This window comes from Humulus lupulus, chromosome 4 (assembly GCF_963169125.1).
Source record: "Humulus lupulus chromosome 4, drHumLupu1.1, whole genome shotgun sequence".
In the NCBI taxonomy this organism is placed as follows: domain Eukaryota; kingdom Viridiplantae; phylum Streptophyta; class Magnoliopsida; order Rosales; family Cannabaceae; genus Humulus; species Humulus lupulus.
Window position 1 is genome coordinate 249,412,183 of NC_084796.1, and position 70,259 is coordinate 249,482,441.

At 37.6% G+C, this 70,259-nt stretch overlaps 6 protein-coding genes and 1 non-coding gene across 11 annotated transcripts; 6 read left to right on the forward strand and 1 right to left on the reverse strand.

The window, feature by feature from the left end:
- Positions 1-10,523: 10,523 nt before the first annotated feature.
- Positions 10,524-15,217, forward strand: LOC133831672 (zinc finger protein VAR3, chloroplastic). 2 transcript variants are annotated; one of them, XM_062262044.1, is made up of 7 exons: positions 10,525-10,960; positions 11,281-11,398; positions 11,630-11,976; positions 12,266-12,382; positions 13,652-13,768; positions 14,404-14,502; positions 14,590-15,217. In XM_062262044.1, the coding sequence occupies exons 1-7, from the start codon at positions 10,590-10,592 to the stop codon at positions 14,702-14,704; spliced, it is 1,284 nt and encodes a 427-aa protein (XP_062118028.1). In that variant the 5' UTR covers positions 10,525-10,589; the 3' UTR covers positions 14,705-15,217. The 2 variants fall into 2 exon arrangements, with proteins under 2 accessions (XP_062118029.1, XP_062118028.1); XM_062262045.1 differs by lacking the exon at positions 12,266-12,382 and having other exon boundaries at positions 10,524-10,960.
- A 951-nt stretch (positions 15,218-16,168) lies between these two features.
- LOC133831673 (phenylacetaldehyde reductase-like) lies at positions 16,169-19,027 on the forward strand. Its single transcript, XM_062262046.1, has 6 exons — positions 16,169-16,356; positions 16,564-16,733; positions 17,571-17,762; positions 17,926-18,088; positions 18,483-18,669; positions 18,759-19,027. The coding sequence occupies exons 1-6, from the start codon at positions 16,236-16,238 to the stop codon at positions 18,901-18,903; spliced, it is 978 nt and encodes a 325-aa protein (XP_062118030.1). The 5' UTR covers positions 16,169-16,235; the 3' UTR covers positions 18,904-19,027.
- Positions 19,028-20,734: 1,707 nt separating this feature from the next.
- LOC133831674 (protection of telomeres protein 1b-like) lies at positions 20,735-26,305 on the forward strand. 2 transcript variants are annotated; one of them, XM_062262047.1, is made up of 10 exons: positions 20,735-20,926; positions 21,506-21,642; positions 22,103-22,289; positions 22,938-23,002; positions 23,158-23,243; positions 23,567-23,848; positions 23,944-24,020; positions 24,136-24,194; positions 25,070-25,219; positions 25,891-26,305. In XM_062262047.1, exons 1-10 carry the CDS (start codon positions 20,803-20,805, stop codon positions 26,107-26,109), a joined length of 1,386 nt encoding a protein of 461 aa, XP_062118031.1. In that variant the 5' UTR covers positions 20,735-20,802; the 3' UTR covers positions 26,110-26,305. The 2 variants fall into 2 exon arrangements, with proteins under 2 accessions (XP_062118031.1, XP_062118032.1); XM_062262048.1 differs by lacking the exon at positions 21,506-21,642 and having other exon boundaries at positions 20,789-20,926.
- Positions 21,108-21,215, forward strand: LOC133833326 (small nucleolar RNA snoR113). Its single transcript, XR_009892714.1, has one exon. It is a non-coding gene; the product is annotated as a small nucleolar RNA snoR113 (small nucleolar RNA).
- Positions 26,306-32,124: 5,819 nt separating the features above from the next.
- Positions 32,125-35,675, forward strand: LOC133831675 (uncharacterized). The gene is made up of 5 exons (XM_062262050.1): positions 32,125-32,341; positions 32,454-32,503; positions 32,834-32,960; positions 34,621-34,725; positions 34,817-35,675. The coding sequence occupies exons 1-5, from the start codon at positions 32,227-32,229 to the stop codon at positions 35,437-35,439; spliced, it is 1,020 nt and encodes a 339-aa protein (XP_062118034.1). The 5' UTR covers positions 32,125-32,226; the 3' UTR covers positions 35,440-35,675.
- A 4,963-nt stretch (positions 35,676-40,638) lies between these two features.
- Positions 40,639-44,808, reverse strand: LOC133831676 (uncharacterized). Of its 3 annotated transcripts, XM_062262052.1 has the most exons (12): positions 44,656-44,808; positions 44,468-44,560; positions 44,187-44,251; positions 43,577-43,634; positions 42,646-42,735; positions 42,480-42,564; positions 42,264-42,359; positions 41,889-42,073; positions 41,716-41,804; positions 40,969-41,068; positions 40,811-40,893; positions 40,639-40,715 (listed from the first exon to the last, which is right to left on the reverse strand). In XM_062262052.1, exons 1-11 carry the CDS (start codon positions 44,704-44,706, stop codon positions 40,849-40,851), a joined length of 957 nt encoding a protein of 318 aa, XP_062118036.1. In that variant the 5' UTR covers positions 44,707-44,808; the 3' UTR covers positions 40,639-40,715; positions 40,811-40,848. The 3 variants fall into 3 exon arrangements, with proteins under 3 accessions (XP_062118036.1, XP_062118037.1, XP_062118035.1); XM_062262053.1 differs by having other exon boundaries at positions 40,639-40,893; positions 43,577-43,631; XM_062262051.1 differs by having other exon boundaries at positions 40,639-40,893.
- A 17,554-nt stretch (positions 44,809-62,362) lies between these two features.
- LOC133833170 (ERAD-associated E3 ubiquitin-protein ligase component HRD3A) lies at positions 62,363-68,478 on the forward strand (the record flags this gene model as incomplete). The annotated part of the gene is made up of 6 exons (XM_062263422.1): positions 62,363-62,977; positions 63,127-63,618; positions 64,715-64,930; positions 65,843-66,166; positions 66,292-66,534; positions 67,917-68,478. Coding segments are annotated over 6 exons (2,112 nt in total), but the record flags the coding sequence as incomplete, so codon positions are not given.
- Positions 68,479-70,259: the final 1,781 nt, after the last annotated feature.

The following is a 70,259-nucleotide window of genomic DNA, read 5'->3' on the forward strand; positions in this document are numbered from 1 at the left end:
AATATCAATTCACTCTTCCCTATTTTTCTTACCTAAATAAACATTCCTAATTCATTTTTTACCCTACCTTTTCACTAATCTTTTTACCCAACCAAACATTTCATCGTTCCAATACCCTTACACTTACTCTATTTATCCTACCACTTCCCAACACAATTAAATTAATCAATTTATTTATTTTAATTTGATTAATTTAACCTCCACATTTTGCCTATAAATAGAGTCTTGTAAGACCATTTGGGGGCTCTTCTTCTTCATCTTTTTTTCAATATCTTCTACACATTTTTCTCTCTTCTTTTCACTAGTTTCTCTCTACCATTTTCATCTTTTGAAGAGCATGTCAAGTATGTTATTTTGTAATTTTTATTTCAATCTAGTTATGAGCTTCTAATCTTTTTCAAAGGTTATTAAGATGATGATGAAGCAAAATGTAACTAGATAGTATTTTTTAGTGTATGTTGATTTCCCATTTGTGTAACATTGTTTATGGATTTTTCTATCAATGATATGCATTTTTCATCTACTATTGATTGTTAAAGCATATTACACTTAGTTCTTCATTATGCAAAAATATGATATTCTTTTATTAAATGTTTTTCATTAAATTGTTCACATCTAATTCTTAGAGCATAAGTATCATATTTTGCCTAAACATAATCTCTTTGATTTTTTGTAGTTTCATTAGGTTGTAACACAACTAATGCTTAGAAATTATATCTTATATAAGTGAAGAGAAATCCTACCTTTTTGAAAGAATAACTTGTGCTTGAATAAAAAATATATTTTGAAAAAAATATAGTGTGATTTATTTCAACTATATCTAAACTTGGGAATCAATATACTTATAAATACTATTGAACTTGCATTTTGTGGATTCTAACATCTTAATAATCTTATTTTACATATATCATTTGAAAACCATTTTTCTATTTAATCTTAAATCTTTTCATTACTTGTCTTTTATTTTTCTAAAACAAAATCTCATCAAATATTTGGAACTAGGTTAGAATATTATTGCTTTGTTTGAAATAGTTTCTTTTGATGTTAGTCAACTCCCATGGGTCCGACCTCGTACTCACATGAACATTATATTCCGAAACGATTCGTGCACTTGCGAGTTTAATTATTAAAACACCCTCTTTGGGATTCAACAAGTTTTTGGCGCCGTTGCCGGGGAGTTGCAAAGAAAGAAACAATCTTTCTACAAGGTAAGTAACATTCTTCTACTAGTTATTTTATTTTTATTTGCACTATTATCTTAAAAAAAAAAAGTAATATATATCTCTTGATGAACCCAAAACGGGTATGTTTAAATATTTATACTCGCAAGCGCACGAATCGTATTTATAGAATAGTGTTCGTGTAAGCACGAGGTCGAACCCAAAGGAGTTGACTTAAATCAAAAGAGAAAACTATTTTTATCAAAGTGAAATAAATTTCTAACCTAGTTCCAAAAATTGATGTGTTTTGTTTTAAAATAAAGAAAGAAAATACTAAAAAAATTAAAATAAATAAACTAAAAAGATTTGTTTTTAATAGTTATTTATAAAATTATTAAGATTTTAGAATCCACAAAATATAAATAATAATATTTATTAATATGTTGACTTCCCAATTTTTAGTGATAATTGAAATCAATCTAATTACCTTTTTTAAAACATTATACTTCCTTTAAGCTTTCTTTAATTCAAAAATATAGATTTTCCTTCACTTCAATAGTATAACTTCAAAGCATTAGTTGTGAATCAATTTAATGAAACTACAAAAAAAATCAAATAATGTTATTTGTAAAGCAAAATATAGTATTTTTGTTCTAAGCATTGGATGTGAACAATTTAATGACACATCTTAATCAAAGAATACTATGTTTTTGCACAATTAAGAACCAAGTAAAATATGTTCTAACAATCTAAAATACATGATATTATAGATGAAAGAAATATTTAGAAGAAGAAAAATCATAAACTTTATTGCTCATTTTGGGAGGTCAACATAAAATAAACACTATATAGTTATATCTTGGTTCATCCTCTACCTTAATAATTTTAAGCGGATTAGAAACCCATAACTATTAAAAACAAAATTAAAATTACAACATAAATAGGAAAATTTGGAGGAGGAACCTCCAAATTATTCCTCTAAAAATACATAAAAACTAATCTAAGAAAAGAGAAAGATGGAGAGAATAGAGAGATGGAAGAAGTGGTGTAAGAGAAGGTGTGCTTGAAATGGTGAAATGAGACTCCTATTTATAGATAAATTCTTTGGTAAAGGATAACACTCCTATTGGTCTAAAAAAAAAGCACATGGATTCATGCTCAAAATTGTCATCTTTTCCTATAGTTACAAATCCAATGGTGGAGAAAGAAGCACATGGATTGATGACATGGCATTGTCAAGAATTGGATTGGGCCTTTCATTTTGGGCTTGATTTCTTCATTTCTTTATACCAACATTTTATCAACATTTCATTTGCCCCAACAAATACACCTACATAAAGAAATTAAACACACATAAATTAGTAACAACATAATTAAACAAAATAAATACAAAAAATAAATAAAAATATGTTGACTGTGAATTTAGCCAACGACGTGAGAACGTCAACTACGACAACCTTCAAGAGAATTATAAACGACAACAGACAGTTTTTTATGAACGAAAGTAAATGACACGAGGTTTTTATAGTGGTTCAGCCCCGATGATCGGTAATAGCCTAATCCACTTAGAGATTTTATTACTGTATTCACACTCAAGATCAGATGAACCGTGTCAACTGAGTTTCTTCAGTGTGAGATATTCCAGAACACAAAAATGGGTTTTTCTCAAGAACAACACACTTTCTCTCTCTAGAATACAGATTCACTCTCGATTTTGCCAAAAGTCCTTTTACGATCCTCCCAAGTCCCTATTTATAGACCTGGGTTCTCAACTGATATCCCCTTTTGATAGGGATATTCTATTATTTACCTAATATTTATATTACAAAATAAACATTCAAAATATAACTGATCCCTAATTTCGAGTGAGGATTGAGTGATTCCCGGATGCTTGGACCAATTCTCACTAAAGTAGTTTCGGGCAGTTTGACGTAGCTTCTCATGCATGTTGACTATTCTTCAAGCTTTACGTAGGTCAAAGGTGGCATACGCATGGCTATCCTTGGACCAAAGGCCAACTACACTCAAGGTATACTCCTCCATTGTGTCCGATCGGACACAATGGTTGTCTTCTTTGGCTTAAGGTGGTTCAAACCATCTTATTTGACTCCTTCAATCAAGGTCCAATATGACCTTACACTTTGCTCCTCGGACCAAGATGGTCCGAGCCATTTTCTTCCTAGTATATCCTCGGACCAACATGGTCCAAGCGCTCCTGCAGGCGTCTTGCGCGATCGGGGGAGGTCTTGTGCGATCGGGCATAATGCCCCTTGGACCTAAACGGTCCAAGCTTCCTTTGCTTAACCAAGGTCCGATCGGACCTTGGTCCTCTCTCTTCGGACCTAGGTGGTCTGAGCCACCACCTCTCCTTGGATCAAAATGGTCCAAGGTACTCATAAGTACCACGTCCGATCGGGCACACATCCTTCTCCTTGGGCCAACAAGGTTCGAACCTCTTCGCTCAACCAAACGCTCGATCGGGCATTAGGCTTTTCTCCTCGGACCAAGGTGGTCCGAGCCACCATCTACTTCTCCTTGACCTGAATGGTCCAAGGTACCTCCTTTGTGTATGTTCGATCGGTCATAGTCATCCCTTTGGACCCAAAATGGTCCAAAGTATCCACACGCATCATGTCCGATCGGACACCACCATTTCTACTCACTTCATTCAAGCCCAAGTTCACTTCTTCCATGTCATACCCGATCGGCCACTATGTGGCTTTCCCCTTGAGTAAAACTTGAGCCTTATTCTTCTTGAACTTATTCGAACCAAGCTTAACAAGAGGTCTCCTAAGCTTAGGTCCGATCGGACTTACTGCTTTTATATCTTGAACCAAAATTCATACCTCCCCTTCACTTTCTTGGTCTTGGCACTAATTTAATTATATGGGTCTTTAAACTGAGGTCTGAGCCAAGCAACCCGCAGTCTAAATACTCTCTTCGATTGGGCGTATTTGGCTTGACCCTCTGTCTCATTCCTTAACTAAGGTATTAGGCCATTACTAAGCCAGATCACCCTACTAACTCATGCCACGTGTCCATTTCACCGCCACGTCATTCTTTTCAAAATTTTGGGATAACAAAATACATAAAATCAAAATAAAACTAATAAATTCAAAATTACTTAAAAAATTGATAAATTAATTTAAAACTCAAGAACTAAGCAACAATTGGCTTATAAAATGTGGTAAAATAACTCTATTTTGTAGAGTTATCACACCCCCAAACTTAATGTTTTGCTAGTCCTCAAGTAAAAGAAAAATTAAAAACACATTTTTTTTTTTTAATTGGAGATATCAAATGTTTTCCTCAAAAATTGCATAATGAAAGTAGCTCAAAGAAAATTATGAAGAGACATTAAGCTCATATAATTAATCCAATAGTCAATCTTGCTTTCAACAACTAATTTTCAATATGGAAACACAAAACTATTTCCCAAGTAATCATGTGGAATTTTGGAAAAATTTATGCAAAGTGATTTAAGAACATCATTTGATAAATTAGCAAGAAAAGTAGAAGCCTTAGTAATAAGTCAATCTATGAATTCTCATGTGCAACCTAAAAAAGATGTTTGTTCTTTATGTGCTAGTTCATGTCATAATGCTCAATCATGTCCTTCTTTTGTTGAAACATTTTCTGAAGAGGCTAATGCTTTACATTCATATGGAAAACCTTCTTCTGATAGCCCATTTTTCAACACATACAATCCAAATTGGAGAAACCATCATAATTTTTCATGGAGACAAAACCAACCACAAATGAATCAAGGAAACCAATTCCACATGCCAAATCCAAATCATGCCCAACCAAGTCAACCTTACCCTCCACAAAGAAAACCTTCCTTAGAAGACACCTTACAACAATTCATGCAATCCACCCAACAAATTTTACAAAATCAGTCTCAATCCATTGCCAAACTCGAGACACAATTGGGTCAACTTGCTAGTGCTGTAACCGAGAGAGAAAAAGGAAGATTTTCTAGCCAACCCATCCCAAATCCTAAAGGCCAATATGAAATAGGAACCCCTAGTCATAAAGAAGAAGCTAAGTCTATTTCAACTCTTAGGTCTGGAAAACAAATTGTCAAACCCGATTACATACCTCAAGTTGAAAAAGACCAAAGCCAACCTCAAAGTTCCAACACAAATGACATTTCAAAAGATGATGCTCAAATCCTTCCTTCCATCCCAAAAGCTCATTTTCCACAAAGATTAATTCCACTCAAGAAAGGCAACCAATATAGTGACATCTTAGAAGTTTTCAAACAAGTAAGCATCAACATTCCCTTCTTAGATGCCATTAAACAAATTCCTGCCTATTCTAAATTCTTAAAAGACCTTTGCACTGTTAAAAGAAACACAAATGTTCCAAAAAAGGCGTTTTTAACTGAACAAGTTAGCTCCATAATTCAATATAAACGCCTTGTGAAATATAAAGATCCCGGTTGTCCAACAATTTCATGCATCATTGGCGATCATTTTATTAACAAAGCTTTACTTGATTTAGGAGCTAGTGTGAATTTACTGCCTTATTCTGTGTATAAGCAACTTGGTCTAGGAGAATTAAAACCAACTTCTATAACACTTCAATTAGCCAATCGTTCAGTGAAAATCCCTAGAGGTATTATAGAAGATGTTTTAATCAAAGTGGATAAATTCTATTTCCCTGTGGACTTTATTGTTCTTGACACTCAACCTGTTGAAAATGCTCATGCTCAAATACCCATCATTCTAGGTAGACCATTTTTAGCTACATCTAATGCAATTATCAACTGTCGTAATGGTGTATTGAAATTATCTTTTGGAAACATGACTGTTGAATTAAATGTTTTTAATGTTGCTAAATCTGTTGAGTGTGAGGAAGTGCATGAAGTTAACATGATAGAGAATATGTGTGAAGATGATGGAAGTGACTTACTTGATTTTTGTGAAAAATACTTTGGTATGAACTTGCATATTGGTGATTTTAATGATGATGTCAATTCTTTGTTAAAGTCTCTGCCCTTGAATGAAACCAAAGTTGAACCCCTTTCACCCTTAGATCATGTTCAATCAATTTCCGAGTCTCCAAAGTTAGACCTTAAACCTTTGCCAGAAAATTTAAAATATGCTTTTCTAGGAGAGTCTGAAACCTTGCCTGTTATCGTAGCATCTGCTCTAGATAAAGAACAAGAAGATAAATTGTTAAATGTCCTTAGAAAACATAAGGAAGCCATAGGTTGGACCATTGGAGACATCAAGGGAATTAGCCCATCCATATGCATGCATAGAATCCATCTAGAAGAAAATGCTAAAACCTCTCGGGAATGTCAAAGAAGGTTAAATCCAAATATGAAAGAGGTCGTTAGGGAAGAAGTACTTAAATTGTTAGATGTAGGTATCATTTACCCTATTTCTGATAGTTAATGGGTTAGTCCAGTTCAAGTAGTGCCTAAAAAGTCTGGGATCACAGTTATTGAAAATGAGAAAAATGAATTAATCCCTACTCGAGTACAAACGGGGTGGAGAGTGTGTATAGACTATAGAAAGCTAAATAATGTTACTAGAAAAGACCACTTTCCTTTACCCTTTATTGATCAAATGCTTGAACGTTTAGCTGGCCATGCATATTATTGTTTTCTTGATGGCTATTCGGGATATAACCAAATCCCCATTGCCCCTGAAGATCAAGAAAAGACTACCTTCACTTGCCCTTTTGGAACCTTTGCATATCGTCGCATGCCTTTTGGTCTTTGTAATGCTCCTGCAACTTTTCAAAGATGTATGATTGCAATATTTTCTGATATGGTTGAAAGAAATCTTGAAGTGTTTATGGATGATTTTTCTGTGTTTGGAAATTCTTTTGATGACTGTTTGCACCATCTTTCTCTTGTTTTAATTCGTTGCAAAGAAAAGAATTTAGTTCTTAATTGGGAAAAATGTCATTTTATGGTTAAAAAATGAATTGTTTTAGGTCATGTAATTTCATCTGAGGGAATAGAAGTTGATAAAGCAAAAGTTGACCTTATTTCAAAACTTCCCCCACCTAAAACAATAAAAGAAATTAGATCATTCTTAGGCCATACCGGTTTTTATAGAAGATTCATAAAAGACTTTAGCAAAATTTCACGCCCATTATGTCATTTGCTCGGGAAAAAAAATGCTTTTGTCTTTGATAATGATTGCCATGTTGCCTTTGAAAGATTGAAATCTCTTTTGACTAGTGCACCCATTATTCGCCCTCCTGATTGGAATATTCATTTTGAAATAATGTGTGATGCTTCTGATTATGCTATTGGTGCTATTCTAGGACAAAGAATTAACAAATTACCTCATGTAATCTACTATGCTAGCAAAACTTTGAACGATGCTCAATTAAATTACTCTACAACTGAAAAAGAATTGCTTGCTGTTGTGTTTGCATTGGAGAAATTTAGGTCTTATTTGTTAGGATCTAAAATAATTGTCTATTCTGATCATGCTGCATTGAAATATCTCTTGTCGAAAAAAGATGCTAAATCTCGCTTAATTCGTTGGATATTGCTTTTACAAGAATTTGATTTAGAGATACGAGATAAAAAAGGTTCTGAAAATGTTGTTGCTGATCATTTGTCTAGAATTGTTGTTGAGACTAATAATGACTCCACCACTATAACTGAAACTTTTCCTGATGAACAACTCATGCATATACATTCTTTGCCTTGGTATGCTGACATTGTGAATTATTTGGTAACTGGTGAAATTCCTTCTCATTGGTCTAAGCATGACAAATCTAAATTTTATTCTGAAGTGAAAAATTTCATGTGGGATGATCCTTATTTGTTTAAATATTGCCTTGATCAAATAATAAGGAGATGCATTCCAAGTTGTGATCAAACTAAAATCATATCTTTTTGTCATGATCATGCATGTGGTGGACATTTTAGTGGTAAGAAAACTGCTTTGAAAATTTTACAATGTGGATTTTATTGGCCTACTATTTTTCATGACACTTATGTTTATTGCAAATCTTGCGAACGTTGTCAAATGTTAGGAAGTGTAACTAGAAGAAACATGATGCCTTTGAATCCTATCCTTATTGTTGAAATATTTGATGTTTGGGGCATTGATTTTATGGGTCCATTTCCTAACTCTTTTGGTAACTTGTACATTCTTGTTGGTATTGATTATGTGTCTAAATGGGTTGAAGCTGTTGCATGCCACACAAATGACCATAAAGTTGTGCTTAAGTTTTTGAAAGAAAATATTTTCTCCCGTTTTGGCTCACCACGTGCTATCATTAGTGATAACGGTACACACTTTTGTAATAGATCTTTTGAGCATTTAATAAAACAATATGGTATTACACATAAAGTCACTACACCTTATCACCCACAAACTAGTGGTCAAGTCGAAATATCAAATAGGGAAATCAAGCACATCTTAGAGAAAACTGTCAATCCAACTAGGAAAGATTAGTCCTTAAGACTCATTGATGCATTATGGGCATATAGGACTGCATACAAAACACCCATTGGAATGTCTCCCTATAGACTTGTGTATGGAAAGGCATGTCATTTACCCGCTGAGCTAGAACATAGAGCCTATTGGGCGATTAAGCAATTGAATTTTTCATTAGACAAAGCGGGTGAGAGAAGAAAGCTTCAATTAAATGAGTTAGAAGAGCTTAGGCATGATGCATATGACTATTCCAAAAAATATAAGGATCGAATGAAGATTTACCATGACAAAAACATTTTGCGAAAAGATTTCTCTCCCGGTCAAAAAGTTCTTTTATACAATTCTCGTTTGCATCTCTTCCCGGGGAAGTTACGCTCTAGGTGGGTAGGTCCATACATTGTTCGCACTGTTTTTTCACATGGAGCCATTGAAATTGAAAATCCTAATAATGGTAATGTATTCAAAGTGAATGGACAAAAATTGAAACCATTTTTAGAATTGAAAACTGCTAAAGTGGATGAAATCCTTCTTGAGGATCCTATTTACCATGGCCCTTGATCGCTCTCATCAATTATTGGTAAATGTGTGTTTTATTTATGTTTTTAGGTTAACTTCTTGTTTTGATTTTTGTTTCTTTTTTGTTGCACTCTTGACATGCTCCATGATGAGGCACGACCATTCTAAACTCTAAACTCTTTCACGCTTCAATTTATATTTGTATTTTGATACATTAAGAAATTTATTTATAGTATAGATTAATAGAAAATCAAATTAAGAATAAAATAGAAAATATACAAATTTATATAAACCGGATAAAAGTATTATTTGATAGATTTTAGTGAAGAACACATTTATATATATATATATATATTTTTAAGAAAACTTAAACACATCACAAGTCTTATTACAATCCAATAACCAAAATAAAAAAGTAAGATTTCTAAAAAATAAAAAATGAAAGAAACAAAATACATATCCACTACATTAAATATTAATTTAATTATTATATATATAATTATTCTTAACCCTCAAAACAAAAGCCACAATGCTACTTAGCTAAAATTTAAGCAGAATTATTCATATATATATATATATATACATATAAACAATTTGAAAAAAATTAGTAAGAAGTAAATTAATATTGAAAAGTATATTTACAAAGTAGAGATGAATCACATTACTAAGAAAAAAAATATGATATGTTTGAGCTTTGAGGGGTGAGTTAATTCATTGAAATATGAGTTTTTTTTTTAGATTATTTAAACTTTTTTTCTATTACTTTGTTTCTTGTTGAAAAAGAAAAAGAAAAAAAAAGGGAAATCACCCATTTTAGGATTTGTTTTTTCATTTATACAAAAATAAAACACTTTCCTCATTTTAAGATCCAAGTTAGTATTTTCTCTATCAAGAAAAAGAAAAGAAATAGTAGGACTAAATTGTAATAAGTTTGATAAACAAGGACCAACTAATAAATACGGTATTATTATTATTATTATTTTATGGGAAATTGGTGAAAATAGTCTATTTTTTTTAAGTGATTTTGCATTCTGGCCTACGTTTGATAATTGGTGAAAATAGCTTTTTTTTTTTTTTTTTTTTTTAGTGATTTTGCACTCTGGCCTACGTTTGATAATTTTTTGCAAAATGGTCTCTGGTCTTTGTCTAAAATTCGACCAGTTGTCAAAATTTTTCGACTAGTTGTCTAAATTTTTTGATCAGCTGTCAAAATTTTCGACCACCTGTCTAAATTTTTTGACTACCTCTCTAAATTTTTGATTACCTGTCTAAATTATGAAATATTATTTTGCAAAGAATTATTAAAACTAATCTAGAGTGCAAAATGATTTTGCCAAGAAGCCCTAATTTTATTTTTCTTTCTTTGTCGGAGCGCGTGTTCTTCACACTCCTCCATGATATTTTTCCTATTCCCTCTCAAAACCCTTGTCCATATCTCCTAAAACCCTCTCTCTCTCTCTAATCTTTTCTCATGTTCTCTCTCACCTAAGCAACAATGGCGTCTGCTTCGAAATTCTTACAGTTGGGTACTGCACTCTTCCGTGGCCACAAAGCTCCATCCCAACTACACCCTTCCATTATCTACTCGGCGAAACCTTTTATTCCTTCACAATCCCAATCCTTGCGCTTCCCCACCAGTAGTAGCTACTGTTCCTCCGCTGCCGTTGATACTGTCACCGCCTTAGACGGCGCCGAAGACTCTCGTCACCCCTGGCCCGAATGGACGGCCTTCGTCGACCGATTGACCACCAAGGGTTACTTCAGCGAAACCCTTGCTGAAGATGAGGCTGACAGTCTTTACAAGAATATGAACCTTTTGAAAGACCCATGTCTCAGCTTCGCTCGTGACCGTTACGATGTTCTCAAGTAAATTATCTCTTTCTTTCTTTGTTTGTTTGGTTGCCGAGAAAATACGAGACAAAAACTCAACTTTATTCATACTTTGTCTCAATTTTTCGTATATTTGGTCAATGTTTGTATATACATACAAGTGTGTGTGAAACTGAGTCAGCCAACTGTGAAATCTGTTTTCTTCATCTCGTGTGGTTGTTTGTTTGAGCTGAACACCAACACAAGCACACTTTCATGGGCTTTTACTAGTTATCTTGGGAGCATTTTCATGGTTTAACATTATAAATATACAAAGGATTAACTTTTTTTTTTGTGGGCTAATGTTACATATGTAGATCATTGTCGACGAAAGATATTGAGGTGATTGTTGGAAGTGGATGTCCTAATCTGCTAAGGAAAGCTGTTAATTCAGCTAAAAGATTGAGAGCCTATGTCAGACTCGATGAAGGGGATGTATGTGATTTTCCTCTTTGTAATCTTTTAGCATTTAAGTTTTGAGAAAAGAAGCCATGTGCTCAAGTTTATGTGATACAAAAACTTGTTGATACCCTAGTATTATGTATGGCCAGCCTTAATATACATTTAATTTTCGAGTGGAAGTTTCATGGTTTGGACTTGGAGAGGTAAAAGTCAGGAAAATTGTAACATCTCTTTCTGAATTATTTAGTATTTTCTTGGATTCAGGTTTGTAGTGCTTGCAATCTACGAGGTTCCTGTGATAGAGCTTATACAATATTGAAGGAATTTGAAGCAGATGCCCGGACAGTGGATATAGTGCGTGTATTGCTCTTTTATGCTCTAGATCCAATTGTTATCTCAGGGGGTGAAAAACCTGTAGGTAGAGAGCTTGTTGAATCATCCGCAAGAAAACTACTTTCGGAGTTGCTTGAGCTCAGTGAAACGTCGGTTGATCCGTCACTTCCAAAGCCTGCTGCCAAAGTTCCGAAGCAGAAAGAAAAATCGTTGAGTTTGACAGATGATGATATGTCCAATAACGTTGAAATGAAGAGAGGAGATTGGATATGTCCTAAGTAAGTTCATTAAGTGACATACTTTTAATTTTCTGTTTCTTTAATAATTTTTTCCTTACTCTAAATTAAAATATAAAGTATTGAATGATTTATTACTAAATTCCTAGGATGTTAACTTTTATCAGTATTATTATGGCAACGGGGTCAGGGATAAAGGGTACTCCTGTCAAATTGTTTTTGTTTGTTTTTTCCTTTTGCCTTTTACTCTTTGAGTCCACATACTTATTTATAGCAAGCAATTCCATCAAGTTTAAGTCCATTGGCTAATGCCTTCCTTTTTCTTTTTTAGTTGCAATTTTATGAACTTCTCCAAAAATTTACGTTGCCTAAAATGCAAGCATGATGGTCCTAAAAGTGCTGGCAAAAGCGAGTTTGAAATAAAGAAAGGAGATTGGAGCTGTCCCGAGTAAGTACCCGCTGCCCATAATGGTTCAGTGAAATTAGATACCCATGGATTATATTTCATAGGATTCATCCCAGAACTTTTTACATTGAGAATATTAGATTAAGTATAAATAAGTTGAAGGATATTACACTTTCATTCAAATTTTAAAGTAAGTTTTATTTTTATTACTGCAAATTTTCCCTAAAAATGCCCATTAGTATAGTTTTCTATCTACTCTTCTTACCACACCTATCTTTCTTTCTTGTTGCTTCTTTCCACGTGTCCTCTCCACTTTCTTCTTCTCACCACTTTCATAAAAAAAAATTAAATAATCTATTGATATCTATGAACTAACTCTTTTTTGTCTTCTATGCCCCATAGATCTCTTTCTTTTTGGCCATGTCTTTTCTTTCTTTTCTTAAGTTTTATTTCCAATTTTGATTTTTTGCCCCAAATTAGGGGTTAGGGCAGCATTGTCTTTAATGATTTATTGTTCATATATTATATGCATTTATAACTTGTTAAGAATCATATAGTAGCATACAGTAAAAAATAAATAAATACCATTCATTGACCATAATATTTTGAATCAATCATCTCACTTTGAATTTAGGGTTCAAGAGAAAATGTATTTATGAGAAGGGGTAAGAAGAGAGTTTTTTTTTTTTTTTTGCTTTACAAAAATGTCAATGAGTAACATTATATTTGAAATACTACTTCTTAATATCAATCAACCTAAGAGGGGTAGCTCAAATGGACCTAAGAAGGTAGCTCAAATGGTCGGGCATGTGGTTTGCTCCCACAAGATTTGAGATTTGAGTCTCTCCTAGGTACTTGCATATCAATCATGGGTTACTACAAAAAGGATTCCACAGTAGTCATGCTATTAATAGGTTTTAATCTATCTCAGAAGTCAACTAGGTATTGAAAGTTGAAATGTCCACTATACCAATATGATAAGGCTTGTCCTTATAATGGAAAATTATGCTGAACGCTGAAAGTTAAGTATAAGAAAGCGATTGTAGAAGTCTTTGCTGTTTATAGTTCGGATACTGCTGAGTTAAACTACCCCTATTATACATTCTTTCAACTTTTTTTTTCACCCCTGTTTTACAATTCACACAGTGTGATCCTATGTATAGTTTTTGTATATATTTAATTCAATCTTGGAATGGATGCCCTTTTGATGTGCCACAGTTACAGTTTCTTCAATTTTTCTATTTCTTAAGCTCCCTTTTTCACTTTTGTTTTTGCCTAAACTCATGGTTGATTCCCTTTGATGTGCTGCAGATGCAATTTCACCAATTTTGCTAGAAATATCCGCTGCCTGAAGTGCAAAGCTGAGGGACCAAAGAAGTCTGGAGGAAGTGATATTGAAATGAAGAAAGGTGATTGGAATTGTCCAAAGTGAGTTTCCTTTTTTTATTGTGTCCTTCTAATCTAAGGGGGAAAAAAAGCCTGATATTAATCATAAAAAAGTATGCAAGGAAAAGTACATTTGGCATGTGAAGTTTCAGCTAGCTTTCCATTCCATTGGAGTAATTGGTCATAAGGAAGACTGTTACTGAATAAGTTTTGCTTTTCATTTTTCCATTGCTTCATTCCCATAAATTCTATTTGCAAAAGCGCAAGTTTCAAGAGAGAGCTTGATATTAATCTTTGAAATTGTGAGAGAAAGTACACTTGGAGATGAAAAGTTCAAGTTGAATTTCTTTCCCCTAATTACATTCTTATCAGGGATTGTTTAACTCTTTTTATAAAAAATATGAGAATAGAAGTGTCCAGTGTTGCTACTTGTTTTCCCATTCTTCCTAAAGCAACTGAAAATTTGCTTCTGTAATTTAAGCATACTGAAGTTTTAACCATGGTCTTTCCACATAAGATCCCAGATTTGCCAATGGCAGAGTTTTTTATTTTTTATCACGGTAAAAGGGACAAAAGAGCACCGAACTTTAGCTCAAGGATTATCTGCTATTATGTCATTCTTACTTTACCTATGTTTGAAATATGATTTTTCCTTACAACTTGGATTTTGCCAACAGGTGTGAGTTCATGAATTTCGCAAGCAATGCAAAATGTCTACGTTGTCTTGAGTCACGGCCCAAGAGACTGTTAAATCCTGGGGAGTGGGAATGTCCCTCGTGAGTATCTCTCTTTCTCTTTTCTCTTTATGTTTGACATATAACTTTACTGAACTGATACAATGTATTCTTTATTTGGTATTGTAGATGTGATTTCTTGAATTATAGAAGAAACACAGCCTGCCTGAAGTGCAAGTGTGACCGCCCTAAAGAAGCCGCAAGTAGCGAGTACCAGGAGAATATTTGGAGGCGCCCTCGCTAGCTTTTGTGTACTTCTACTGATGCCCAAACACAGTTGGGTGACGTTAACGAGGCAGTGTTAAGCTATTGTTACTTACAATGATCATTAGGTTTTATTCACGACACATCAGGCTCGAGTCCCCCTCCACAAGAAACTGCTGGTTTAGCGTAGCTGTTGGTGCTTTTATTGCTTCTACAAGACTACAACTGAGAGAACTGCGACGGCACAAAATGTCTTCCATAAGAATTGACAAGGTGAATTTAGACTCAATATAGCATAAAAATTTCAGTAACTTTATGTTCATGTTCAGCGTGAGCACATTTTTGGGCTATTATAAATTGTAATTTCTTTCCAATTCAATTTTTGTACTTAAAACTGTTTGAAATTAGCTGGTAAAACCGGCACTTGAAACTTTTGTTTTAGATTCCAATTTTTGGGTTCCTACCTACAGCTCACAACTTTGTATAATGGAAAAACCAGATGAACTAGATGAACTATATTGTAATGGAAAAACTCCAAACTGTAAAGAACAAAGAGCCTGTGCTAAACCTGTTCAATAAGTCATCATCAGAGTTGGGCTCATATGATTTTTCACTGTCAAGAACGTTTTACCTAAATTTTCTATCAAGGGGCCAAGTCAAAAATGCAAGTTTTATTACAATCTCAATTTTTTCTTTTTCCACCCCCTTCTAAATAAAAATATTTATCACTTGTCACTTTAATTTAATAAGTTGAAATTTTTTCATCTGTCCTCGAAAGTGGTTGTTTTGGCACTTATCCTTGTTAGCATAGTTGACACAAGTAGAGCTTTGTACAATGATTGTTAAATCCAACGAAATATTTAATATTGGTCTTTTTTAAGAAAAAATTGGGCAGTTTTGTTGTGAAAATAATAAAATAAATGCAATCTAACTTCTTGTGATTCTCGTTTTTTTATTCTGTTCACATTATTATTGTTCGAGTAATGATACGTGCATTCAAACATTACACACAATTATGTGTGACTGATTTTTAAAACAGTATCATTTTTAATAAATATGACTGATTAGACTAAACTGTCAATGTAATGTTTGTATATATATTTTGAGTACATATATGATTACTCATTATTATCCTACTACATAGTGCCCAATAATTAATATTTTTTCTCAAAAAATGTTAGAGAAAAGATCACACCAGAAAGTGTGTATATTCAACAATTTATAAGAGTATAAGTTACACCACTCATCACCAATCAGTTTTGAGACGGAACCTCATATTTTTTATCATAAACCACATTCTACTTCTAAACCACTTTCTAATAACAGAAAACATTTTCTAATAACAGAAAACATATACCAAACCAAACATACAATCTGATTACTAATCATCATTCACATATTGTTTTTATCGTATTGGTATGATGCAGGCTCTCATATTTCAAGAAAAGAAAAAACAAACAAAACCCATCTTTTTAAATATACAAATATTCCTATATATAAGTCTAGTGGATATTTAAAACCTTACATAGTATAGTAATCACTACTTAACAAGGTCCTTCTCAAGCAAGAAGATGAGTGGAGCAAAGACTAAGGTGGTGTGTGTGACAGGAGCTTCTGGTTTCATAGCATCATATCTAATCAAGCTCTTGCTACAACGTGGTTACACTGTCAAAGCCTCTGTTCGTCACCCAAGTAAGTAACTATTCTTTTTCTCTCTTGGCTTTCAAATTATGAACCCATTTCAGCTGAAATTTGATAGAATCTCAAAAGGGTTTAAGTCGTAGATAGATAAGTCTTTTGTTTTGGTAAAGATAATCTTCAGTTCTATTCTTTTGATGGGTCGGTTGAATTTTCAAGTAATTGTTGAATTTTCCTGACTAGATTTGTGTATTTGTATAGATGATTTAAAGAAAACAGAACATTTGTTGTTGCTTGATGGAGCAAAGGAAAGGCTTCAGTTGTTTAAAGCTGATTTATTGGAAGAAGGGTCCTTTGATTCTGTGGTTGAGGGCTGCGAAGGTGTTTTTCATACAGCTTCACCTGCATTTCACACAACCACTGATCCTCAGGTTCGTTTCTATACTCCTAAAGTTTCTGTTAGGGAATTCACCTTCCTCACACCCAGCTTCGTCTACAAACACAAAAGCAACAAACCAATAGACACAATATACATAAATTTCAATAGAAAAATCAGCAAGAAAAACAATAAAATGAACAGGTTCAGCTCAAATAACTTGAGCCTACATCCTCTTTGAACTCCCCTTGGGATGTTCTTCTCTGCACTATGAAACAGCAATGAAGATTACAACTTGTCACCACTAGAGAACTTCTACACTTGATAGATTACAATGCCTTGAACCCAAACAAAACCCCAAGTACACTTGACCATATACAAAGAAATCTCTCACCCAAGACCCAAGTGTTTCTCTCTCAAGCTCTCTCTCTGAAAAAGCTCCTATTTTTACAAATGAAATCTGTTCCCGTATCACCCTTTAAACAACTGAGATAATAAGACTTATTTATAAGGGGTTTTACAACTGTCATCTAACTTAAAAAAATACCAGAAATAAACGCAGACTCATCTGGTGAAATGATAGACAAGACTGGAAGAAAAACGTAACTTTGCTGATGTGAATTGATGTTTAATGCAAACCAAAAATTCTAACAGTTTCTACTTTTCTTTCCTATTGCATTAGTTTTGAAATCTTCTTAAGATTCTCAATTCAATTCATTATGTTGTGGGTTCATGAGAAAACATATTGATCTTTAAAAAAAAGAGCATAATTGAACTTGACAGATTCTACTTTAGGTGATTGAGACTCCTTTTGTCACAAGAGTTTCAATGGCTTAATCATAAAACTTTCATTTTGGGTATTCTGAGATTCTTTAACCCCACATTTTTTCAGGCTGAACTAATTGATCCAGCATTGAAAGGAACACTGAATGTTCTAAGATCATGTGTAAAAGTCCCTTCTCTAAAGAGAGTGGTTTTCACATCTTCCATGTCCGCAGTTTCGTTCAATGGGAAACCTTTGACGCCAGATGTGGTAATCGACGAGACATGGTTTTCGGATCCTGCATTCTGTGAGAAATCAAAGGTCTGCAAACAATTTAAGATTACCATAAGTTAGTTTTGATGCGCTCGTTCGCATAAATACACTATTATATTCTGCCTTAGTCTAGGGTCGGCCCTGGTTGATCCCTTGTAATCTTGATCTTTGAACTGTTATAACAAACACTAATCTAATTTCATTGCCCCAGCTTTGGTATATGCTTTCAAAAACCTTAGCTGAAGAAGCTGCTTGGAAATTCGCAGAAGAAAATGGGATTGATCTGGTGTCCATCAATCCTGGGTTTGTGATGGGTCCCATGTTACCACCAACCCTTAATGTCACTATGGAGTTTGTTCACAATCTATTAAATGGTACATTTCAGCAACTGATTCTTTGTTGTGCATTATATATTAACTTTGATTCTTTGGAAATAGTCTGCATGACAATCTGTTTCTCATGTAGCTGCTTAATGATTAGTAAAATCTATTAGAAAACTATGAAGCCCTATAGAATGGTTTCATGTTATATTCTTGTTGTGTTTGTGACCCGAATTCTATTTGATCTCGTCCGAAATATCTGTGGTGCGACATTTTTTGGTGAATGGAATTCGTATTTTGTACTAATGATTTTGACATAGTGGATTTTTCTCTTTTCTGTTCATAATTTTTCCTCGAAAGGGTTTCTACGTAAAATCTATGTGTTCTTGTTTTTCTTTTTCATTGTCGAACAATTCTGATGACCATTTTATTTTACTTTCGAGTGTAGGTGCACAAACTTTCCCTAACGCGGTCCATAGATTTGTACATCTTAAAGATGTTGCATTGGCACATATTCAAGCATTTGAAGTTGCTAATGCTAGTGGGAGATATTGTGTAGTTGGACATGTTGTGCATGTTTATGAAGTTTTGAATATTTTGAAACAACTCTACCCAACTTTAAGCATTCCAAAAAGGTAAGTTATCTTAGATCTCAATTTTTCTTACCTTTTAAATTGATCCTCTTAAGCTATGAAGTTCATTAATCTTTGTTTATTATTTGAAGGTGTGAAGATGATAAACCTCTAGCTCCAACCTATCAAATATCAAATGAGAAAGTGAGAAAGTTGGGTATTGAGTTCACTTCATTGGAAGTAATCTTGAGGGACACCATTGAAACCCTAAAGGAGAAAGGTTTCCTTAATGTCTGAAGTCAAAGAAATTGACAAACAATCTTTGAAACCAATTAATTCTAGTAAAACTTTCTAAAGTCAAATTAATGTTGTATTGTTATAAAAAGTAGTGGATTGTGTTTATTTGTGGATGTAATAACAAAGTGAATTTAGTATTTTAAATAACACATTACTTTTTTTTAACACTAAAATAGTAAAGTTGTTTGATTTGTTTTAAAAGAAAAACAAGTTATTATAAAATAAATCATACCATTAGAATTTCATCAAATATTATTATATTTGGTTAAAATGGGTCTTTTGTGTGTTTGGGAAAGCCAATGAATGGTCAAAGAAGTAAACACAAGTTTTATTGTGGGTCCCCCAAAGGTATAACTTACATCCATTGAGATTTTTTTTATAACTACCCTCTAGTGTTACAAAGACTCTGGTTGGTTGGGCTTTTAAAAGCTACTTTTGGGTTTCTGAAGCTCCAAAAATACTTTTGTTGTTGGTTTGTTAACTAATGTGTTTCAGCTTTTACTTTTAAAAAACTATTTTAAAAGAAGCTAGCTTTAGTAACTTTCTGAGGAAGAGCTTCTTGAAAAGCTAAAAATAGAAGTAAAAATTCAGCCAAATAGGACCAAAAATAGCTTTCTTCTTTTAAAGTCAATTCAAAATTCTTATCCCAAACAATGGGAGAACCCTTCTATGAATTTGAAAATGTTCTTTCTAACTAACTAACTCACAAACATTAATTACCCTCTGTTTGATTATTTTATAATTATCTTCTATAGTCTATCAAGACTACCTTGGATAATAGGTGAATGAGTCACTGACTTAAGTGCCCTATACATCTTTGCATGGGTCTACAAACCACCTATGCATATTGCTTTGAGAATTGCTAAAGGGCATCATTAGTGCCCAACACCACAAACAGATGACATATCGCTATTGGTGTAATCTAATATCAGGTCTCACACATTTGAATTTAATAAATATTATCGAGTAACATTACCCAACCATAGGTGCCACCTCATGTGGTGTTGGATACCTTAAAATGTCAAATAGTAACACTCACGTTGCTTTGGATATGCACATTAACCATGATGACGTGGTTGATCACACTTCCGTTCATTTCTTTTATCATTTGGTTCCATCTTAATGTCCTATATCTTGCTAATCATCTTGAGTAAGACTTCTTTCCTTCTAAAGATCTTATCAACCCTAGTTGTCCTCATAATGGAAGCCATAACTAACTTCAATAAGCTATAAACTAAGGCAACATAACTAAAATAAACTAAATCAAAACAAACTTACATTATGATAACTCGACATTTTTCACTACCATCGTATGCATATCAAGACATTCTGCACGAATTTTAAACGCGCTGAACACATGCACTAAAAAACGGGCACGTGTGGAAAATTCGACTATTTAAATATTGTTTTCGACATTATAAATTATTCAGAATTTCTTGAAAATTTGTGTGATGTTTTAAATGATTACAATATACATTGTGATAATGAAAAATTATGATTTTTAACTATTCACATGCCGAAACTAACTTTTATCAGCACCAATGTCGACAAATCACTGTCATCACCGTAGTTTTTCCCTAAAATTACATACATAGCACTGGTGAGGCACCCAAAATACTAAATCAGTGTTCTATTAGCTACATAGTGCAAAAACTAACGGAAGTATCATATTTAAAAAACGTACTCGAGGAATTATAAAAATTTGGGCAAATTTTTTATTTATTCTAAAACTTAATAATAACATTATAATTACCAAGAAGTACAAGGATTAGTAAAATAAATACAAAAAGCTTTTATAAATACTCCCTCTATTTCCCTCCATGGAGTGAAAAAGACGTTTTACGTTTCTGCAAAACCCTAGAAGAAGAAATTAGGGTTTAGAGAGAGAGAGAGAGAGAAATGGGGGAGAGAGATGACTATAAGTTTCTTGAATTAAAGGACGCCATTGCTTCTATTAATCAAAAAGTTAACTTGATTGGCGTTATCATCGAGTGTGGTTTCCCTAAGGGAACTAGAGGAACTGGTACTCTCTATCTCTCTGTTTAGATAGCTTTTTCAAGGTTTGTTTTTCGTATGATTTCTTTAGATATTGTAATAGCGAAATGAGTTGTTTTAAGTTAGAACAGTTTCGATTTTTCATATGTTTTTTGTGAATGCAATCAAACGTATTTGGATTGAAAAATGGGATGGGATTTTCTGTTTTCTGGCAATGATGACAAAAAAAGGCCGGACTTACGGCTGCTGCCTCCGCCATAGTCGGTCGGTAGTAGAATGATGAATGTTTTTGCAGCAAAGGTTTTTATCTGAGCCACTCAATGTTTTGGACTTCTCTTTTTGTTTTTGTTTTGAATATTGCATTGTTGCCCAGCACTCAATGTTGGCGATACCGTCATTGGTGCAATTTAATATGCCACATATAGAATATGCGAGCCCGAAATCAAGCGTCGGGTTTGGTTACCATGTCCATATGGTGCCTCATAGCAATGCTCTTTTGTTTTGCTTTTGCTGGGTCTTACATTGTTTTATGTGTCATAATGATTTGTACCTTTCGTCTGTAATGTATGTATGTTTGTTCGATTTGTGTTGTGTGATGATTTTGCAGATTGTTTCTGCACAGTAAAGATTGTTGATGAATCGTATCAGAAACCTGGGCTTCCTGTTAATATGTTTGCTGAGCATTTTGGAATGCTTCCTCTTATAGCCTCATTTGGAGATATAATTCAGCTTTCCAATGTTATGGTATTAAATCGTAGTAATTCTGTCTTTCAGATTTGTTTTTTGCTTGTTATCACAAATGGTTGTAGCTTTTAACCACAATAGTGATCTGATTGCTAATAAAAAAGGAAACAAAGAAGAGGGAAGAGCATATTTTATATTTTAGAAGGTGTTTTTCAACAGACTGGTTCTAAATATGCATCTGCTATACAATGAAGATGCTGTTCATACAGGAATACAATAAAAGTAATCGTGAATGTGCAGATATTCTTACCATTTCAGAAGGATTCGTATGTTTTAAATCATCAAATTTCCGAAAAGGAAAATCTGGTGCACTTACCTACATTCCATTTGACTTAGTGGAATGAGCAAAAGAAATATAAGTTGAGGAAGACATTCTTCCGTAGAATAGAAATTTTACAGATTCGAATAGATGTTTTTGTTTAAAGTGTGGTGTATTTGAACATGAGTTCTGTTCTTACAGATGAAAACTCATGGTGGAGAAGTATATGCTGTTTTTAATAAGAAGTCCTCTACCTTTGCTGTATATGATGGAAAAGGTGGCGAATATGTTCCTTATCAAACTCATCTGAAATTTATCCAGAGAGACCTAGACAAGAAGTTCATAGCAGGCCTGAGAAATTGGTTTATTGATTTTCAGATTGATGAAGGTAGTCTCAATTATGTGGTACACAATCATAACATTAGCCATATTTTTAGTTTAATTTCTAAATTATGTAAGTTGCTAATGAAAAATTCATGATTGAGACACATTAATAGTTGAAATTGAACTCTAAACATTTAATATAGTTGAGTGAGTTGGCCTTTCTAGGAGCTTTCCCTTAAAATTTTCTTTAAAGGAAAATAATGGACTCTAAGGGACAAATATCTGGTTGAATCAGGTTCTCTTATACAAACCACACACATTCATACATAGGTCTACTAGAGCCCTAGGGGCTTGCAGGTCTCTAAATATTTGTACAGAAAAGTTATGCTGATATTGACAATTTTCCATATTAGCCGACCTTTATTTATTGGTAGATGTTTGTATCAGCTGAACACGCATGTTCAAGCTTAGTATTGCCAACAAAAGTATAAAAAAAATTCCTGGATGGGAACACATGAAAATAGATATTGACTTATTGTCATCAAAGAATTTGAAAACAAATGAAAACATAAATAAATAAAGTGTAGAAGTTTTGTTTCAATAAGACGGACAATTATGTATTTTAACTTTTTTTACCGGCCACGCCTTATCTGGTTTTACTAATTATATAATAGATATCTGAACCTGACATATTCTTACATGCATATAATAGATTCAAAAAACTTCTCATTGGTGAGAGAACTCAAGGAACGTAGATTTGTTGATTTGGCCTGCAAGGTAATTTGCTGATTTTTAGTATTATTAGTGTATATTATTGTACTCAGTTTGAACAATACTTTTATTGATATTTTTTGCTTTAACTTCTTATTTTCAAATTTGTATGTACTAACTCAGTTTCTGATCAACTTTCACCCTTCTTATGCTATCTCAAGGTAATTCATGTCCAAGAGTTTAAAGGTGAATGGATGACCTTCCTTTGGGATGGAACTGATACCCAACCAAGTAGTATTCCTACGAGGTTAGTGTTACTTAACATCTGTTCTTGCTCTTAAATTCCGGTGAGCTTGATAGTTGGCTGTATTAGTTCACAAGGTGAACTTATTGTGTGTTTGTGTTTTAAATTAAAAACAATGATCATGTCAATTATTGGAAACATGGAGATGTCACCACTTGAACTGTGATTATTTTTTGCCATTTGAAGCTAGCTTAAGTGGGTTTGGTGTGTATCCACCAAAAAATAAAACTTCAGCTATTTGTTCATCTTAGATTTAGATGAATTGCTGTATCTTATTGTTTCACTTATGTCATTAGTCATTAATGACGTAAATAGTAAAACCTCAGGCTAGAAGATGAAAGGAACAATCCTCTTCCCCTACAACCAGAACTATTGCATTTGTCAAGAGATATATTAGGTACTTTTCCTGCTCTCGGATCTGTCTTGAGGGTGGTGTTTGACCAAGGTACTAAGAAGCATGGCCTTCACTTGCTACATGTTGGGAAGTGGATGAAGTTTGTCAATGTATATTGTAAGGTAAATGGAGGATTATGGCATGGTTCATTTACACCTTCAACAAAGTTTAGATATACTCATGACAGGGACCGTCTTGTATTAGAGCGCCAAAGGTTACATGCTTTTACCAAGAAATTACCGATGACATGTTTTGTTTGATTGTTCCACACACTTCCATAAATAAAGTTTTGTGCAATAACTATTTCAGGTTATATAATGAGCGGTTAGGTATGAGATATGGGCGAAATCCATACTGGAGCTTTCCGTGGACTTCTCCTATAACGGGTTTTAATTTTCAGTTTGTTAATTATATATGTATATTTATTTATGCTTACCATTCATTATTTGAAAATTATTCTGAAGAGATGATGATGTGTTTACTTGTTCCGTCGTTGTGCAGAGGTTGACTACAAAGATGTACCATTTGTTACTTTAATGGATGTTCTTACCTATCCAGAGGTATCATATTTTATTATTTTATTTGGTAGCTCTCAAGTTTTCTTATCCCACTATCTGATTCTTTGAGCACATTCTAGAATTTCCTATATAAAATATCAAGTAATAAACCATAGATCAGTTTTTTTGAACATTTTAATTGAATGTGATATTGGAATTAAACCTCCTTACTGATGCAGAACCAAGAAAGAAAAAAGAATGAGCAATAGAAGAGGATAATTTAGGGAGAGAAGTAGACATGGACAGAAATGACCAAGAACCAGAGAGAAAGATAACAGTTTTAGACAATCTGATTTTTTTTATTCTATCGTGTTACAAATAATTCGCATGGCCAAGAGCCTATTTTATAGATAAACAAAATAACAAGTTCTGGCTTAATTAGGAAACTATTCTAGGAAATTAAAACTGTATAAAATTCTATTTTTTCATAATAGAATTAAACTTAATCTTAATCAATAACAGTATACAAGACTAGTTATGTCTATCTATCAACTAGTTCTGCAATGCATTACTTAGTTTTATAATGTCTTTATTGGCATTATGGCACCATTTATGCATTCATGTAAACAATTTAATTATACAGTTCCTAATCCTAACTAGGAACTATTACTGACATCCAAACTTTTGTGATTTTCAATCATGATTTGGTACTTGTCTTCTCATTTTGTTCATGTATAGCTTTATGATACTCATTCCATTGAACTGATGATAATGGAACCTTTTAAGTAATTGCTAGTGCTCTCACATCTGAGTTTTTAAACCTTTACAACTTATGAACTTATTGAATTAAAAAAACGCATCCTTGCACATTTAGTAAGCTACTAGCTGGCTTAGGATGATAATAATAATTTCTGCTTGATTAATTTCATAACTGACAGGTTACAGCTAAGTTCCTATGTGTTGTACGGGTAGTAGCATTGTATCCATGGCAGGCTAAAGATTTCTGTTCTCGTGGAATTTACCGAGTTAGGCTGACCTTAGAGGACCCAACTGCCAGAATTCATGCATATTTATATGGGGAAGATGGTGTAAGTTCTTGATCCTGTTATTTGACTTCTATCCTATGTTACGGTTTCAATGTGTTTGTTTTTTATTTTCCGATGGTCATACCTGTGATACTTCTTTTAGCCTTGACTTTTTTCCCCTTTTGAGAGTACAGTAATTTTCAATGCCTGTGTCAGGACTACACTTTTATTTTTAATCTTGACACTTTTCTATAACAAGGATGTTAACTGAACCATTGATGTTGTCCCCTGTTATACTTTCTTCTGCTCTTTTCTTTTGGCTATAGAGAAATTGTTCTGTTAAAAACACACATGTGGAACATGTTTTGACTGCATTATGCTCTCCTCCTCCAGTAGACTGACAAAATAAAATTTGGAACTTCTAGTGCACTGAAAAATGATTTTGCCATTAGAAAAACTTATTCTTCTCTTTGTCACACTGCATTCTATGTTATTTTTTTATTTATTTATTTTCTGGATTTTGCTAGGGACACATATTTCATACCAAAATCTTGCACCACATAATGTTGCACATATATATTTTTCCTTTTGGAAATAGAATATGTCATTTGAAGTCATATGGCTGACTGTGCAATTTTATTATTATTATGTAAAAAATGTCACCTGCATTACTCTTATTTTACCCCTTACCATTCTTATCTTCAATTGATTGTATTATTTTCAACTTGTGGCAGAATAAGTTTTTTGGTGATCAACTTGCCATTGATGTACTGACGAAGAAGCGAAATGCATTGCTTGGAGTGGCTACAAATGATGTTGGAAAGCAAGTGGAGGATGATGCTAGAAATCCACCATGGGTGCAATGTTGCCTGAAATCTTATTATTTGGATAAATCTGATATTTGGGGAAGTCGACAGTATCAAATATTTGGCACTAGATTGGTGGTTGATTAGGATAGATAGTCATTGTCTTGTATTTTGGTTGGAAATTGTATAGTATGTTAGTTTTTAGTTAACAATACTCATCTAAAAAAAATCAATCACAAGGGCATTAGGCATAGTCGGTGTGAATGAATTTTGACTACTAGGTATTGGTGCAATTTAATATTGAATCTTGAACTTGGAATTGAAATATTGGCCAATCTTCTCTCGACTCTGCAGCCAAACAACACTTCCTTTGCCCTTAATGCTCCAAATATGATTTGGTTTGCACTAGACAACTATTGAAGAACGGAAAATTTTAGTATTCTAATCCCCTAATTTAAGCCATCTCTCTTGTTTCTAACACCAAATACTTTCAGCTGAATCCTATTATTAAAATTTCATTTCAATACTTTAATTTGCAACTAAAAAATAAGACTATGAAAATTCATTCATTTTCTTTCCTTTCAAGAAAAAAAAATTCATCTCCTTTCCTTCCATACTTTTAGACTTGAAAAAATTCAAACATCTCAGAGCATGTCTAATGTAGTACTAAATTAGTGATGCAATGCAAAAATATAGTATATTCTAAAAAAGTTGCTTTTAATAGTGTGTCAAAAATGTGTTAAATTTGACACATGTTAAAAGTTATACAAAATTTAAAATATAATATAGCATGTAGTTATTTTGTTTATGCATTAATTTCTACATTTTAAAAATCAAATATTCGATTAACCAAATAGAAATCATAAATTAATTATATGGTAATTGATAAATCAGTCTCTGTGGGACGATACCCGAATATACATGTTTTATTACGAATTGCGATTACGTATACTTCTATAGCATTAAAATCTCGCAATAAGAGGAGAGAAGAATATCCTCAATATCTGGCACTTGAGGCTCCACCGGATCCGCACTTGGCCAGACTAGATTATATCATTCGGCAAAACCAGCATACTCACAATTATTTAGGGAGAGTTTCATGATTATCATAGAGCTCAGGTTGACAGACAAATGAGTTGGTTTACCGATGGTCAAACCAGGAGGCGGACCGCCAATATTTCCCTCATCCACCGCCTTGGCATCCTTTTCCAGATCCACCACCATTTTGAAGTGATTCGCACCAGGTAAGTTTTCTTTCTTTACTTATTTTTAAACATTGGGGACAATGTTTAGTTTAAGTTTGGGGGAGTGAGCTTATTTTTCTGTTAGTTTTGTTTTGTGTGATTTGTTTAGGTTATGTTAGTGTTTGGAGTTTTGTTTTAGTGTGTACCAACATGAATGATGATTGACAACAAATGCCGATGAGAATATAATGAATGTTTAGTATAATTCAAAGAAAATGAAATCTGAAAACAAAACCTGTGTGCTTGATTGAACACTCTGTTAGTTCATTTTAGTTTAGATAACATTTGTTGAATATCTTGACATGATGTTAAATTTATGTTTTTTATATTGATTATGCTTGCTAAAATTGGTTAGTGGAATGATGAATGGAAAGTGGAAATTATTTTCTACGATTCTAGAACTTGCTTACTTGTTATGGCGAAATAATGTATCACGTATGCTTAGGAGTATGATTTAGGCTATCATTTGGACCATTTGAGCTTTTCTTGCCAACCTTAAATTACTTAATCCTTTGTTTACCCTTTTGAGCCTAATTGTGTATCTTTTTGTTCTAAACCATCATTAAGCCTAAAACTTGAAACTTGGTTATATATCCGTCCCTAATATACTATGAGCATATGATTGAGAAAAAATTATGGGGATTGATGTGTGATGGGGTTTAATTGTGATTTTAGTGGGTTTAGAAAATGAAAAGTGAAAAAAAATTAGAGAGAGTATATATATTGAAAAAAAAAAGGTTCAATACACTCCCGATATGAATATATAGAAAAATCAAGTTTGGGGGAGTGTAGTTATTATTGAAATATATATATACATATATATATATATTTTATATCTCTCTAAAGAAAAAGAAAAAATCAAGAAAGGGGATTATGAGATTGTATTATTATGAAAGTAAAGTTGGTGAGTTTGGTCATGTGCTTATAGTAACGTGAGCTTAAAAATTACTTTTCCATCTACCTTTTCCTAAGCCATTATTACAAGCCTATATAAGTCTTATTGATTCTTATGCATATCATGATTTGTATTAGTGGAGAATAGCAAGTAAGTGAGCTTACTGAATTATTTGGTTTGAATGGATAGATTGGAAAGAAATTTGGTTAGCATAATTGATTTCGAAAATGTTTATTTAATGATCATGATTTGATATGCCAAAATGTTAGTAGACTAAAATATGTTGATGAAGTGTTTTGATCAAAATTCTAGATTGAATAAACTGCTGAGTAGTTTTCTGAGAATTATATGATTAACATTCATGATTTTGAGGCATAATTGTTGTTGTTTGTATAATTCATGTTGTTAGAGTCTAGGTTTGTTTTGAGTCATTTGTTCGAGGGCAAACAAAGAGTATGTTTGAGGGAGTTTGATAACTTCATTTTAGTGTCATTTTAGAATGTGTTTTTGTGGTAATCTTGAGTCTTTAAGTGTGTTTTGTGCAAGATTACGCTTTTATTTGTCTTTGTTGTAGGTTGGTGCGGTGAATCACGAGAAAAATATAAAAAGAAGATAAAATGGTGGAAAAACGATGCTCTTGGCGGTTGTTGGACTCAAAATGATGCTAAGGGTGATTAAAAGTCAGATTTTGATGAAGAGATGAGTTGAAAGACCTAATTTGAGAAAAAATGGAATTAGAGCCGCGACTTGGGCTTATAAGTCGCAACTCTAGGCAAGTCAGAGACGCATGGCTGCTGGAAGCAATTAGGGTCGCGACTTGACCTTATAAGTCGTGGTGCAAGGCAAAGTCAGAGGCTCAGCAAAGGGAAAAAAATGGACACGGGCCGCGACTTGAGATGCTTGAGTCGCGACGCTTGAAGACTTACACAGAATCGAAAGGCTTAAAAAATTGACACGGGCTGCGACCTAGAGAAGGCCAAGTCGCGACCCGCATATGAAAAACACAACTTTTGTAATTTTTTTACTATAAATTCATACTTAAGGTTTAATTAGGTCATGATGTCAGTTTTTAATTACGTTTTTAGAGACTAATTGTGATCCTTAGACTAGTTATTCTGCATTTTTATATTTTTCTTTCTTCCTTAAGTTTATGAATCTTATGTTTTTGAATTATTATTTTGGTGATTTAGTCATGTCTGATATGAACTAAACAATTTTATCTAGGGTTTAATGTAGTCACTTGGATTTCTATCTAATTTAATTATGATGTTCTATTGATTTTTCTTCTCTGTTCTAATCTATATGATGTGTGTTTAATGCTAATAAATACTTGATCAATATTTGATTGATTTATGATTTTGATTCAAAATTCAAAAGATGAGGATTGAATATGCTATCGTTATATAGACATAGGTTACATATTGGACGAAAGTACATGTATGACTTGTGTAGTAATTAGGTTTCTAGGCTTAATGTCTTCTATATGTTTAAGTTATCACAGAGATGTAGAAAACCAGCATATTGGTTGAGATCTTATATCTTGAAAAAGAATAGGAATTGATTTATGTTAACCTGCTATTAGATTAGGAAGAAAGAAATTTAGAACTGATTAATAAAATTAGTAGAATGAAAAGTTGATGAAATTAACACCTTAGGTCTTTTTAATATTGATTTTCACCTTTTATTTAGTTAGTTTTGTTCATCGTTATTTATAATTTTAAAATTCATCCATCTAAATTGCGGTTGCCAAATAGAAATTAAAAGAACAATTATTAGTAATTGGTAAAAAGTTTTCGTGAGAACAATACTCTACTTACTATTTTATTACTTGAATCGATTGTGTGCGTATATATATTTTCGCGATCACTATAGTGGAGTCATGATGAATTAATAAGGAAGTGAAATTATTTGTAAATAAATTCGCGGTAACTTATTGAAGCTTGATTTCATGGATCTATGGTCCCCGCATCACCTTTGAGTAAATCATCTAGAATGTCTCAATTAATTGATTTAATTATCAATTATGATTTTTTTAAGTTGACTAGGTTAATTTTGGAAAAATTTACAGGAATATGAGATTTAGAGAATAAAATAGAATCTTTGGGTAAATTTATTAATATTGATAAATTTGTATCAATATAAATAAATAATATTAAATCAAGTTTCAAATTATAATTAGTTTATTTGAATAAGGATTTAATTAATTAATTAAGAAAAATAAATAAATAAAAAGTTTTGAATTTAGGCTCAATTGAGATTTAAATTCAAAATAAAGAGATTGGGCTTAAGTCCATTTATGGCAGCCCAAGGCTTTTATTTTTTGTTTATTATTTTTAATTAATTTAAATTTAAATAAAGCCAATTAAGTTGCATATATAAAGAATATGATATCTATGGTTTTCATAAGGAAGGAAGTCTTAATTGATTCACTGGGTAAGTGAAAACCTAGACATTCTAATCCTTTCTTGGCCACTCATTCTTCTTCTTCTCTTCTAGATCTCTATGTCATGTGTTGAGAACCAGCTCACACTTGTTCTAGGTTGATCAAAGGCTTGGTGAGAAAGACTGTGTTGCTGATCTAGTTCAATCTCTTGATAATACTCTGCTACAGAAAAGAATCAAGGGTTAGAGAGATTGAAGGAATGAGTTGTTCCAATTCCGTTGCGTAATGTAAGTTTTTACTTTACTCTATATTTATATTCAATTTCATAGAAGCATGTTCTAGGACTTTGCATGTTTGTTTGATAATATGTAAATTGCATGAAAATAAATAAAGATCCCGCAGTAAGTATTTCTTACAGTTCGATGACAGACTAGATCTATTTATTGATAGATTGGATCCGTTGGATGCAAGACTAGGTCTAGTTCAATACTAGACTGGGCCTAGTTCGATGTCAGACTGATTATAGTTTGATGCCAGACTGGAACCATTAGATAATAGACTAGGTCATTTCAATGCCAGACTAGGTCCATTGGATTCTATATTGGATTTAGTTTGATGCCAGATTGGATCAATTTGATCTCAAACTATGTTTATTTCTATGCCAAACTGGATTTATTAGATGCTAGACTAGGTCAATTCAATGTCAGGCTGGATCCATTCGATGCTAGACTGGGTCTTGTTTGATGCTAGACTCGGTTTATTCGATGTTAGACTAAATCCATTCGATACCATACTGGGTCTTGTTCGATGCTAGACTGTATCTAGGTCGATACCATACGAAGTTCATTCGATGCCAGATTGGATCAATTGGATGCCAGACTGGTTTAATTTTAAGCCAGACTGGGTATATTCGATTACAAATTGGATTAATTTAATGTTAGACTCGGTACATTCCATGCCAGACTAAATCTATTCTATGCCATACTAGGTCTAGTTTGATTCCAGATTAGGTTCGTTGGTTGCCAAACTCGGTCTAGTTTCATGCTAGACTGGATTCTTTAGATGACATACTAGGTCTAGTTAGATGCCAAACTGGGTCTAGTTCAATATCAGTTTAGGTTCATTAAATGTCAGACTAGATCCATTCAATGCAAAACTAAGTTTAGTTTGATGCCAGACTAGGTCCATTAGATGCCACATCGATGCCAGACTGGATACATTTGATGCCAGACTCGGTCCATTCGATGTCAGACTCGGTCTATTCGATGTCAGAATCGATTTATTCGACACCAGACTAGACCTATTCGATGTCAGAATGGGTTTATTCAATGCTGAACTTGGTTTAGTTCAATGCTAGACTAGGTCTAGTTCGATGCCAGATCAAATCCATTTGTTACCATACTTGGTCTAACCAGAAAGCCAAAAATCTTTGAACTCGACAATGAAACCATGCGTGTCTTGGTCAATTTAGTCAAATTAAAACATTTCGATTATCTTGGTTATGCAAAACAAAATAAAATATTTTTTATTTTCTTTCCCATTTACAATTAATATTTTATTTGAGTAAGTATTTGACCACCAACCGGTAGATGCCACTTGTACCCACTTAACAAAGGAACCCAGATTTTGTCGCATTTAATTTTTGCTCGTATAGCACTTAGTTTACTCACAGCGAGTTCGAGTACCACCTTTTGTTTTCCCTCAACACTTTTCTCATTTTATGCGAAGAAATCCTCAATCCAATGGCTGTTCCGAACCAGAAAGCTGAAATCTTTGAACTCGACAATGGAACCATGCGTGTCTTGGTCACCAACTACGGCTGCACCATCACCTCCCTCTCTGTTCCGGACAAAGATGGTACTTTCTGCTGCACAATAGATACTATACTTTTATATATAATTTCTTCCTAAGTATTGTTGTTAATTTTTTTGTGATTTTCCTTTTCTTTGTTTCCCTGTGAAATTTGAAGGAAAATTGGCCGATGTTGTTCTCGGATTCGATTCCCTCGAGCCGTATTTGGTAAATTTTATCATCTTTCTTGCAGACCCAACTGGCTTAATCGGTTGTATTTTGATTTTTTTTTTATCTTTTTTGCATTCTGAATTTTGAGTCTGGAAAGAGGCAATGCAATGCAATGCGAAAGGGTTTGGCGAATTCAATTTGATCAAGCCCTTTTCGTTTTGCTTTATCTGTTTTTGATCTATTGAGAGGAAAAAGAAAGATACCAATTTGATAATTTTGTGGGAATTTTCAATGTTGATTTGTTTTGTATTTGTGAATTAGAGTTGTCAATGTTGTTATGCTCTCATGGATTTTTTTTTATGATTGGCACAATGTATGTGTGATTAGAATGGTGCTGCTCCTTATTTTGGAAGCATTGTTGGCCGGGTTGCCAATAGGATCAAAGATGGAAAATTTACTCTCAATGGAGTGGAGCACTCTCTTCCTATCAACAACCCTCCAAACAGTCTCCATGGTATGGAATATCATCTTAATTTGTTGTCAGATTAGTACAATTCTTTTTTAATCTTCTGATAAGATTCTAGGTCATAAAACACAAAACCTTGTATGAAGAACTGCTATTAGACCAAATCCAACAATGGTTACAGTGAGTTGATTGGAGAGGTTCCCCTCTCTTAAAAGTTAAACTAACTCACCAATACAATTCTCCTCCCCCGTGAGTCAGTTGGTCATTTATTTCTAGAGTGCCCTTTCTCCAGGGCTCTGTGGGGTAAAGTGTTAAATGAGTTCGGAGCCTCATGGTGTATGCCTTCCTCTTATTCACAATTGTTCATGTATCAACTAGAGGGAGGGAAGAGAATGGCTGGTTTATGGCAGAGTACCGTGTTGGCCACTTTTTGAGTTATTTGGTTGGAGAAAAATAGTAGGATCTTTGAAGAGTTCTCGTGTTCTGTGAATTTTCTTTGGGATAAAGTTAGATTCTGGGTTGCTACGTGGGTGTATAGATCGAAAGGTTTTGATGGATTTTTATTTTTGGACCTTTGTAGGGAGTGGGTCTATTTGTGGTCGTAATCTTTCTGGTCAGGTTTCTCCTAGGCATTGTATTATTCTTCATTTTTGCAACCACGGTATTCCTCTGCCAAAAGATAGGGTTCTCAATGTTATTGAGAGGAGGTCTCTTTTGACCTCTGTTTCTTTTTTAAAAAAAATATACAATTCTCCTCCCCCCTCTTCAGCCACTCTCGGCGCTTATTTACAGGCCCTTCATTACTTTAACTACCCTCATCTAACTAAGAGCAATCCACCACTAGCACTAAACATTCCACAACTAACTTCATAACAATACATCTATCAAAATCATGTTCTTCAGTATGTATGACACTAACTTTCATAAGTTTGTAGTTTCTTCCTGTATCATCAGTTTGAATTACCCAAAACATGTTGCTTTTGATCGCCAGTTTTGTCAAACAACAGAACTGTTATTATGTTTCTATGAAAAAAAATTCTTCAGACATAATAAATTTAGGATTGAACAATCTTGTATTCTGTTGCTTTGAGTTGTTTTACAAATATCTGAAGATGGTTAGGATTAGGATTACCTGTTTGTTTTGATTGAAATCAAGAAAGGGCAAAATAGATCTATCTCAGTAAATTCATTGCTCTAAGGATCCTTGTTCATCGATAGATTAATTTAGACTTGGTGAGGGGTTATATGAGTACAGCCATTTCTCTTTTTCAGCAACCGAGAATTGAAGGTTAAAATACAAAATAAATAATAAAATCATTTCGATATGGTAAATTTATGATTAGATTACAACATGCTATGGAATTTTTGATGAAGCATTTATAAGAATACCGCCCTGATGTCTTGTTTCATTCAGTCAAGTAAAACAAGAAAATGTTCTGTGCATAAGGAAAACAAATTTATTTGTACATATGGATTGCTTTAAAAAATAGTGTCATAGTTTGCCTCAAATGGAAGAAAAATCTATTCTGGGCAGCATGCTTTTTTAAATATTCCTCTTTAAGACCATTATTAGACCGAATGATGGAACAAAAGCAATATCAAAATAGTCTCATTTTTTTCCAGTTCTTAAATATTTATTGTGTTTTGCTTCAGTTCGGTTTTCATAATTGATTTTACAATGTTCACTGTTTCTCTTTACTGTGTTTAGGTGGGAACAAGGGTTTTGATAAGCAGATATGGGAGGTTGCTGAATATGAAAAGGGTGAGAACCCACACATCACTTTCAAGTATCACAGCCGTGATGGCGAGGAAGGTAAACTCGATGTTTCCCTGTTTTATCTCATCTCTCTATCACTCTCTCCAGACCCCCTTTATCATTTTTTTTATGTTTTTCCTGGTTGTAGGTTACCCAGGAGATGTTTTTGTCACTGCAACTTACACACTTACATCAAGCACAACATTGAAACTTGACATGGAAGCAGAGTCTAAACACAAGCCCACACCGATCAGCTTAGCCCAGCACACCTACTGGAATTTAGCAGGTCATAACTCAGGGACCATTCTGGACCATTCAATCCAGATACGGGCGAACTGTATTACTCCACTGGATCAGAACAGTATCCCAACTGGTGAAATACTTCAGGTTAAAGGAACTCCCTTTGATTTCACTTCTGAGAAGAGGATTGGTGATGATATCAAACAGGTTGGCCTTGGATATGATCATAACTACGTTCTTGATTTTGGGGAAGAAATTTCAGAACTGAAACATGCTGCAAAAGTTAGGGACCCGTTGAGCTCGCGGGTCCTCAACTTGTGGAGCAATGCTCTTGGGATGCAGTTCTATACTGCAAACTATGTCAGTGGGGTCAAGGGAAAAGAAGGAGCTGTTTACGGAAAACATTCAGGGCTCTGTTTGGAAACACAAGGTTTCCCAAATGCAATAAACCAGCCAAACTTCCCCTCAGTTGTTGTCAAACCTGGTGATAAGTACAAGCACACCATGTTGTTCGAGTTTTCGGTTGAGTAAAGTGTCAGTCTTTTAAGTGGCTGCTACTGAGGAGTAGATATCGGAACAAGGTTTGGAATCGATGTAGTTTTTGCCACCAACTTGTTTAGAACCAAAATGATATTTCTCAAGTATTTAATGATGAGACAGTCCTGTGTGTATAGTTACTGAGGCTATTTTTCTTTTTTCTTGCTCGGTTGTGTTGATGAAATGACTTTCTTGTTCATAAAGAACAATAAAAATTAGTTTTCCTTATAGTTGCATTAGTGCCGAGACAGGCAAGTGTACGTTACAACTTTTGTCTGCTTTTCTTGAATGTCTTCGTTCTCCCTGAACAAGTATAATACAACAGTTTTGAAGGGCAAATTCTATTGTCTTAGTTATGAACAGCCAAATGACCCACATTTTTCGGTCCCTACCCGAAACCAGAGGCACCCTGGGTGAGTATTAGTCTGTGTGAATTAGGCTAGGGTTTCAATTCAAGTATACTGCTTATTCTAAAGGTAGAACAACCTCACTTTATATAACGTCCTGAAGAGCCAAGACCGCCACACTGTGTACTTGTAAAGTGCAAGACTTGCTAATCAAGTCATTAATTTAAAAACGTGTCATTAGTTTAAGTGTTCTAGGGTTAAAAGACATTTTGGTCTCAAAAGATACATTTTATAAATTAATAAACAGTTTACAGAAGGGATCCCCAAAAGATCAGAGTTTAAAAGCTGAATTGCAAAACTCAACAGGTAAGAGTAAACATTAGCCATACTAAGGCAAAATACAAGGTTATGGTCCTCTTGTCCCTGTAATCTCCTCAACTGTGGCGGCTAAGCGACCTACCATGTACATTTACCCTACAGAGCTCTCCAATCAGGGCTGATCGATCCTGCCTCTGCCTTTACCTGCACCACACAACACCCGTAAGCCGAGGCTCAGCAGGAAAACAACATACACAATATATACAACAATTCTCAAACAGATATTCTAGTAAGCATGTTCAATTATCCAATCCATAACATTTAAGTATACTTCAAGGTACAAACAGTCTCACCCACACTTAGATTATTCAACAATCTCATCTATAGCCAAATACAATATTCAATTTACACAAATACTAGGGCCGACACCTTAGGCCGCACCCTCTGTTTAACCCACTGACTCCGGCCCGCTTAAACCGAGCTCAGTGCATAATAAGCTGTCCTCGGATACCAGTGTCCGAGTCGTGCCAATTGCACAAGTTAACTGTGGCACGCTTAGGCCATCGGTTTACAATTTACATGGCATAATACCATTCTTTCAATCATATATATTAGGGAGCCCTTAGTCCCGTTCAAATATTCAACCGGGTGTAGTTTTCTTACCTTTAATCTCCACGGTTTTGAATTACGAGCAACACCCCTCAAGCACGATCCGTTCCTGAGCCTAAGCCTTTATCACCTAGTCACAACCAAAGTATAAGGTCTCATTAAAACTCAAGTTAGGATTTCCGGTCACAAAACTAACTTCCGGGAAAACAAATCCTACCAAACACTGTGGTGGAATGGTTCCCGAGCTTCCTAGACTTGATTTAAGTCCTTAAAAACCCCAAAAGATCAAGTGGGCAACCAAGGGCTGCGGCCCTTGAAGCTTAGCTGCGGCCCTAGCCTCAAAACAGAACCAAGGGTCACCCTGGCAAAAACATGCGCCGCGGCCCTTGCATGGGCGCCGCGGCGCTCACCCCTGGCCGAGCCTCCTTGGCTCATTTTCAACCTAGGGCCGCAGCGCTCTAGAACAGAGTCGCGACCCTTCCTTTCGAACCCAGAAAACCCACCATTTTAAAGCTCAAAACCTCAGCCAAAACCACCCTTAAGCTCCCTAATTCAACACCCAACATTACCACAACTTATTACACAACTCATGCTACACCATTCAACAGAAATTCAGCTCAATAACCCATAGAAATCTCACTTTCAATTCTTGAGCTCTAAGAACACAAACACCCAATTATAATCAGTCCAAACTCAATCTCCAATCACCAATTCATGAAACAAAGCTTACCTTCTTGATAGAACCTTTCCTCAAGCCAAAACCCAGCTGATTCCAAGGATCTTCCAAGCTCAAATCCAGCCTAACCATCAATTGAACACACCTCAATAACTCAGCTGAAACTCAAGTTCTAACCATAGAAAGAAAGAAATTCATGCTTACCTTAGCCCTGGTTTAACCCTTGATTGTCCACTGAGCTAATCCTCAAAGTTGCTCCTGAATTCCTCTAAATTTCCAGCAATTCTTCAACTCTAATTTCCCAATTTTCCTTTGAATGTTTCTCCCTTGAAAATGAGAGAGAGAGAGAGAGAGAGAGAGAGAGTAACCAGCTGAGTAGAAAATAATGTCGGTCTAATTCTTTCTAAAGGCTTCCTAGGTTTGTCTTACTCGTTAAGTTAATCCCAAGGCTCGGGGTGCCGGAACCGTCCCCGAGGCCAAAACGACAAAATCCCCCAATATTCCCTTCTCGACATCCTAACCTCAAATATATCTCCATATATTTATTTTCATGACCCAATAGTACCCGATACCTAAAATACCCCTGACTTGTCCAAAGTCATATTTTAAGTCCCGTTGTGACTTTTCCCGCTATCTGACCCTAGGATCGTCTCGAGTTGCGCTCTATGAACCTGCCCACATAATAATGTGGTTCTCACATATATCACATAAATATTTCATATTAACACATAATATCATTAATTATCATATAATCATCATTAATCACATATTCACACATTTAAGTCAATAATATTCATTCTAATCCCAATTATGCCTTCCCGGCACACTAATCAAGGCCCTTAAGCCTTATTAGCGAATTTGGGTCGTTACACTTTATTCCAGAGAAAGCAAGAACAACTAGCCTATATTGAAATGTATCTATGGCAAGGAGTGTGCTCAAATTTTGCCAAAACTGCACATAGGCATATGTGTGGAACCAAAAGTGCAGCATATGCCTGCAGTTTGCCAATACAACTATCATATTGGAGAGCTCCCCAAAAGTCGTGGCAATGTCAAATATGATATCACTGTGGTTGATTATTTCACGAAGTGGGCAGAAGTTAAATCTTTAGCAACTATAACGTCGAAAAAGCTGAGAGATTTTGTATAATGAGCTATAGATTGCAGATTTGGTATCTCCTTCGAGTTTATACCAGACAATGAAAAGTTGTTTGCCTGCAAGGAAATGAGAAAAGTTGGGTATTAAAAAGAGTTTTTTCATTTGGTTAGCCACCGTCAACCAAGATAGTTAATAGAATCATTATGCACAATTTGTACACCAACCTCGAAAAATGTAAAGGGAAAAATTAAAAATTTACTTGATTATTAGAGCAACTCAAATGGTGGCGACCCCATTCGTTGTCCAAAATGTCTAAATCATCCTAAAGTATAATTTTTATTTTCTCTCTCATTTACATCACTTTTGGCAACATTTTCCATAAAAATACTTCAATGCTAAGTCACTCCAAAAGTTGTCAACTATAGTCCCACATATCATTATTAAACATAGTATTACATATTATTCATAATAAAAAAAGAACAAGCAAAAAGAAAAGCATCGTGATAGAGGCAACAGTGCTTCAATATTCAAAGTCACAAAGTCCTCTCCAATGAATTGACACCGTGGCCTGTCAGATACACTCAACAGGCTACCATTTTAGCAAGGAGCATTAAATTTGGTCTTAGAAACTAAGTCAATGAATATTTTTTAAACAAACCCCAAAATTCTAAACTTCCCACTATCCAATAAAAATGTAAATTTTGTAACGAGTAGCTTCCACAAAATCTATGGGCCTAAAACACTTCTCCTTGCTCAACTAGAGAATCACCCTTCTTGCTAAGTTATGAATATGAAGCTATGATTCCTACTAAGGTTGTAGGAGGATCTTTGAGGTGAAATGCATATGATATTGCAAAGAAAGACAACTCAAAGTTGGTGATCTGTCCAATGAAAAGTCTTTCTAAATACAAAAGAGCCTAATGCAGTTTTTGGTGCAAATAGGGAAGACTCATAAAATTGGTGAAGTCATTGTGTCATATAAATGATGAGTTAGTCTAGTGAGCTTGGAATGTGGAGCATCGAAAGTTTTATTAGCAGTAGTGTAAGTAATTTTAAAAACTTGAGCAAATTTTCTTTGTAATTTTACTAAGTTTTGGGGGGTTTATGATTATGTGTTAGTGCTCTACCGTTCTTTGTGTGCGATTTTAAATAAAAACACTACTGGTTTTTGATCATTTTTTCATGAAAAGAGCAGTTGCATTAAGAAAAAAGTTTTTAAGTGTAGAAATCAGCAAGTTCCCATGTACTCCCAAAATATTGTCTCAAAAGTATGCACAACGAGCACCCAACATGCGATGCTGGTGCCACTGGGTTGGATTCAAGCACAGCAACACTCTCGCTGTCATCACCTAGCGAGAGGTTTTTTGCAGTACGGTATTTTGCCATTGGATCATACCACATATGCGGTTTGGACAATTTTCCAAACCACAACCCGCACCACATAGATCTCAAACCGCATAAACCGTACTACAAAAATTCAGTGTGGTGCAATGCGGTGTGAACGGCTTATACCTATCGCCAAATAATTTAACAATTAAATATTATAATTAATAAAGATTCATGATAAAGTTTATAACTAAAAAGTATTTAACAAAACAATAAATATACAACAAACTAATAAACTTTTAGCAAAGCAATAAAAATACAACAAATTAATAACAAAGAAAAATATGATATAAAAGTAAATATTTTGATTAAGAAAGAATATATTTAGGTTGAAGTTGAATATGTGTTAGCATCCTATGAAACATAATAATTTTCTTAGATATTGTGTATATTATACTATATAAACATATATGTATTAAATTTAAATGTAATAAAATTGAAAAAAAAATTAAAAATTAATATATATAATGATGCGGTGACCGCATTTATTTAATTCAAAACCACAAATCGCACCGCGCGATTTGGCAAAAATACATACTGCAACCGCACCGCAAAGGGTTCTAAACTGCAAATTATAGTGCGGTGAGGGCGGTTTGATAATCAACGACCTCGGAGGTTATAGTTTCAACCACCGGAGTCGTCGCATCTTGGGCTGGGGTCACCTAAGAACTATCAACATATGCATAACCCGAACCTATTCCTTCGTAGGCATTGCATGCACTTTGTTTCGTGATTTATAACAAAACACCATAGGAATATTAGTCCTCATTCTGAACTTTTCTTTGAAGCCTTTAAATCCTTATGTTCTATTTTTGAGTAACAAGTAAGTCCTTATCTGTATTAAGAATTTATGTACAATAAGCTCAGAAAACATTGCACAATTGATGCTACTCATTACTACCTCACTTTGTTTGAAAAATCTAGACTTACATTGGATATCCAATCATATCCTTTTTCTTCAACATATCTTACTTTGTTCGTACAAGTTCAAGGGGTAAAGTCTCCATTGCCAGCTGCAGTATGCAAAGAACAGTTAGGATGCCAAAAGTACAATTTTTTTTTATCGAATCGACGAAGATGATGCTTACCCACAATCTCGGAGTTCTGGGATCAGACTTTGAGTGTAATTTGGCCAGCTCTGACTGAAAGGTTATGACTATTGAAGCTTTGAATTCAACTGAGAATGGACTGTGCAAATTAAAACAAGGGATTCAGTCTGAAATCAGCCAACTATTTATTATGGTAACATACAAAAAGAGCTCACTAGATAAAAACATATGAGAAAGTTAAATAAGACGCCTTGCACGTAAAACTTGGACAAAGGAAACAAGTTATTAAAGGAACAAAAATGGAGAAAAGCTAAAAGGCGGGTTGCGCTTGATAAAGTGGAGTTCGTAAAAAAAAATATTAAGAACAATATGCATATTTTGTTAGAATATGGAAAGTGGTTTAGAAATAGAATGCGGTGCATGGTAAGAAGTATGGGGTTACATCTCAAAACTAATTGGTGATGAGTGGATTAACTCATATTCTTATAAATTGTTTCATATATCCACACACTTTCCATGTGAGATATTTTCTCTAACATCCTCCCTCACTATCCCCGAATCACAATGGACTCTTTTGGTTTTCTTTTTGAACCGGTTTTGAATTTGGATCGGATACATACTCGTTAGAGTTTTCTTTGGCTCTTGATACCATGTTAGAATATTCTTTGGCAATTAGAATGTGGTGTATGATAAGAAGTATGGGGTTCCAATAAATTGTTGAATATACCCACACACACTTTCCATGTGTGATATTTTCTCAACATATTTGACAACTTAGTAACTTACCCTGCCAAGACTGTTGGACATGTTAAAAGGCGGGGAGGTAAAACATAAATGGGCAGAGTCAGATTCCGGCATACATCTCCATCTGCTATCTAAAGAATGAAAAGAAACAAAAACATATATTTTCAGTTATGTGTGATTTCAGTTTAAGTTCCCTTGAAGAAACTGTTGCATACCTGGGTAGTTTGAACAAGTGATGTTTCAGTAATAATTTTTTCACCAAGAAGAATTGACTCTACACGAAGCAAGTGTATATCAATGGAATTAATGGGAACTGCAGATGCTTCCACTGTTAGTTCACCAGTAATGGCATCTGTCAAAGAACATTGAGTAGACATTCTTCCAGTAACCCGAAATCCACCTGTTAAGTGAGACCATTAATTATCAGTAGGATAGTCTACTTAAAATTTTCCATACACTAAGAAATCAAACAAAAAAATAAGAACTACCGATTCTAACAAGATGAAACATAAGACAATAAACAAGTGTTTGATATGGAAAGGAGACTATAAAATAAAATATATGGTACACGATGGAGGTAAGCAACAAACCAGATTTTAATTCAGGAAGCAGTGGATGTCTTTGAGTGTCTTGAGTAACATAAAAGATCACCATCTCAGGAGCAATTGGTCCTGCTAGAAGATCATCTACACAGTTTCCAAAAAAGAAAAAGATCTTTCAGTTATTTAGATGAAATACAAAGGAAAACACATTATCAAGACAAAATCACAGTTAGAGAATTAATCGTCAATACAGCCATAAACTACCTTTGTCGCTTTCAACTATGAACTCTGTTGTTGTAGATAATGATTTATGAAGGTACCCTCTCATCAAATCTACAGTTAATAAATACTTTAAAAGATTTTTTAGTCGTCAATAATTTGCGAGGTTGAGCAGTGAAGAATTGCACTTCTCTAAAAAGAAAATATTCACCTGAATGCTAATATCGGCCCCATGGAAGGTCTCATAAAATTTTTCTAAGTTCTGTTCACCTGGCTTCTTGATGTACAGAGAAAATGGTATCTGCCATTGAAATGAACAACCGACAACAGAAATAATATGAAGGGAATTTACACTTGACTCAAAAGGGCATCAAGAATTATGAAAAGATTGGGAAAAGTTTGCAGCCGCTATAACTTATAGTATCTATAAAAAAAAAGTGAGAATAAATTACCATGACATCAATATCAGGTATGTTGGATTAAAACAAGATGAAGAGAACCAAATATCATACAAAGAAATCTTATTTCTTGCTAACTATAAACTAAGCCAGAGAATAGTTAAGAAATAAGTGAAACATCAGCATCATCTATTCATCTGCTAGCATAATGATATTATTAAAAGATTTAAGAAGACTTGAGCATCAAAGTGCAAAACCAGAATATCATACAAACTTTCACTAGAAGTTTAAGCAAGAAAGTCTTTTCATTAGGAAGCTCAGAAACAGTCTTTTCTCTTGTAAGTTTAAGGGACTAAAATAGTCCAATAGCAGAAAATTAAGCAAGAAATACTTTTTTGCTAGGAAGCACAGAAACAGTCTTTTCTAATGGAAATTGGAGGCAAAAAACAAAACAGTCAAATCCTAAACAAGTAGACTTTAAAACATGATATAAATTAGTAATGATAGTGATGTAAACTATTAATTTAAGCATCAGTGCCTTAAAACAGCCTATCATAAGAGATTAACATCATCCAAACAAATAGCAACTCCACAATTAAAAACTTGTAAATTTTACAACCCACCCTTCTTTAAATGACTTAATAGGACACTAATAGTTTCATAAGTGATAATGAAACATCACCAAATAGATTAACAACTTAAAAGCCATGATACAATTCAAATAGTTCATCACTAATATACTACCTCTGTGGTTCCTGAGCTAATCTTTCCAGAAGGTCTAATCTCAATGTTCTTATTCCTGCTTGCAAGTTAGAAAGGAAACTAATGTTACTATCAACACAAATCAAACTAGATATGAAAATTACAAATAAACAAGTGTAATATAACATGAGTCATTAACCAGAACTAAATTTAATATCTCAAGCTAGTTACTACCTTGATCCCACAATCAACTCATCTTATTTAAAGATACAAACAACACAAACTATGACAAAAGATCTCTCAACATTACTCTGAGATTGAAGTCAACCTAGCTCCATTATCACCTTTCAAAAGTCATGAATGTAATAGAGCTCTCGATCATTAAAAGCCAGGACATCGAAATCGAATGAGAGAAATTTTCAAGGACTTTCTAATTCAGTTTAAATTAGCTTAAACAAGAGAAAAAATATTGTCAGACATCATCAAATCATCCAAATTTAGGTACTAAACCCATCTAACTTGAGCACTCTACTAACAGTTCCTTAACAGAAGAAACAATTGAAATCCCAAATTCCCAGGTTTCGGTTTCGAGTTTCAAAATATGGGGTATTTCATTTATGCCCTAGAATAGCAAATGAATTAAAATTCTTACACAATGGGTATAGGCTTAATAACGCCATAGAAAGATTCTATAACACCTGCTGATCCTCCACGAACCTTAAACACCAAAAAAGTTAAGCAAACACAATATGAGAAGCAGCAAAAGCAGAAAACACATGTCAAGAATATATATATATTTTTGTAAATTTCTTATCTAGTACAAAAACTATGAAATTATTAGGAATGTAGAACTCATGTCCAAAGGTTTATCTAGAATTCAAACTCATATTTTGTTTCATTTTCCCGGGAAACTATCAGAGAATTTATGCAAACCTGAAGATTGACGGATCCATTGACGGTGAGGCGGATACCATAATGGGAAATTGAAGAAGGAGACTTGACGATGATTTTTCCTTCAAGAGCTTCCTGCGACTCAAAATTGCCATCGTCATTGTTAAAATCGCCCCCATGGATACCATAATCGTAGGACTCAGGATAGGAGGAAGAAGAAGAGAACTTACAGAAGGTCGATAGACCCGACTGCCACGGGAAAGTTTGAGCTCAATCGCCATTGCACAAGAAAACTGGAAAAAGTAGTGTTCTTGTTTATTAACGTTTTGTTTTTAGAAATTATTCTGTTTTTGGGTGGTTCGTGCAGTTGTTTTATTTGAAGGTTTTAGAAAAATGCAATTTATACACAGTTTCATGGGGCAAAATTATCAACTATTGATATTAAAAAAACAAAAAATTATAAATCATAAAGTTAATAACTTATAAAATATTATCCTATCGCAAACTTGAATCTTACACTTTACAAAATAAAATTGGATAACTAACAATTTTGTCCCTGTATTTTGGTACCATTAGTCTATAATAATACTCATTTGGTATCATATATTTTGAAATCGTACATATTTGATACCTTGTATTAAAAGATCAACCCCGTTATGACCAAAATCAACCCCGAGCCTGAACCCCAAAATCAACTCCATTATGACTGTACGCCCTGGTTTTCCCACGGGCTGTTTAGCAGGACGAGCCTCGGACTAAACATGATTTAGTCCGAGGCTCCCACAGGCCAGAGGCTCTATTTCCAGGACGGGCCCTTGCTAGCTCGAGGGGGTCCTGTTTCCAGCTCGCACTTGTTGCCCCAGGAGCTGGGAATAAGATCCGACGGCCACGGACGGATAAGCTCGGGCTATGGACTGCTCCGGTAGCGAGCTTCTCAGGAAGCTCTGACCCTATGGGAAGTCAACACGCAAGATAAACGAGCATATTCCTGCCATCACGTGTCCGATATCCCCCTGACTTCTCGGACACGCAGCAGGAACGTGCGTATTCAGACACCCACGGACGAGTTGGGCCGTGCGGCCCATTATCTCCTTCCATACTGATTAGACCACACTTGTGTGTCAGGTTTAGGAATTAATCATGAATATCACAGACTTGATATGACAAATGGTAAGGTCACGGGATGACCTCCCTACCAACTTCCAGGTGCCTTCTCCTATAAATATGGAGACCCTGGGAGTTGATAAGGGTTGGAAAAAATAGTCTTCAAAGAACTATATACTTTGTAAACCAATTACCCAGAGAATATCAATAATATTGACTAGTGGAGTAGAAGGATTTTAACCTTCGAACCACTTAAAAACGTGTCTTGAGTCACCTAGTTCTTTCCCCAAAGATTTCCTATCTGTGACGGTTCTACTTTTAGTACTAATCTCTTTCTCTTCTTCTCTTAATTATCTGTTGCCGAAGAACCGCGTCAACAGTTTGGTGCTTTCATTGAGAGCAAGTCCGATTAGTACTACCACAAACATACAACTATGGTGACCACTCGATCCAAACATGGCAACGAGACAGAACAGCATGATGGGCAGGAGGCCCGCCATGTTGCCCTCCCTGATGAGCAAGTTCCTGAAGTCTAGCAGAGGCCAGGGAAGCAGCCGGCGGGCCAAGACGACACTGGTAGTTCAGCGCCCCGGCCGCCTAATCCGAATCCATGTTATTACACTGCGGTGGAGATGGAGAATGCTCAGCTGAGGAGCCAGTTAGCAGCAGCCGGTCAGCAAATCCAGGATATTCTGAGTCGACTACCCCCTCTCACAACCAACGGTAACGTTGGAGAGAGGCAAGGCGAGGCTTCTAAGTCTCGCCGGAGTAATCGATCCAGGCATAGCCGTTCGGGTAGACTCCCTGCAGCCAACTCCACCCCTTCACCACACCATCAAGAGGCGAACTTCAGGGAAATGCCTCGGACCGAACAGCAGCAGTACAGCCGTTCGGTTAGGACGTCAACCCCTAGCTCTCAGCCTTCCTCGAGGACGCCCAGAAGAGATCGAGTAAATTCCCAAAGAAGGGCCGAGGAGATCCGGAGACGTCAGCCCGTCCCCGAAGAACGTCCAGTTCCTCGTCAAGATCGCCCAGCGCGAAGCCAGCGAGTCGGCAGGGCCGAGAGGCCCCCACCAAATTTAGTCCGTCCGAACGGCACTAGGATCGCCTCTCCGGTCAGGCATCCTCCTTCTCCCATCAGATATCCGTCTCCTCAGCCCGTCCGAGACGTCCCGACCTACGGAAATAGTAGGAGAGACCCGCCATCGGCCGGGCCTTCCCGGCTAAGTAGGGTGCCGAAGGAAGGATCAGGTCATGGCCGCCAAAGACGCACTCCGAGTCTGTCCAGCAGGAGTCACTGGACCGGCAGTGCACGGAGTGATCTTTCGGGAGGAGACCTGCGCCAGCGACTGAGTTCAGCACAAAGTCACCATACTGCCCAGGGAGGCGACCTTCGAGATCGCCTCAACTCTCACAGAGAGGATCGAGCTAGGGATGGTAGCCAGGCCCGCTCAGTTGGGGTCCGATCCGAAGTACGTAACGACGGGAATGCCCCAAATGACCTATCTCAAGATAGGAGGGGCAACAACCCGCCTAATATGTACAACGGGTCCGGAGCTGTTGAATAGCCCCGGAATAACCCAGGATCTCAGGACAAAACCCTAGAGCGCTTAACTCAGATGGAGGAGCTGATGAAGAAGCTCCTGTCGGAAAAAGAAAAAGACGAATATGATTCAGGGGATGAGATGGAACTCTTCGCCCCCAATATAGCAGCAACGGCATACCCTTCTGGCTTTCGTATGCCCCACTTGTCAAAGTTCAACGGGGATGGAGACCCGTCTGACCACTTAGGGATGTTCAACACCCTAATGATGGCTCATAACATCGGACCAGAGCTTCGTTGCTTGATCTTTCCTTCCACCCTAACTGGACCTGCCAGGCAGTGGTTCAAGCAAAGTAAAAGGCAGTCAATCAGCTCCTGGAATACCTTTTCGGCTGACTTCAAGAGGGCATTCCGCGCCTCTCAGGCCGCCAAGGTCCAGGCCGACTCCCTAGCTAACGTGAGACAGCAACCTGGAGAGACGCTAAAAGCCTACTTGAGCAGATTTGCAAATGTCGCTGCTCGAGCCAGAGACGCCGACGACAGCTCCAAACTCATGGCTATGAGGACCGGGATCCTAGTCGGCGGAGATCTGTGGAAGGATATTCAAAGGAGGGGGGTCAGCTCGGTTAGTGAATTCCTTAACAGAGCCCAAGAGTGGATAAACTTGGAAGAAGCTGAAGCTTCAGCCGCAGGGACCAGCCAGGTCCTCGAGAAGCCCGCTGGGGCGGGAACAGAGATCGTAGTGGCGACTCCCGACGTCGCGCAGAGTAACCAGACCGGTGGCGGCAAAAGAAAAGGAAATGGTGAAAACAGCCAGCACGGTCAAAAGAAGAATAAGTCCGCGGATAAATTCAAGCCCGTGTTCACAACGTATACCGAGCTCACCCAGACCAGAGAGAACATTTTCTTGGCCAACGCTACGCGAGTCCCCTGGAAAAGGCCGGAGCCAATAAAACACCCTAAGGGAAAGAGAGACACTTCCAAATTCTGCCGTTTTCATAACGACGTCGGGCACAATACCGACGACTGCAGGCACCTCAAAGATGAAATCGAGACTCTCATCCGAGCAGGTCCGTTGGCACAATACTCGCGGAGCAGGGTCCCGACAAGTCGACCCGCTCCGGAGATCCCAGCCAGTCAACCTGGACCTCGGGTAGATCAGGACGTCCTTCCCCCCGTGGTCGAGGGAGAGATTTCCACCATCTCTGGAGGACCACACATGGCTGGCACGAGTAGAGGCGCCCAGAAGAGGTATGTGAATGAGTTGAAGGCCCACAATGGAGTGGAGTTCGTCCCGGAACAACGTCAATCAAAACAACAAAGATTAGAGAAACAACCGATTATCTTCGCGGAGGAAGACGCAAGCCATGTCCAATTCCCTCATAACGATCCCTTGGTCGTAGCAGTCCAGCTCGCCAACCGGAGAGTAAGGAGAGTGTTAGTAGACAATGGGAGCTCGGTGAACCTCCTATTCCGGTCCACCTAAGAAAAAATGGGTCTGACCGTCTCCGAGCTCAAGGCAACCTCGATGATGCTGTATGGTTTTTCAGGAGAAGGATCAGCAGCGATAGGGACGATTGAGCTAGTGATCACCCTTGGAGACGAGTCCCGAACAGTGTCCAAACTACTCGAATTCGTAGTCATTGACTGCTCCGCTGCTTACAACGCCATTTTGGGCCGACCTACACTCATTGCTTTCGAGGCTATCACTTCCGTCCGGCACCTCGCCATGAAATTTCCTACTTCAACAGGGATCTGCACTATCAAGGGCGATCAGCTCGCTGCCAGGGAATGCTACAGCATTTCCATGAAGGGAAAATCTAAACCCGGGCAGGTGACGATGGCCGTTCAGGGCGAAGAGGAATCTCGGGGACCTAAGGCGGCCCCCGAGATTGAAAAACCTCGGATTCCCGAAGGCGGAAAGCTCGCCCTAAGCGAGGACATTGACCCCCGAGTAGGCGAGGACAAGTCCGAGCTCCAAGCTATTGAAGAGCTCGAGGAGGTAAGCATCGATGAACAAAACCCGTCACGAACGGTTAAGCTCGGAAAGAACCTATGTGATGGAAGAAAGGCGGAGCTAACTACGTTTCTGAAGAAGAACCTGGACGTATTCGCATGGTCGCACGAGGACATGATAGGGATCAGTCCGAGCGTAATCATGCACACGCTCCACCTAGACAAAAGCGTCCCTGCCAAGTCTCAAAAGCAGAGGCGTTTAAGGGACAACCCGAGCCGAAGCCCTTGAAGAAGAAGTGGCCCGGCTCAAAAAATGTGGCTTTATCCGCGAAGCCAAATTTCCCGTTTGGGTTGCCAATCCCGTGTTAGTTCCAAAGCCCAATGGGAAGTGGCGGACCTGTATCGAATTTTCCGACCTGAATAAAGCCTGCCCCAAGGATTGCTTTCCATTACCAAGGATCGATCAGCTGGTGGATGCCACGGCGGGGCACGAGCTTATGTCCTTCATGGACGCGTACTCAGGCTACAATCAGATCGCGATGAATCCAGCAGATCAGGAACATACCAGCTTCATGACCCCGACTAATGTCTATTGCTATAAGGTCATGCCGTTCGGTCTTAAGAATGCCGGGGCTACCTACCAAAGGCTGGTAAATAGAATGTTCGCGGACCAGATCGGGAAAGACATGGAAGTGTACGTTGATGATATGCTTGTCAAGTCTAAAATTGCCAGCAACCATGTCACCGATCTGGAAGAATGCTTTAACATACTGCGAGAATATGGCATGAGGCTCAATCCTCAGAAATGCACTTTCGGTGTTGCATCGGGGAAATTCTTGGGTTTCATAGTCAATACCCGAGGAATCGAGGCAAACCCCGACAAGATCAGGTCACTGCTCGAGCTTCCTTCCCCCAGGTCGCGGAAAGATGTCCAAGGCCTCACAGGAAGAGTGGCCGCACTGAACCGGTTCATTTCCAAATCGACCGATAAGTGCTTGCCCTTCTACAACCTGCTCCGGGGAAACAAGAAGTTCGAATGGACAGTAGAATGCGAAGGCGCATTCCTCGACCTAAAAGCGCACCTGGCTGAACCACCTGTGCTATCAAAGCCCAAGGTAGGAGAACCTCTTTTCCTCTACATGGCCGTAACGGAGGACGCAGCTAGTGCCGTTCTGGTGCGAGAAGAGGACCAGACTCACAAACCGGTTTATTACATCAGCAAGAGACTCCTCGGAGCTGAGTCAAGGTACCCCTTGATGGAAAAACTGGCGTTCTGCCTAATCACGGCCTCGCGAAAACTCAGGCCATACTTCCATTCCCACTCTGTACACGTCATGACCGATCAGCCTCTAAGGTAGGTTTTGCAAAAGCCTGAAGCCTCAGGACGCTTGCTAAAGTGGGCGGTCGAACTCAGTCAGTTCGAGATTTTCTATACTCCCCGAACTACCATAAAAAGTCAAGCCTTGGCCGACTTCGTGGCAGAATGCGCGGGATTCCATGAGATCCCATCAGAAGACTCACATCAGCTCGCCTCCTCAGGTTCATCATGGAAGATCTTCGTTGATGGCTCATCTAACGAGAACGGCTCCGGGGCCGGAATCATTCTGATATCCCCAGAGGGGCATAGATTCCACTCGGCGCTAAGGTTTGGGTTCAAGGCATCTAACAACGAGGCAGAGTACGAGGCCTTGTTAGCTGGACTTAGGATAGCTAGCGAGCTAAAGGCGAGCTCTGTCCAATGCTTCAGCGACTCCCAGCTCGTGGTGAATCAGGTTCTAGGCGAGTATCAGGCGCGGGGTCCCAAGATGGCCGCCTATTGGGCAAAGGTAAAGTCCGAAATGTCTGCGTTTGGGCGGGGGTCGATCGAACAGATACCTCGGGAGCAGAACGCCAACGCAGATGCTCTCGCCAAGCTCGCCACCTCGGGAGAGACAGAAACCCTGGGGTTGGTGCCAGTTGAGTTCTTGGAGAAACCTAGCATAGATGGAGATCGAGCAGATATTGAAATGATTGACATCAGGCCGACTTGGATGACTCCCCTTATTGAGTATCTCGTCGAGGGTAAGTTACCCGAAGGGCGCAATGACGCACGACGAGTCCTTTATCAAGCTCCGAGGTATACGCTAGTCGAGGGGGTGTTGTACCGACGTGGGCATTCCTTACCTCTCCTCCGGTGCGTTCTTCCAAGTGAAGCGAAGGCCATCTTGCAAGAAGTTCATGACGGATTCTGCGGGGATCACACTGGGGGGCAAAGCCTGGCCTTGAAGATCCTCCGGCAAGGTTATTATTGGCCGACTCTGTCCAAAGACTCGATCTCATATGTAAAAAAGTGCGACAAGTGTCAGCGGTTCGCGGCGGTTGCCCGAGCTCCTCCGACCGAGCTAAAAATGATTTCATCTCCCTGGCCATTTGCCGTTTGGGGGATAGATCTAATAGGCGCCCTGCCCACCGGAAAGGGCGGGGTCCGTTACGCCGTGGTAGCCATTGACTACTTCACCAAGTGGGCCGAAGAAGAACCGTTGGCGACAATAACATCGAAAAAGGTGCTAGACTTCGTGGTTAAAAGCATCGTATGTCGATTTGGCCTACCTAAAAAGATCGTCTCCTACAATGGTACTCAATTTGACAGCGATCTGTTCACCGAATTTTGCGAAAGGCATGGAATTGTGAAAAGCTTCTCGTCCGTGGCCTATCCCCAGGCGAACGGTCAGGTCGAGGCTGTCAATAAAACTCTGAAGGCAAGCCTCAAGAAGAGGCTAGATGAGGCAAAGGGGATCTGGCCAGAACAGCTCCCCCAAGTTCTGTGGGCCTATAGGACCTCACATCGGACTCCCACGGGTCACACTCCTTTCTCCCTAACCTTTGGAAGTGAAGCAGTCCTCCCCGTGGAGGTGAAGGTCCTGTCACACAGGGTCCGGTCCTACGACCAAGACGGGAACCACGAGCTCCTATGCCACTCCTTAGACTTAGTGGATGAAAGGCGAGAGGTTCACAACTCCAGCTCGCCCATTATCAACAGAAAATCACTCGCTACTTCAACACTAAGGTCAAAAGACGTGCCTTTAGCGTCGGTGATTTGGTCTTGAGGAGAGTTTTCCTGGCCGGGAAAGATCCCAAAGATGGGGTTTTGGGACCAAGCTGGGAAGGACCATACCAGGTCATCGAAGTCATCAAAGAGGGAACTTATAAGTTAGCTCGACTTGGTGGAGGGGCGGTCCCGCGGACTTGGAATGCTATCCACCTAAAGAAATACTATCAATGAGCCATTTGTAAGGCCTAGAAGGTCACCTTCCATGTATAAATAAAAATCAAATGTTTCTCGTTATTTGCAAGTGTAATTTTAAAGTAACCACGAAAGATCCTTTCCCAGTTACTTGGGGGGCATATGGTACCTGGATATAACCATGTCTCCTTAACGACTTAGGTGTTAATTTTTATCTACGGATAAGAGTTATCACAAACTAAGTCCTATCCTGGTCTTAACCAGGTCACAAAACTTAGAAGTTAACTAAAATTTGTTGACCGTGGTTCTTCTTTAAAGAGCCCGGGATACGGATAAAAGTTGACACGAACTAAGTTTTTCAAAATAAGTTCCTGGTCTTAACCAGGTCACAAAACTTAGAAGTTAACTAAAATTTGTTGACCGTGGTTCTTCTTTAAAGAGCCCGGGATACGGATAAAAGTTGACGCGAACTAAGTTTTTCAAAATAAGTTCCTGGTCTTAACCAGGTCAAAAAACTTAGAAGTTAACTAAAATTTGTTGACCGTGGTTCTTCTTTAAAGAGCCCGGGATACGAATAAAAGTTGACGCGAACTAAGTTTTTCAAAATAAGTTCCTGGTCTTAACCAGGTCAAAAAACTTAGAAGTTAACTAAAATTTGTTGACCGTGGTTCTTCTTTAAAGAGCCCGGGATACGGATAAAAGTTGACGCGAACTAAGTTTTTCAAAATAAGTTCCTGGTCTTAACCAGGTCAAAAAACTTAGAAGTTAACTAAAATTTGTTGACCATGGTTCTTCTTTAAAGAGCCCGGGATACGGATAAAAGTTGACGCGAACTAAGTTTTTCAAAATAAGTTCCTGGTCTTAACCAGATCAGAAAACTTAAAAGTTAACTAAAATTTATAGATCGTGGCCCTTCTCTAAAGAGACCGGGACACGGATAAAGTTAACTCGAACTAAGTTCATAAAAATAAAGAGACGAATTGTAACCAAATGCATAAAAATATATATATGTCAAACTGGCTGAGCACATTGTCTCGAGGTGGAAACGCCTCACAAAAAAAAGAGAATTACAATAGAAAGAGAGTTCAAAATACTTAAAAGAGAAATATCCTAAGCCCCATCAGTTGGCCCTTTGGAGGTCGCGGTCTCATCCTGCTCCGCCACAACAGAGGCCTCTCCAGTCTCCGATGGAGGAACCTCCTTATTTAGGCGGGCTTGGAGCTGCGGCAACAAGAACGCCCAGAGGTCCGGCGGCATGAAAGAAAATTCCGCGTCCGGATTGTGGGACCAGCAGTGATAGAACAGGTCTTGTAAGGACTGCTCCGAGACGACCCGCTCGGCTTCCAGGGCGGCCTGGGAGGCCTGGGCCTCGGTCTTCGCCGCCTCAAGATCTGTCCGCGATGCGGCCAGGGAGTTTTTAAGCTCTTGGTTCTCGGAGCGGATCTTCTCTAGCTCGGCTTTAGAGGCCGCCAGCGCGGCTCTCGCCTCCTGAGACTCCTGGAGGGCGGTCTGGCGCTCAGCTTCCAAACCCTCGAGCTGGGCCTTGGTCCTGGCAATGCCTCTGTATGCGGCAGAAATGCCCTGCAAGAAATGAATGTTAAATTAACAAATTGGAAGGAAAAAGGCGGCGTGTGAGTGTTAAAGCCTCAAAAGAAGGGGGCACTTTACCGTTAAGGTCATGTCCACCGCAGACTCTATAACTCGGACCGGGCTCGTTGTTTCGATGGCCCGGAGCTCCTTCTCCCTGATATTGTAGAAATGGCTGACGGCGTAGCTAGCCGACTCATACACCGTACCCCGGAATGCTTCGGGCATCTTCTCCAGAGCCCGGGGGTCGACCGGGATACGCACATCCGGGGCTGCCGTGGCCAGATTCCCGACCTCTGTTACCCCGTCCTGGGCGGCTAAGGGAGATCGTTGGGGTGGCGGGTGCATGAGCCCTGTCCTGGCAACAGGGAGGATCGCCCCCGCGACCTGGGATGGCGGGGCTTTCTCCTTCTCCTTAGCCGGGGATTTGGTGGAGGCCCCAGCCGAGCTCTTGGACTCGCGAAGCCTCTTTAACCTCGGCCCTGCTGGGGGGTTCCCACCGAACACAACGCCCCGCAGACTATTTCCGGGCTGAGACATCTCTTCTGCTAAGAACAAAAAACATGGTTATTACAAGGTAGCAATCATGCAGAAATAGAGGCCAAAGTTTCAAAGGCAATAAGTAAGCAAATACTAAGGGAGCCCTACCCCCCGAGCTGGAGGAGCCTAAGACGATTATCTCGCGATCTTTCGCAGGTTCTAGGTCCGGCTCTGACTCAGGACTGGACTCTCCTACGTACTGCCTAATCCCCGGAGCATAGATGCCCCCCTGAAGCGCAGGCCACGTGCGCAAGTTGGTCCCGTACTCCTCAAAAAGGACCGACCTAAAGGCTAGGGTATTATCTACTACTACGGTACCCTTAGGCCGACTCTCTTGGTTGTCCAGCACGAGCTGGTCAACGCAGTGAAGCAAGAGCGTGTCCAGGTCCGGATTCCTTGGGTGACGATGGACGAGCTGCCTAGGGTTGAACCTAACCAGCCGGGGGTCTGCAGTGGCCCTATCTACATTCTTAAACAAGTAAGGGTTACCTTGGCCGGAAGGACCCGCGGCTGCTCCGGATTGGATCCTCTCCTCGCCCATACCTTGGGCGACCTCCAAGGTCCTCTTCCTGTTTATCACGAGAGGAACTTCGTCACCTTCCTCCTCGCCTTCGTCGTCTGCGACCTCCTCCGCGATGATCGGTCTGTTGTTGCGAGCTGGGGGAGGCCCCCGGGGCCTTTTCAAATTCAAAGTCTGATTTGGGAAAATCAGCTTGCAGAATACCATCGTCTCGTCCGTCACGAGCACGCGGTAGTCTTTCTCACTGGGGGGCAAGTTCGCCAATGTATCGTATTGACCCCCGAGGGTCACAGACTTTCTGGTCCTCGCGTAAATGGCTGCAAGGTTGGTTGAAATCAGAAGTGGAATAAGGGAGGAGCTAAAACAAGATAACCTTTAAAAGGCGAGCTAAATCAAGGATCACTTACGAGGACGGTTGAAGTAGTGATGGTCGCAATTGCGGAACCCAGTTGACATGAAAAACTGGTCTTTGAAGTCGTTTGGATGGCTCGGCAGCTCGATGACTGCCGCTGTGTTAGGAAAGCGGGTTAAATAATAGAACCCGTCGCCTCGCCCCCGCTGGTCCGGGCTGGCTTTAAGGCAAAAGAAATATAGAATATCAGCCGGAGTGGGGACCTCCCACTCATGCTTTTGGAACAAATACCTCAATCCCGCCAGCAGACGGTATGAGTTGGGGGGGAGCTGAAATGGGGCCAACCCCACATAGTTCAAAAAATCAGCAAAATACTGGTCCAGGGGGAGGAAGGCCCCTGCCTTGAAGTGTTCACCGCTCCAGGCCGCGAACGACTCGTCGAGCGGCGTGCAGCTCCGCTCCCCATCCGCAGCAGGTCGGGCGATCACGGAGGCCACCCCCAGGGGAATGTTGTGGTTGAGGAAGATTTTGGTGATCTTTGCCTGGTCGGTTATCTTCGAGACAATTCTCTCCGCCTCGAAAAACGCGTCAGGGGCCACCTCGGCTTGCTTCTCCACCGCCGGCCCAAAGTGAGGAATTGGCGAGCTGGGCACCACCGCCTTTCCTTTATCCTGTTGGGAAGACGAACTTCCCACGTTCTTCTGTGGCAGATTTCTCTTTGGAGCCATCTGGTCGCCTATCGAACAAAAGAAAACACTTTAGAAAAGGTGACCCAAGCAGGAGAGTGAAGCAAATATTAAGCACACGAGCTGGGGTAAGCCCAGCCCGGGGAGAGTGGTGCCACGCGTCCCAAGGAACACGCGCCTATGCCCTCAACAGATCCCAGATTACTCGGAATTCGTGTGTCAGAGGACTCAGAGTAAAAAATTGCCTTGAGGGGAAAGTTTCAGCAGGCAAGGCGTGGCAAAACCGCTTTTGAGGCGTATCCCCTAAGCTACCCGGTTTTTTGCACCCAAAATTCCTAAGGGTCCTACCCAGAAATTGTTCCTAAGAGAGAACCATGGAACCCATATTCTAAGACGATGTCCCATGGCAAGTGTGCCCTAATCTAAGAAGGGCTGTCACCCTCCATATCCGCGCGACCCAGAAAACCTCTGCATGTGGCTACAGTAAATTTTTTTTACCTAAGCTACAGTGTCATGCTTTCAAAAAATAAACAAGGACAGAAGACTTACAGTATATGGTTAGATGGTGAGCGAGGTTGCTGTGCTGGTAGGAGCTTCGTTGGTACAGTGGCCTCCAAGGCTTTGAAGGAACTCGTACGCTTAAGCTTCGTGAACGGAGAAGATGAGAGCAATGGAAATGAGGGTTTCGTTCTTCGGAAGGTCAAAGAGAAAAGAAGGAAATTTGAGAGGTTTTGGATGGTAAGGTGGCCTGTGCGTGGGATGACCACCCCCTTTTATACAAGGGAAGGATCACGTGTAAAAGGCTCCTGGGAGACCCTCCACTCGAAATGTGAAACGACGGCTGGACAGTAGGCTAGGCCATTTAATGCGGTTCTCGTAGAGTGTACCGTCGCCACCCACGGCGTTCCACGTATCAGACGCCTGCGAAAAGCATGGAATACGAAGGGTTGTGGGGGAAGTCTAAAAGCCCCTACTATGGTCTCCCATATTTGACGTCATGGACCACGAGCAGGAGCTTGGGGGGCAGATGTACGCCCTGGTTTTCCCACGGGCTGTTTAGCAGGACGAGCCTCGGACTAAACATGATTTAGTCCGAGGCTCCCACAGGCCAGAGGCTCTATTTCCAGGACGGGCCCTTGTTAGCTCGAGGGGGTCCTGTTTCCAGCTCGCACTTGTTGCCCCAGGAGCTGGGAATAACATCCGACGGCCACGGACGGATAAGCTCGGGCTATGGACTGCTCCGGTAGCGAGCTTCTCAGGAAGCTCTGACCCTATGGGAAGTCAACACGCAAGATAAACGTGCATATTCCTGCCATCACGTGTCCGATATCCCCCTGACTTCTCGGACACGCAGCAGGAACGTGCGTATTCAGACACCCACGGACGAGTTGGGCCGTGCGGCCCATTATCTCCTTCCATACTGATTAGACCACACTTGTGTGTCAGGTTTAGGAATTAATCATGAATATCATAGACTTGATATGACAAATGGTAAGGTCACGGGATGACCTCCCTACCAACTTCCAGGTGCCTTCTCCTATAAATATGGAGACCCTGGGAGTTGATAGGGGTTGGAAAAAATAGTCTTCAAAGAACTATATACTTTGTAAACCAATTACCCAGAGAATATCAATAATATTGACTAGTGGAGTAGAAGGATTTTAACCTTCGAACCACTTAAAAACGTGTCTCGAGTCACCTAGTTCTTTCCCCAAAGATTTCCTATCTGTGACGGTTCTACTTTTAGTACTAATCTCTTTCTCTTCTTCTCTTAATTATCTGTTGCTGAAGAACCGCGTCAACAATGACCAAACCGCTAACCTGCATTAAAAAATCGTCTCATGCCGAATGACTCGAACAAATCCACATTCTAATGTGGCCTCATCAATAATCACCAATAACATGCATGAAAATACACAATTATGCCCTTAACGGGCCAAATTACCAAAATGTCTCTATAATGAAATGTGGACCCACATACATGCATTTATCATCATATAATAATATAATTCACATAAACATGCATATAATCATTTAATGACATAATAAATCAATTATGACTCTCCCGGCTTACTAATTCGACCATTAAACCTCATTAGGGATTTTGGAGCATTACAATTAGGGCTTGGCCCGACTATCAAATGTAAATATGATTTAAAGGTTTGTCTTGGTTGTTAAATGTAAACATGATTTGGGCTCGAGTCCTATTAATGAGCATGATTATAATTATGCATGGGGATATTTGATTAAGTATTATGGAATGTGCTGCATTTGTTTATATGATGATTGCACTATATATATATGATTATTCTGGATTGGAAGCTCAGCTTATAAGTCGTGGTCGGCACTATGCGCGCAGAGCATAGGCCGTTATGGCTAGGTCTGTAACGCCCTGGATAGCCAATACCGCTACACTATGTACTTATAAAGGTGCAGGACTCGCTAATCAAGTCATTTAATTAAAAACGTGTCACTAACCATGAATGTGCTAAGGTTAAAAAAAAAGTTTTGGTCTCAAAAGGTACAGTTTATATAATTAAACAGTTTTTCACATGGGATCCCAAAAAGAAACAGTGTTTAAAAGTTGGTTTACAGAATCTCCAAAATACAGACAATCGTCAGCCATTCTAAGGCAAAACAGACATTTCTGGTTCCTCTGTTCCTGCTTTCCCCTCAACCGTGGCAGTTGAGCAGCTGGTTATGTACATTCAGCTCGCAGAGCTCTCCTAGTCATGGCTGATAGAGTTTGCCCTTGCCTTTACCTACACCACGTAGCACCCGTGAGCCAAGGCCCAGCAAGAAAACATAATATGCATCACAAACAACAATAACAGATGAATAATCCTTTGAACATGATAAAACACTCAATACTCATAATAATCATATAGCACGTATTCAGAATCAAAGATACAACTAAGCATCAATAACAGTAAAGTTACATACTAATCAGGGACGACAACTTAGGCCGCACCCTCTGTTTACCCCACTGACTCCGACCCGCTTAAACCGAGCTCAGTACATAATAAGCTATCCTCGACTACCAGTGGCCAAGTCGCGTCCTGTGCGCTAATGTAACCCTTGGCACTCTTAGGCCGGCCGTTGGTTTACTGTTTACATGGCATAATACCATCATTTCAAGCATACATATTAGCGAGCCCTTAGTCCCATTACAAATACACAACCGGGTGCAGTTTTCTTACCTTTATTTTCCACGTTCACCGACTATGAGCGACGTCCCTTAAGCACGTTCCATTTCCCGAGCCCTATCTTAACACCTAGTTACAACCAATGTAATGGATTCCATTAATATTCAAATAAAGGTTTCCGGGTACAATGCTAGCTTCCGGGACATCGAATTCCACCAAACACGGTGGTGAAATCGATCCCGAGCACCCTGTGTTAGATTCCCGCGCTTAAAATCCCCAAAAGACCAGAAATGCACCTAAGGGTTGCGGCCCTTGAAACCTAGCCGCGGCCCGCCCCTAAAACAGAGCCCAAGCCCCCCAGTAAGCAAACACGCGACGCGACCCTGACCTATGGCGCCGCGGCGCTCTCCTTTGGCCGAGCCTCCCTGGCTCTCTTGCTTCAGAGGGCCGCAACGCTCTAGAACAGAGTCGCGGCCCAACCCTTCGTGCCTAGAAAAGCCACCATTTCTAGCATCCTAACCTCATCCAAAACCATCCCAAAGCACCCTAACTCAAAACCCATTAATCACAAAACCTTTAATATGATTCTAACAACTTAATCCAACAGAAATCCAGCTTAGAAACCTACTAAAATTCCATTTTGATCTTTGAAACCCAGCAACTCAAAACACCAAAACCAGTCATGCAAAACTCAGATTTTAACCTCTAAATATGAATTGAAGCTTACCTCATTTGCTGAACCACTTCCTTGACAACCTCTGAGCTAATTCCCAAGCACCCAGCTTCAATTCAGCCCTTAAACATCAAAATCATAAACACTTTAATATTCAGTCAAAAACTCAGAGTTATAACACCCAAAAACATAATTCAACTCTTATCTTAATCTTGGTTGAGTGACCCTTAGTCTGAACTAAGCTAAACCTTTAAGAATTTAGCTCAACCACATAGTTTTCTAGCTGATTTCCCTTGAATTCCAGTGGTTTCTTGAGAGAGAAAAGAGAAGGAAGAGAAGAGCTAAGGAAGTCGGTTTGTGTTTTATTCTTTTGCTTTCCATTAACTTAGTTTAATCTTAGCCAGTTAAGTCAATCCCGAGGCTCGGGGTACCGGAAACGTCCCCGAGGGCAAAATGGTAAATTTCCCCAATATTCCCGCCTAAGCTTCCTATCCTCAAATATATCTCCATATATTTATTTCCATAGCCCGATAGTCTAAATAACTACCCAATGCCTAAAATACCCCTGACTTAACCAAAGTCAAATATTAAGCCCCGTTGTGACTTTTCCCGCTATCTAGCCCCCTAGGATCGCCTCAAATCGCACACTGCAAATTTACCCACATAATAGTGTGGTTCTCACAGATATAACATTTAACCACATTTATATTCATTATAATCATACAAGCACGCTTACCATATAATCATGCATTAAATCAATAAATTCACACCTAAGCCAATTATGCATTCCCAACGCACTAATCAAGGCCCTTGAGCCATATTAGTGATTTTGGGTCATTACAAGGTCACCCTGGGAGTGTATTATGCACTTGACTGGCTCAGATGCCACTTGAATAAATAGAAGTGCGATACGCACTTGTGTGACCCTGTGGTCGCTTACTTGTACAATGTGTTTGGTTGGTTTTAATTATTACTGTTAAGCATGTCGTTATATTCTGTTGATTATTTGAATCTGTTAAATATGTTTTCTTGTTGAGTCTTGGCTCACGGGTGCTATGTGGTGCAGGTAAGGGTACGGAGAAGCTTGGCCAGCCATGAGTTGGAGAGCGTTAGAGGCGATGTGTACATATGCAGTCTGCTCGACCTCCACGGTCGAGATATCGCAGAGGAACTAGGGTTGGATCCTGTTTTGTCGCTTAGGTCGTCTTATTTTGTAATCTCTGTGTTGTAAATAATTTTTAAACTTGTAATTTGGGATCCCGTGTAAAGACTATAATTTTTAATGGAAATGTTTGTTCCTTTGACCAAGATTTTTAATACCTGAACCATTAGTCACTTAATCATATGACCAAGATCAACAAGGAGCAGGTTCATCGAGGATGCCAAAGATTTAAGTGGGGGAGAGTGTAATGTGCTGCGACATGACACACCTCCAGGGGGGCATTTTGTATGTATGAGCATGCCTTGGTGCTTGATCATTAGTTAAGTTTTGCACCAAGTAACCTCAGGGGTAAAGGATGACACTTTTGTAATTATGTATATATCTCCTAAGAGAAAATCATATATGTTCCTGAGAAAACTTTATTTCCTTAGAATGCTCCTTAGAGAGAGGTGACCTGGTGACTTAGGGAAGCACTATGACCACCGGCAGATAGAGGCTTAAGTTGTGTACTCCCTTGCCCTATCAATGCCATATATGAATAAAACGATGTTTATCCATGTCCTGTTGTGTATGTTTTCTTTATGATCTATGTGTTGCATGTTTGTTACCTTTGTTGGGCCATTGCGTGCCACTTTCCTATGTTGTATGCTCTAATTATTGTGTGGGATGTTGCATTTGGATGACTTACTTTGTGCTTGCTCATGCTTTGTCATTGCCCTTACATGTGCGAGACTTGTATCGTGGCTAACCGTTGGGTTTGTTTGCTGTAGGTGTGAATTTAAGGCTGACTTGCTAGTTGAGTGTGCTAACAAGTGCCGCACATTCCGTCAATTCGAGGAATCAAGTTGGGGGCCCGTCACACCAAGCATATCCTTATGATAGACAATGAGCTATCTTAGATGGAAAATACCATTCTTCCTATTTGAAATGATGTTTTCTTGCAATCTTAATCAAATATGGTAGGTTTTGAAAAAAAAAAATGCACTTAAATATTACACAAAATGTATAACAATATTTTCAACTGGTTATAATATTTGGGTACACATATAAGTATTATATAAAAAATTCTCAACACCTATAAAAAATTTCAGACACCTTGTCGAAAATTCTCAACACTCTACATTTGAGATAAATATCATTTTGCAAAAACCTATATAAAAAAAAAGAAAATCATTTAACATCATAAAATGACTTATTTTTACTAATTACTCAATCTAAAATTTTATTTAATATGGTCCATTCTCAATTTTTATAAATTATTATTACAAAATATTCACTAAATAAACCACACTCAAATATAATACAGATCACTTGGCAAGTAAAGAAATCCGACCAAAAATTACTGACGTGGCGGAATGTAATTGGGCAAATGACGATGTTTGACGTGGCAAGCAAAACATATATAAATGTAGATGATATCTCAATTTTACCCCTCCAAAGTCTGATCCATCGTCTTCGTCTCGGAGCTTTTTTTTTTTTTTTTTTTCATTCTCCATTTTTGTTCCTCATTTTCCAGAAACTACTCGCAAATGCGAAGCCTCATCTTCTCTCTCCTCGTTCTCTCTCTCTTCCCCATCTCTCTCTACGCTCGTTCCGTCCTCCTCGTGCTTCAGGATGATCTCAAGGACTCTCCGCCCGAAGAAAACCCTAACGATCCCACTCACAATGACCCGCCTGAGTGGGACGAGTTCGGCGATTCCGATCCCCACAAGTCCGACGAGGAGCTCGATCCCGGCTCGTGGCGGCCGATCTTTGAGCCCGACTCTTCCTCGGCCGAGCCGGTGTCCGAGTCCGACTCGCTCTACTACTCGGGCGTTTTGAAGATGGTCAGAGCGGTGAGCTCCGGCGAAGAATTGGTCATGGAAGAGGGCGCTGCGGAGATCGAGACCGCCGCCGCGTCCGGCCATCCCCACGCCCGATCAGTGCTTGCGTTACTCCACAGCACGGGACAGGTGAGGGAGAAGAACAAGGGAAAGGCATTCGTGTATCATCACTTCGCCGCCGAGGGGGGTAATATGCAGTCTAAGATGTCCCTTGCTTATACTTACTTCAAACAAGATGTACGAACACCAATTTCAACTCCAAATTTGTTTTTATGTATTTGAAATTTGCAGTACTTTTTACAATTTTTGATACGTTTGTGTTGGGAGAAAGTAAATGTATGGTTTGTTAGGGGTTTTATTTATTTGTTTAATTGGTTTGGTTATAGATGTATGAAAAAGCAGTGAAACTTTATTCGGAATTAGCTGAAGTCGCAGTCAATAGCTTCTTGATTTCGAAGGATTCGCCGGTGATTGAACCGGTGAGGATTCACAATGGGGCGGAGGAGAATAAGGAGGCTTTGAGGAAGTCTCGAGGGGAAGAGGATGAGGACTTTCAGATTTTGGAATACCAGGCGCAGAAAGGGAATGCTGGGGCCATGTATAGGATTGGTCTTTTCTACTATTTTGGATTAAGAGGTTTGAGACGTGACCATAAGAAAGCACTGGTGTGGTTTTTGAAGGCTGTGGAGAAGGGTGAGCCGAGGGCAATGGAGCTCCTGGGCGAGATATATGCCAGGGGAGCTGGGGTGGAAAGGAACTACACCAAAGCTGTGGAGTGGCTCACACTTGCATCAAACCAGCAGCTCTATTCTGCTTACAACGGAATGGGTTATCTGTATGTCAAGGGTTATGGAGTAGAAAAGAAAAATTACACCAAGGTAAGACTATCTCTGTGTTCTTTTTCCTAATCTATTATGGGAGGTTTTTATAGATTTTGGATTAAATTGCTTAACCTGCCTGCCTTTTTCTATCATAGAATTTGATTTTTGTGAGAATAATTGTAGACCTTTAGTTTCTAAGGCAGTATGAAGCAAGAGCTTTTTAATAGGAAAGTTTAATTGGAGCCTTGTGTTTACACATTAGATTGAGATGTAGGCAGAGAAGGCAGAAGGTTTCAGTGCAGGATTTGGATTTTTTAGAGGTCATTTTAGCTACTAAACAAATGAGAGGACCATTAATATATATAACCCCTTCATTTTTCCAAATTAATGGTCTTTATGTGAACAAGAAGTTTTCCTCGATGCTCATGGGCAAGTATTGTTGTTTTCTTTTCCTCTAGTTTTTATTACTTGGTGGAGAGGTATATGATACCAGATGTAAATATATGTTTTGTACTTTACGCATTTAAATTAACAACCATATATGTATTGCTTATGCATTTTCTACACACATTTGCATTGGAATCACTTATAAGACGTTATTTATTCTTAGTTGTTTTTGTTAATTTACTTCAAGTATTACACTTTCCTCCTGTTTTCTGTTGCACATCTGGCCTAATGTTTCTTTTGTATTTTTTTCTTATATACAGTCGAAGAAGCTTAGGTTTAAGATTCTTGTTAACAAGTGGCTAAGTTAGTACCAAAAAAAAAAAAATGTATGAATGGTATTACTGGATTTCTGTTTTTCCACCCTTTTTAAATAATATTTGTTTACTTCCTTTGTTTGCAGAGAAGCAAGTGTAGTATTTTATGGCAGTTAGAATTACTATACTTTGAAATTTCTTTGTTACTGCTGCAAGTATCTTGCCATATCATCTTGTATATTAACCTCTATATTGTGTTTTGAACTATTTTTGTACACGCATTATTCATTTCTTGGAAGAAATGTTTCATTTATTTAAAATTTGGCTTGGCCATGTTATTTTGTATTGTTGTCTTTGTATATCTTTCTTTTTAATACTATTTTAGTGTTATTATGTATTGTCAAGGTCTACTTGGGTCCATAATCTGATTTGTAAGCCTTATTTCATAACAGGCAAAAGAGTATTTTGAAAAGGCTGCTGAGAATGATGAAGCTGGCGGGCATTATAACTTGGGAGTAATGTATTTCAAAGGGATTGGGGTAAAGAGGGATGTGAAAACTGCTTGTCAATATTTCCTATATGCTGCCAATGCTGGTCAACCAAAGGCATTCTACCAGCTAGCAAAGATGTTTCATATGGGTGTTGGGCTCAAGAAGGATCTCGTTATGGTAAACTCACTATTACCATTTTTAAATCTATTTTCTTTCTGGTCTCCCTGCCTTTTGTTTCCTCACTTTTATCTTCTTCTTTGTTCTTTTATTTATTTATTTATTTTAGCATTCCTAATTTTTCTGTTCCGTTTCCTAATAAAAATAATATATCACAAGTTGAAACAGTTCATTTCTTAATTTGGTTATCATGTTTAGTGGACCTGATTCCTTAGGAACCTTATTAGGTCAGTGAACTTGTACAACAAGTGTAGTGCTCTTTACTTTGTCACAGAACAATGATAAGAAGTTTCATGAAATTAAAGTTGAATTAATGTATGCATAATATCAGACTCTTTGATAAAGTGTGTTCTTTAGCATGCATCGAAGTAATGCTAAAGTCGAAGTGAGAAGAAATAGTAGCTATAATAGATGAAGATTTTTTAGTTGCCAAGTCTTTTATAAATAGTTTTTTGATGCTGTAGAACTGAAATGTACCTCAATTTGTTGTCCCATCTAGAATGAATACTGCAATTATCATGAATGATGATACTATTGATTTTTTTATGACTGGTATTTGTGGCTATGGTGTGATAGCGATTGTGACAGTTTTATGTATATGCACACTATAAGATGTTATAGAGTAGTACAGCCTCTTGTGGCTGGCTAGGCTACAGATGATAACCAATCATCTTTTATTTATTGTTTCATATAAAAATGAAATAAGATAGCATCAATTTTTATTCTCAGCCATTTACTCTATTTGGTGCTTGAATCTTTAGTGGCCATATACTTGTTTGAGAATGACATAAAAATAGCCGAAATATTAACATGTTGTCACATTTATTTTATGATATGAAGATTGTAATTTATATTCCATTCAATCAGTTAAATTTTCTATTCCACTTCTTGAACACCTACTATTGGTTTCAGGCAACTGCATTATATAAACTTGTGGCAGAGCGAGGGCCATGGAGTTCCTTGTCTAGATGGGCACTGGAATCATACTTGAAAGGGGACGTTGGTAAGGCATTATTCTTGTATTCAAGGATGGCTGACCTAGGTTATGAGGTAGCACAAAGTAATGCCGCATGGATTCTCGATAAGTATGGAGAACAGAGCTTGTGCATGGGAGAGGCTGGATTTTGCACCGATGCAGAAAGGCACCACCGTGCACATTTTCTGTGGTGGCAAGCTTCTGAACAGGGCAATGAGCATGCTGCTTTGCTGATTGGTGATGCATTTTATTATGGTCGTGTATGTCTTTAATCATGTTTTTTCATTTTCTCTAATAAAATATATCATAAAAGTGGAGCTGCTTGATCCATTTTCCCCCCTCATTTTAAATGAAGCTCTCTATGTTTTTATACATCCTTTCTTAGGGTACCGAGAGAGATTATGAACGCGCAGCAGATGCTTACTTGCATGCCAAGGCACAAGCTAATGCACAAGCCATGTTTAATCTTGGTTACATGTATGAGCATGGTCAAGGGCTACCTTTAGATCTTCATTTGGCGAAGAGATACTATGACCAAGCACTAGTGGTTGATCGTAATGCAAAGTTGCCTGTCACACTGGCACTCATGAGCCTTTGGATTCGTAAAAACTATGCCAATAGTTTCCTGGTAAGTGTCCTGGTCCAGTTTACAATTTTCAGTAGTACTTGATAAAACCCCATTTAGTGCTTGAGACTGTTGTTATCCCCATCAGTAGTTCAGTATCTGCTCATTGGGAATGCTGGATTTTTCTGAATAATCAATTTAAAGGGAAGGGCAGAGCCCCCAATAACACTATTGAAGATTTTTAAATCTTAATGCAAATATCTCTATAGCAGACCTTGCCAATTGGGACTAACTCTATTGAATATGATTCAAGGGGTGTGGGGCAGGGGAGGGGTTCAAATTCTAGAATGAACTTGTGTTTATGTGTGTATATTCAATAAAAAGGAACTTGTTTAAAAAGTCTACATTGGTAGACCTTGACTAAAACTACTAGAAAGGAACATATTTAAAAAATACGTTTGGGTTACATAGCTTTTTGTTGTATATCAAATGTAATATTCTATATTATTTTTAACAAAAGTTCCATGTCCAACTGTTAGTAAAAGAATAAAATAAAATGTGGAGAGCCCTTGACTCTCTAATTTTTATGTATTTATGAATATTGATAAGCACACACTCATTTTACATACTCAAAATGCATACATATAATGATGTTGCATGTATCTTAAACCACACATAAAAATAGTAGTGGATCTCACTCTAAAAACATTAAATGGTTTAAGATGTATATTGTGTGCATATTGAGTCTGTGTCTAGCATTACTCTAGTATTAGGCATTGTCGTATAATTAATGGATGAAATCTTATATATGTAAACAATAAAAACACTGTTTCTTCTGAACTCTGACATATTTGGAAAATCTCAGTGAATAAATTCTAGAAAACAATAGATTTGGTGAGGGAGTGGAACTCTCTTATATAATTATGTTTCTCGGTTCTTTTGTTTTGGGGTCGTGTCTCTAAAAGGTGCTTAACCTAGTTAAAATTCTCGTATCTTTTTTTTTTTTTTTTAAATTAATAAATAAATAGTAAAATTATGTTCTCGTATTCATTTTACTTGGATTGTTTAAGATTTCCTATAAATATTCAAGTCCTTTTGTTCATTTCGTTCGGAATCTTCTAATATTTGCCATATCCGAAACCCATTCTGATCTTACCCTTAGTCTCATGATGGAGCTTTTGTACTAAAAAAGCCTAAAAGAGAGAAGAGAACATAATGTGATCTGTTCTGGGAAAAAAAAAATCACTTTTCTTTTGCAAACTTCCCATTGTGTGATACTTCACACTATTCCATCAAGTATGGTTATCAAGTTTTTGTTCGAGAGTTTAGCATATGCTTGATCTGTCACAAGACGATACATGTGATTAAAATTCCAACTTTTTTTTTTTTTTTGTATGCTCTTACCTGATGTGGCGGTGTTTCTGTGTTTGTGTACATACTTGTAGGTTCACTTCATCGATTCATTGCCCGAAGCCTTTCCAAAAGTGGAAGAATGGGTGGAGAATGTGCTCTTAGAGGAGGGAAATACAACTATTCTGACTCTTTTCGTCTGTCTTCTTACCGTTTTGTATCTTCGCGAGAGACAACGCCGGCAGGCCGTTGTTGCTGGAGGAGATATTCCCGAACCGCACCGCCCCGACGACCACATAGAACCTGTACCTAATTGATGTAGTTTCAAAACTACGAGGGCTGTCTCAACTCAACTAAGGTACCCAGTTAAAGACACTCTCTCTTCAATACTTTGATGTACAGGTCCTTACTGTGACTCTAGATTAGAATTTTATCTATGTTCTTAAAAGTTTACATTTTATTGTACCATAGAGAAGTTGGAACTAGGATAAATTGAATATGAAATTTTTGTTTTTAGTAATTATTGTAGATTTTTTATCACATGCCAAATTCAAGACTGAGATCTTTATTATTGACTCGTTACTTGAGAGAGCTGTGAATTCTGGTAAATGGTCCTTTGTTTATTCAATTGTTAATTGGGCTGTGCTGATTTAAATACACATTAGTAAGAGAAATTTTAACTAATGATCATATTTTTGTTCATGAATCTAATCAAATATTCATTGTTTAGACCTTTTAGACAAGTAATAAGACTACGGTGTTGACAAAAGTTGGTTTCGGCACGTGGATAGTTATAAATTATAATTTTTCAATATCACAGTAGTGTATATTGTAGTCATTAGAACATCCCACAAATTTAAAAAAAATTATGAATAATTTATTGTGCCGAAAATAATGTTCAAACAGTTTGTTGCACGAGTGCACTAAAAAACAGGCTCGCGTGTTAAATTCGACTGTTTAATCTTTATTTTCAGCACCGTAAATTATTAAAATTTTTTTGAAAATTTGTGGGATGTTCTTGATGATTACAATATACAACGTGATATTAAAAAATTTGAATTTATAACTATCCACGTGTCGAAATCAACTTTTGTCAACACGGTAGTCTTACGCACTCAATTAATCTTTATTATTTTTGCATTGTTACTTTAACATTTCCATTTGCCCGTGAACTAAATTTTAAATGGTTATTTTTTAAGTTTGAATTAAATAATTATTTATTAATTTAATTAATTCATAAAAATTATGGTATTTTGATGTTTTTGAACATAATTTGACCGGTTCAAGTTAGGGAGACTATATTTAACCTGATTACAAAACATGAACACTTTGAGAATTTTCTCAAACGGAATATCAGTTATAAACAATACCAACCAAAGTAGCATTACCCCTTATTTAGTATAATAATATTTTATAAAAATTAGACTGATATTTGATGAAATAGTAACTTGATGTAAAAGTCGTACATTTTTAAAGTAATGGGTTGAAGAACTAATAAGCATAATAGTGACTTCCTTATTCACAATATTATGGATTGTGTTGATCATTGTCAACAAAAAAACTATCATTTCTTACTAGGAGGGATTGAGAAAGATAAGTATTGATTAGGTGTGTATTTCTGTTTTTTTAAATATACTAGTAACTTTTTTTTAAAAAAAAATACTAGTAATAATTTATATTTTAATAGTATTTTACTTTCTTCGAATTTATTAAACAACTTTCAAGTACACCCAATCCATTTGCTTTTTACAGGAATTTTTGTATGCCAAAACAGGCTTCAATTTGTATAGCGTATAGAACCAGATTTGAAAACCCTATCACAAAAATAATAATTTTTGCAAAATGACTTTTATTTCGAATTCAGCTTTGTTTTGTTTAGATTATTATTTTACAAAAAAATTATCAAAACAAATTTATCGTTCAACGTATGACTATTATTCTATTAAAATAATGCTATTTTTCTAAACAATCCATACACCAATAATGAATTCATATCGTAATTCAAGAATGAAAATAAGAAACTCAAATAAATATGTAAGGTTGTACCCAAACTCCATGGAGTTGATCATTCATAACATTACTATGACAAAAAGATTGTGCACATCAATTAAAATATATACATGGACAATTCTTCTATAGGGGTTTCACTTTAAGCCCTACCGGTAGGGCTCTCAGTGTTTCTCGATCCGTGAACAGTTTTCGGTGCGATTTTTTTTTATGACCGTGTATATTATAACTATTTAGAGCATCCTGCAAATTTTCAAAAAATTTCGAATAGTTTTAAGTACCGAAAACTAGGTTCAAACATGTTTTCCACGCGCGTAAAAAAAATTAGTCACGCGTACAACAACAAGTTTGAACCTAGTTTTTGGTACTGTAAACTATTCGGAATTTTCTGAAAATTTGCAGGATGCTCTAAATAGCTATAATATACACGG

What these genes read in the sequence shown, in the direction of transcription:
- LOC133831676 (XM_062262052.1), bottom strand. Translation starts at nt 44,706, where the DNA reads ATGGCGATTGAGCTCAAACTTTCCCGTGGCAGTCGGGTCTATCGACCT. An exon ending in GTCGGGTCTATCGACCTTCT is followed by an intron (nt 44,561 to 44,655) that starts GTAAGTTCTCTT and finishes TTTGAGTCGCAG; the next exon opens with GAAGCTCTTGAAGGAAAAAT. An exon ending in CACTTGTTCAAACTACCCAG is followed by an intron (nt 41,805 to 41,888) that starts GTATGCAACAGT and finishes TTCATTCTTTAG; the next exon opens with ATAGCAGATGGAGATGTATG.
- LOC133831672 (XM_062262044.1), top strand. Translation starts at nt 10,590, where the DNA reads ATGGCGTCTGCTTCGAAATTCTTACAGTTGGGTACTGCACTCTTCCGT. An exon ending in GACCGTTACGATGTTCTCAA is followed by an intron (nt 10,961 to 11,280) that starts GTAAATTATCTC and finishes TTACATATGTAG; the next exon opens with ATCATTGTCGACGAAAGATA. An exon ending in GGGGAGTGGGAATGTCCCTC is followed by an intron (nt 14,503 to 14,589) that starts GTGAGTATCTCT and finishes TTGGTATTGTAG; the next exon opens with ATGTGATTTCTTGAATTATA.
- LOC133831675 (XM_062262050.1), top strand. Translation starts at nt 32,227, where the DNA reads ATGGCTGTTCCGAACCAGAAAGCTGAAATCTTTGAACTCGACAATGGA. An exon ending in ATTCCCTCGAGCCGTATTTG is followed by an intron (nt 32,504 to 32,833) that starts GTAAATTTTATC and finishes ATGTGTGATTAG; the next exon opens with AATGGTGCTGCTCCTTATTT. An exon ending in CAGCCGTGATGGCGAGGAAG is followed by an intron (nt 34,726 to 34,816) that starts GTAAACTCGATG and finishes TCCTGGTTGTAG; the next exon opens with GTTACCCAGGAGATGTTTTT.
- LOC133831674 (XM_062262047.1), top strand. Translation starts at nt 20,803, where the DNA reads ATGGGGGAGAGAGATGACTATAAGTTTCTTGAATTAAAGGACGCCATT. An exon ending in TTGTTGATTTGGCCTGCAAG is followed by an intron (nt 23,003 to 23,157) that starts GTAATTTGCTGA and finishes TGCTATCTCAAG; the next exon opens with GTAATTCATGTCCAAGAGTT. An exon ending in ATGTTCTTACCTATCCAGAG is followed by an intron (nt 24,195 to 25,069) that starts GTATCATATTTT and finishes CATAACTGACAG; the next exon opens with GTTACAGCTAAGTTCCTATG.
- LOC133831673 (XM_062262046.1), top strand. Translation starts at nt 16,236, where the DNA reads ATGAGTGGAGCAAAGACTAAGGTGGTGTGTGTGACAGGAGCTTCTGGT. An exon ending in AGCCTCTGTTCGTCACCCAA is followed by an intron (nt 16,357 to 16,563) that starts GTAAGTAACTAT and finishes GTATTTGTATAG; the next exon opens with ATGATTTAAAGAAAACAGAA. An exon ending in ACACAACCACTGATCCTCAG is followed by an intron (nt 16,734 to 17,570) that starts GTTCGTTTCTAT and finishes ACATTTTTTCAG; the next exon opens with GCTGAACTAATTGATCCAGC.